We start from the raw sequence: 70,002 nt of genomic DNA, 5'->3' as shown, positions 1-70,002 counted from the left end.
AGGGTGAAAAATGATTGCAAAGATGTTGAGGTATATCAACCAGTGAACATGAACCTGTTCCTTAGCAAGTCTTTAACGAATAACATAAATAATATTCATTGTAAAAATAAAGAAAGAAAAATAACAGTGATTGTCCAGGAGGAGGACAGCCCATTTGTGCTTGGCATTTCTTTAATCCTTCTGCACATGGCAGGGCTTAGGCCACCTCACAGAGGCACCTGCTCCTTGGACAAACAGGTTGGATGATGTGTCCTAACATCCCTATAGCATTACATAGCTTTAACCTTCTTCATTGCCCCCATCACCTCTCATGTTTCTCATGCTTTCCCATCCTGATGACAACCCTGTGGGCAAGGATGACCATTGGATCAATCTCCTGCATTTTTCAGAGCCATGGACCTTCCCAAGGGCATGGGACTGACAGTGAGGGCCGCCTGCATTGGTGAGAGATCATGCAGCTGGGCCAGTTTGGAAGTCTCTACTTGGCACTTGGCAGCCATGACTCTGGCTCCTTCTCCATACCTTGGCCCAGAGTGGAGAGCAGGAGGCAGATGTTTTTCCCAAAGTACCAGCTGCTACCAGGACAAATTTGCTGTTGCCCAATGACAAGCACGGCATCTTCCCCCTTGTTCCTGTGGCTGCTCTTCTTGTCTTTCTCCTGCCTCTTGAGCTTTACCCCATTCCCCTCTCCAAAGATGCTCCAGCACTGGCAGTGGTACCCGGTCCCGGGCTTGTGACTGCCTCCAGGCTGTAAAGTACTCCAGCCCTTGCAAAATCCCTTCTCGCTCTGGAAAATATTCTTGTGGAGACTGGCATTGCTTTTCTCATGAGCTGAGACAAGCTCTTGCTCAGTACCATAGGGGTAATATGGATAAACATCCCTTGTCCATTCACAGCTTGCCTGGCTACGCTGAAAAAAAATGTGTGTTCCCCTACATCTGCCTCCCTGCAGGCAAAGGTAAGCCACTGTTTCTCATTCTTTACCACCTTGGAGTGAGCTCAGATTTACAGAAAGCTGCTTAATTCAGCTCTCACATCCTCAGATGGGGGCTGGAGGGCTAGGACATGAAACGCTGTTTGTCATAGAAGCTTCTTGGTGGCTGGGAAGTACCATGCTGGGTGTGTTTTCTGGTGCAAGTTCAGTCCCATGTTCTTTTTATTTATGACAATAGAATAGAATAGGAAAGAATGGACCATTTCTGTTGAAAGAGACCTACAACTGCCTGACCAATTCATACAATAGAATCATAGAATCATAGAATCAGCCAGGTTAGAAAGGACCTCTGAGATCATCAAGTCCAGCCCTTGATCCATGATTGCTGTGGTTGCTAGACCATGGCACTAAGTGCCACATCCAGTCTCATCTTAAAAACCTCCAGGGATGAAGAATTCACCACTTCCTTGGGCAGCCCATTCCAATGCCTGATTATCCTCTCTGTAAAGAATTTCTTCCCAATATCTAACCTAAACCTCCCCTGGCACAGCTTAAGACCATGCCCTCTTGCCTTACTGATGCTGCCTGGGAGAAGACACCAACCCCCACCTGGCTACAACCTCCTGTCAGGGAGTTGTAGAGGGTGATGAGGTCTCCCCTGAGCCTCCTCTTCTCCAGGCTCAACAACCCCAGCTCCCTCAGCCTCTCCTCGTAGGACTTGTGCTCCAGTCCCTTCACCAGCCTTGTTGCTCTTCCCTGGACCTGCTCCAGGACCTCAATATCCTTCCTGAACTGAGGGGCCCAGAACTGGACACAGCACTCCAGGGGTGGCCTCACCAGTGCTGAGTCCAGGGGAAGAATCACTTCCCTGGACCTGTTGGCCACACTGTTCCTGATCCAGGCCAGGATGCCACTGGCTTTCTTGGCCACCTGGGCACACTCTGGCTCATGTCCAGCTTCCTGTCAATCCAAACTCCCAGGTCCCTTCCTGTCTGGCTGCTCTCCAGCCACTCTGTCCCCAGCCTGTAGCACTGCAGGGGGTTGTTGTGGCCAAAGTGCAGGACCCGGCACTTGGCCTTGTTGAACCTCATCCCACTGGAATCAGCCCAACTCTCCAGTCTGTCCAGGTCCTTCTGCAGAGCCCTTCTGCCTTCCAACTGATCAACACTCCCCCCCAGCTTAGTGTCATCTGCAAATGTGCTGATGGTGGACTCAATGCCCTCATCTAAATCATCGATAAAGATATTAAACAGGACTGGGCCCAACACCAATTCACTGATTCAGGGCTCACCAAAAGTTCAAGCATGTTTTTAAGGGCACTATCCAAATGTCCCTTAAACCACCTCTCTAGGAAGCCTCTTGCAATGCCTGTCCACCCTCTCTGCAAAGGAATGCTTCCTGATGTCAAGTCTAAACCTCCCCTGGCACAACTTTGAACTATTCTCATGTGTGCTGTCACTAGATACCAGGGAGAAGAGCTCAGCACTTCCCTCTCCGCTTCCCCTCCTCAGGAATCTGTAGAGAGCAACACCCTCAGCGCCCCCTTTCTCCAAACGAGACATGCTCAAAGCCCTCAGCTGCTCCTCACAGGACACCTTCCAGCCCTTTCACCACCTTTGTTACCCTCCTTGGGACACATTCAAGGATGCTCACATCCTTCTGAAATTGTCTTGAGTTGATGGACATAACACATGCCGTGACCTTCTGCGTTGGTGCCAGCCAGCAAAGACCTGCTCTGATAACAGGGCATCCCAGCTTGCTGGTGAAACATGGATTTGCTCATGCTCGGAGGAGAATGTGCAGGAGCCGAGCTCTTTCGGGATTGCACTGCCCCTATTTCTATGGTAATCAGAACATCTTTCCTTGCAGCCATCCTCCAGCACAGGCTTTGTCTGAACCAGCCTAACGCTGGGAGAGATGGGAGAAGGAAAGTTTGGAGTTATTCAGGATTTATCTCTGCCTGCTGCCTGTCTCGAATGTTAACGAAAGAGGTAATCATGCAAGGCAAAAAGTAAATCAAGCCCTGGTGTACTCAATAGGGCTGACTGAAAATTTTCCATTGGGTCTGCTTTTAGAGAGAATATTGGTCTTCTTCTCTCCAAGTTTTTTTCCCCCTCTCCTGCAAAAACATTCAGTGCTCAAAGAAAATAGAAACTGTTGAGGCAACAGAGTATTTTGAAGCCTGGGCAGCCTGGCAGCCCCCTCCAAAGCTTCTGCCTGCATTTCTGCCTGTGCTCCCAGGGAGGCTCAGCTGCTCTTCCTGGTGTCCCCTTCCCTGAACCCAGCCTGTCCTGAGGCTGACACAACTTTTTTGATTTATTACATGGCATTCTCCCCTCTAATCACCTCTGATATATCCTAATGAAAAGATGAAACATTGTCCTCCTCCTCCTCCTTTAGCTGTTCTCCTGTGAATGGTCACTGCTCGCCTGCAAGCAGGACTCTCCATGGGGTGTGGTCTGCCACAAACTGTGTTGTTCCCCCTTTTATTTTATTTTCACCTGAAGAAATCAGTTTTTTCTTTGATCTCAGAGAGCAAGAAATAAGGTCTGGTGTAGGAACATGTGGCTCCAGAAAGGGGAAGTCTCACTGGGAGGGGAGGAGGGTACATGTGCCATGAATCCAGCCCTCAGCACCAGAACTTGTCACTGTAAACTGCACCTCAAGGTGCCACTGGTGCCACTGGTGCAACAGGTAAATCTGAGATTAAAACTTCTCTTTAAGTCATTTTTGCTTTGTTCTCATCATCTGTTTTTAATATCTCTCTTTCTGACTTCTCTCTTCCTTCCTGTGAGCTGTGTTGATGGAGACAGAAAGTTAACTCCTCTGCTTAGCAGCAGCAGAAGCTTTGAAAATGCAAACCTGTCTTGATGTCACATTAGAGGGTTACTGCTCCATAAGTCTGTCAAAGGGAGGGGACAAGAGGTGGGAAGACATGGGAGGTCCTCCCTGTGTGACTCCATTCCTGAGACAGAATCATCTCACATGATACTCTTCACTGCTTTATCTAATTTCTTTCCTGAGTCGCTCAAAGGATGAGATACCTGCTCCTTTCCGGAGGGAAGTGGACTCACCTGGGATAAAAGGCGACTCTGGGGACTCTGGACTGGACTTTAATACCGTCTCACCCTCAGCATGTCAGATAGTGAAGTGATGAAGATCAGGCAGAGGGTAGGAGTTCTGCGGAGCCCACACCTCCCCCCAGGAGTCCTTTGTAACTCAAAGCACCAACCGCTATTCCTTGGGCTCTACTGAAGCAGAGCAGGACATCAGGAGGTCCACCTCACCACCCTCCTGCCCCAAGGCAGTATCAGCTTGTCCTAAACAGCCCAAGACATATTTGCCTGGCCAGTTCTTTAATATTTGTCCTTCAGACTGCCCAAAGGGGACATCTGTTTGCTCCTGGGTCAGTGTGGCTCAGCTCTGGGCTCAGCTCCCTTTCCTATTAGAGAACTGATAGGTCTTCCCCCCCACCCAAATCTTACCCTGTTTCTTCTTGTCAAGATCACTGTAGGGATATGGAAGATAGAGAGAGGGGCCAGGACTATTTCCTCCATCTCCTTACTGGAGTGCCATTGCCCTGGCTGGATGCAAATCTCCAGCCACGGCCATACCAGTATTGGCAGCCCATCATTCCCACGGCAGCAGCAGATCCCTGCCCATGGGCCAAGGGGAAACACCACTTCAGGCTTTGCAGGCTGGTTTCTTAGCCCTGGAGGGACCAGTGACAGAGGAACCTGGGGCTGCTTCTTTTATTTACACTGATACCTGAATCCCAGACTGGAGGACAGACAAGCACCACGGTGATGGATCTCTGCCCAGACACTAATGCCCTGATGCCAAGGAAAGAGTCTCCCATAAAACTCCCTGAGTATTTAGTGAGGGAAATCAAAGTGCAATTCTGTGCTCTGCTGCCCAAGTGAACAGAGCAGCATTACTGTACAGGGAGATTCTCACATCCAAAAAAAAGAGAAACGACAGGCATACAGGAGTCCTCACACTCACATTGGCACCTATATAGGTTCCTATATTTAAGAGAGCAGAGCACCCAGGTACTCAAGGAAAGCAGCTGTGAATCTTTGAGAATAAAAGTCTGTCCCCTGCAATTCCCCTTTTGGGTCTCTTTCACCCCAAAATGGGGCAAGCTGATCCTCAGGCAGAACTCATCACAGGGATGAAAAGATGCTTTTGAGCATCAGTCAGCAGCATCTGGGTTAACAGGAGCATTTTGCATCAAAGTAGCCACCAGCAGAGAAATGCAAAGTTTGAAGGATTCAGAGCAAAGCAAAAGAAAAATGAAGAGGAGAAAAACAAGTCTTTAGTGGAGAGGGTTTGTTTTTTTCCTTATTTTGATTTGTCTTTTTTTTTTTGCTTGTTTTAATTTGAATAAAATTGTTTTTATTTTTTTTCCTTTTGACACCAGCTTGCTCTTTTAAAATGGATGAAGTCCATCACAAGGGCTTGATAAAAGAATGCCATCACAATGCCTGCTGCTGCTCTCATTCAGCTGATGAATAAATTATAAGTGCATTACAATGCTATTTCAGCTGTGATTCCAGGGCCTGAGGAGTGTGATGGCTGTGACCTTATGCCTGTCAGACAGTGGTTTGTATTTCCAAGGAGTTCGGGTAACCAGCTGTTCAGGTCATCTTACACCTCCCATTCTGGGCTCAGTGTGCAGAAATATCTGAGTGTGTTCAACCTGCCTGCTACAGAGACAGTCCTCCAGCTGCACACAGTGGTGGTGGGACGTGCTCTGATTCTCAGAGGCTCATGATCTCATAGAATCATAGAATGTGTTGAGTCAGAAGGGACCCATCAGGATTCTGCCAAAGCCTGAAGTGACCATTGCCACCCTCCAAAGCAGCAAGCTGGGGGACATAATGCTTTATTGATGGAGCTGTAACTGGAATATCCATATTATTCAGCCTCAGCAATAGTTTCTGTGTTGGGAACTGGCATTTTAGATTATTCTTGCTGCACAGGACATGGCATCCCTGTCTCAAGCATTATAGCATGGCTGAGATGGTGTGGCTGTCAGCGCTCGCTGCTGTACCTTGGGTGGTCTCTGTGGGCTGGTCTCCAGCAGCAGTGCCAATAACTCCATTAAAATGCAGGGCCAGCCGGGCTTAGCTGATGATGGACAATTCAGGTCCTGCCTGGGGCCTTGGAAACTGACCACAGAGAAGAGTTTCCATTAGGAAACAGGGAGGGCCAACTGAGTTGAATTGGACCTTGCTTTGCGGAGGCTAAATTTGGCCTTTTCATGACCCTTCTCACAAAATATATGAACAGATACAGAAGAAGAAAAGCAAACTGTGGCATAAACACCAAGCCCTAGGCTCAGGCAACAGCCCTGGGGGGCTGAATGGCAGAGAGAATCCCTTGGATGAGAAGATCCAGAGGGGCATTGGGGCATCTCCAGAGGGGAGATGTTCCCTCAGCATCTCCACCTCCAGCATCCTGAAAATTAGATGTTCCTCTGAAAAACTATTTGTCGCTCTTGTGTGGCAGATAAAATGTCTCACTCCCCTGTGTGCACAGGTAAGCTGTGAGCTCTGGAAACCACACTGTCGTGGATGTGAAGCAGAACTGGGAAGGGGAAGACCCTTGCACTGGTCCTACAGACTGGTCTGTGCACTCATGTGTGGAGAGGAAGAGGCTGAATTTTCCTGCAGGAGCCTGAATCACCATGAGGGTAATGAATGCAAATTTCCCAGACAGGGGGACAAGTCTGGAGAAGCCTTGCTGCCTGGCCCAAACGTGCTGAGAGGTGCTGTCATCTCCACCCTAGGGCTTGCTGTCCCATGGAAATTTGGAAAGAGCTTCTATGGGGTCTGGGAAAAACACAGACAGAAAAACACTGGTCTGAGCTCACAAGACCAAAACCCTCCAGCATTGTCCATGCTCACACGCCCTCCTGGACAAGGGAGACCTGTGGAGATACAGGAGCTTGCAGGGACTACTCAGGTTTGATCACCTGCCCCTTGGCCCCACCAGCTCCCTTGCACCCACGTCCCACGTCCCCTCCAGACACCCCTTGCTGTTTCCCCCTGCTCCCTCAGCACCCTGCTGCAGACCTTGGGGCAACCCCAGGTATGTTCCTGCCCTGTTTTTGTGACTGGGGCTGGAGGGCTCAGCCCTGCAAGAGGGTCTGTGGGGCACCTGTGGACAGGGCAGAGCACTGGTGTGCCCTGCAGGTGCTGTGCCTGAATGCTTTGCTATGCCAACACCTCAGTCCCTGTCTACAGCTGCCTGCAGGGCCAGGTAGATCTCCTCCAGACTTGTTTACTCGCAGTGACATTTCCATTAATTACCCTCATGCTTCTCCATCCTGCAGGAAACCCGTTGGCCACACCAACTTGAAGCTCCTGATGCAGGTAGGTTTGGCACATCCCATTTCCTTGTCCCTTCTAGCACAACTCAGTATCTTCTGCCTGGCCTGTAGGAGGGGTCGTTCCCTTCTCCCACCTTCAGCTGTCAGTTCAAGCAATGGCAGGGTGCAGAAGGAGCCAACAGCCAAGTTTGCATCTAGATTCACATCAGGGCCAGTCCTTTCTGCAGGAGCAGTCCCATTTTAAAGGTGGAGAAGGCCCTAATGCTGCCCCAAACTATAAGCTGTGGATTTTATCTCAAATGGGTTTGTTTTTCCTATGCGTGGGCATCCCAAGGGTCTAGAAGAGAGAGGGAGTTTAAGAGTCAACCCAAACCTTTGCATCTGGATGCTCACTTGCACAGTGCTTTAAATTAAAATGCTTTTCTTCTTGCCTTTGGGTGACGTACTCAGAGGTGTTGCAGGGGAGGTGTTCATCTGGGTGAGCTGGCTGCAGTCTGGTCCTGTGGGTCTGCACTCCCCTCATCTCTAAGATAATCAAAGGCCCTTTCCTCACTCTTGCTCTGAGGAAGTTAAAAAAAAAATAAAATCTAAATATACTTGCCAGATGTCAAAAAGAACCAAAAAGGGCAAGTTTTAGCTATTTCTCTCTTCCTGCTGCCCCTTTGGTGTGAAAGTGGAGTGAGCGGGGCAAAGCAGAAAAGCCCTGTGGGATGGAGGCCTGAAAGGACCTCCTTCCACAGGGAAAATGTACAAAGCAGGGACTGCAAAATGGGAACCGGAGGAAGCAGCAAGCACTTTACAAGGAGTGAATCCTTTCTGCAAGGAAGCAGCCAAAATACCATGGAGGCCACACAACTTCGATAAAAGCTTTTCTCCATCTCAAGCATGTTCTCTCAGCATCCATATTTAATATATTTATCTTTTTTTTTCTGCACTGGTGAGCATTTTCAGGACACTCAGATCCTTCCCTAGACAGCAGAGCATGTGCTCAGCTTCAGAAATGCAGAGTTTTTCCCTAGAGTGAGACATATTTTCATATACCTGAACACTTAGGAGCACAAGAAATTAGAAGGGAGGGTTTACAAACAGTGGGCCTGGCTTGTCCTCTAATAGTCTAAAGCTGTTTCTTTTAGGGCCATTTCTAAGCTTGACTTGATCATAAGGCATTTTCCGTGGGTTTTTTTAATATATCTGAAAATATTCTCCCATTGACTCTACTGCCCTACTCTCCTTTTTGTTTACAGTCACCTTTCACATATATATGGAATATATATACATAGGTCCTTCTTTCACATCTACTTGCTGTTTAAAAATCTGAAAAAGCTGTCAAAAGATCTGATAACAGAGCACAATGAAAATACCCTGCTGTTAGTCTTCATATTCTGATGATTAATAAATAATAAAAGACATTTGAGTAATATTTTATCTGGGGCTCTCAGAAAACAGGAGCCTATGTGGCTCCTGGCTGTTCTCATCCTTGGAGGTATTTCCAAAAGCTTGGCAAAGAGAGAGAAAACAAAAGCCTTCCCACTTATTGAATCATGAAATCATAGAAAGGTTTGGGGTTGGGGGGGGACCTTTAAAGGTCAGCTGGTCCCACCCCCCTTCAGTGAGCAGGGCCATCTTCAAATAGAGCTAGTTGCTCAGAGTCCCATTCAACCTGGTCTTGGATGTTTCCAGGGATGAGGCATCCTCTGACAGGTTGTTGTGGTTTAACCCCAGCCAGCAACCAAGCCCCACGCAGCTGCTCCCTCACTCCCCCGTGGTGGGATCGGGGAGATAATCAGAAGCATAAAAGTGAGAAAACTTGTGGGTTGAGATAAAGACAGTTTAATAGGGAAAGTAAAAGCTGGTGCACACAAGCAGAGCAAAACAAGGAATTAATTCACTGCTTCCCATAGGCTGGCAGGAGTTCAGACATCTCCAGGAGAGCAGGGCCCCATCATGTGTAATGATAACTTGGGAAGACAAACGCTATCATTCCAAACGTCCCCCCACCTCCCTCTTCCCCCCACTTTATGTGCTGAGCATGATATCACACCATCTGAAATATTCCTTTGGTCAATTTGGGTTAGCTGTGTCTCCTCACAACTTGCCAGCATGGCAGTACGAAAAGCAGAAAAGGCCTTTGCTCTGTGCAAGTGCTGCTCAGGAATAAGAAAAACATCTCTGTATTATGATCACTGTGTTCAGTACAAATCCCAAACACAACCCCATATCTGTGAAAAAAATTAACTGTGAAGAAAATTAACTCTGCCCCAGCCAAAACCAGCACACAGGTCCACATCTTCCTTATGCCAGAGGCCTCAGAGCTGGATGCAGTACTCCAGGTGGGTCTCACCAGAGCAGAATCCCCTCCCCTGACTTGCTGCCCACCCTGCTTTGGATGCAGCCCAGGACAGGATTGGTTTCTGGGCTGTGAGTGCACATGGCTGGGTCATGTCCAGCCTCTCACCTACCAGCACCCACAAGTCCTTCTCAGTAGGGCTGCTCTCAGTCTGTTCATGCCTGATTGATATTGGGGGTTGCCTCGACCCAGGTGCAGGACTTTGCACTTGGTTTTGTTAAACCTCGTGAGATTCCAATGGGCCCACATCTCAAGCTTGTCCAGGTCCCTCTGGATGGGATCCCATCCCTGTGTTTCTTGGTCGTCAATTTGATGATGTGGCCATCAGCATTTTACTGACATTGGAGGTGGTTGCAGAATGAGACCCAAGATTTCAAGGCTCTCTGCCAGCACTGGCACTGGCTTCAAAAGAGATACTTTCCACACAGAGGGAGGGACAACAGTGCTTTGCAGTGCCCTTGGTGTGAAGATAGTGTACAGCCACCAAATGGCAACAATACTTACATGGAGATAACAGAGGGCTTGAAAATTTGGGGGCTGTTTTGGCGGCAGACTTTCTCATTTATGGACACAGATGTAAGAATAGCCCAAAAGATTGAAAGGTGCCACCATCTATTGGAATGACATTGAATCCTGCTCCTGCCAGTGTTTTCACTGTACAGCTCTCAGGGCACCTTGGTTATGAAGACTGTGAAGATATTTGAACGTGCCTTCAGGGCCTGACCCTGCAATTGGGGCTGGGCAGCTGGGCTGGGCTGGGCTGCTTTCAATTGCTTTGAATATTTTCCCTTTTGACCTTGTTTTACTGTGTCGCAGGAATGAAAAGGGAGATTTGGAAATTCTCGCTGCCAGGCCATGGTTTGTTTCCCTCTGTCCTTGCCTTATCTCGGGGCCTTCAGGCTCTGTCTCTTGGCTTTAGAGCCAGCGGCTGGTGCTCTATCAAGGCGCTGCACTAAGTGACTCTCCCGATGTTGCCTTATCTCCAGGGACCTGCCTGCACAGGTCCTGCTGGGCTCTATCTCCTTTCCCCACCTGCTGGGTGCCATATGTCCTATCTCCCCCCTCTTCCCCCCCCGAACCTTATACCTTCAGGAGATGCTTTGCAGAGCACAGCAGTGAGGTCTTGGGGCAGATTCACACAGGTAGATAACAAACTTATCATGACCAATACTGCGTTTCAGTGTTGGGTGCTTCTATATCCACAGGGGCCCATCTATTCTAGCACTTCTCCTCATGGAAGTCCACCCTTGGAAGGGTGTAAGGACAAGTGATACTTCTTCAGAATATTTCCGCAATGTCTGACATTTTTTTGTGACTCAGACTCCCTGACTAAGAAGTGTCCTTGTATTTAATAGTCTTCAGTACATTTTTCTCCCATTAATTTCTTTAGTTATTTTTGAAACCAGATAAATTTTAAGCATTTGCAACATCCTGTGCAAAGCAGCTGCCCAACCTAATGACCTGTTTGGGTGCAGAATCATTTCCTTTGGTTTGTTTTGATCCTGCCATCTGACAGCTTTTTTGATGCCTTTATCCTCATGGTGAAGAAGATGATGAGTGGTCCTTCTGTCTCCAATCACACTCTGCCCCTTGTAACTTTGCAGCCTCTACTACAACCTTTTCCATGATGTGTTTTGGGAACAGAAGATTCCCAGCCTGCACAGCTGTTCCTCCTATGGACACAGAGACTTTACAGTGTTAATCACCTGATCACCTGAAGATCATTTCCTTTTTGTCTCCAACCCTTTCACAAGAAGCACCCAGAGTCTTAGGTACACATTCACAGATTGTTTAGAGACAAATCAAAGGGAAATGCCCCAAAGTGAGATATCCACCTTCTCCCAGGTGACTTCAAATTGTTGCTGCTGTCCTCACCTAGACTGCGAGACCTGATTCCTGAGGGATCTGCCTCTTTGCATTTCCTCCCACACCAGGAACAGGAGAGGCAAAGGACATCCCAAGTGACAGAAGAGTCATTCATCTCCAGTATAAAACTTAATTGCAGTAACCAGCACGTTTCAGGACAGAGCCTCCTCTCCCGGGGGCAAGGAAGCCTTTGCTCCTGTCTTGGTAACCTACAGCAGGGCAGGATGGGGTATTCGGGTGAGAGCCTTCAGCTGTGAGGCATGCCTGTCATCTCTGGGTCTGGGCTTTTGGGATTCTTGGATCCACCTGGATGTTAGATAGCACAAAGCCCTCAGCTCTCCATGCAGCCTTCAGCACCTTCAGGAGGCATCTGGCAGGGAACCCCTTGGTTCCCTGACTCATCCTGTAGCATGTTTCTTTGGGGTATTCTAAGCACAGGCAGGTAACTCCTCCTCTTTGAAGTCAAACCAGGCTAAAGGGCAGCAAAGCAGATTTTCTCAGATCCTCCAGAGCCAGTGTCCAGTGTTTGCTTTGGTGGAAGGACCCTTGTGTAGACCTCAAAGGGGTCTTCCCTGATGTGGAAGATATTTCTGACCTCAGCAGATGACAGCTCTGGCTCACACAGCAGCCTTGCAGGGGCTGTAGGGGCCAGGAAAGAGGGGTTCATCCCGGTCAGAGTGCTTCTCTCTCTGTCCTTCCAGCTCCAAAGCACCCCATGGGGTGAGGCCAGATGCTGGGAACTCATCCCAGTGCAAAAGGAGGCCCAGGAGAATAGCTTTAATACCCACAGGGTAAGACTTCTGCAAGGCGTTCCTGGAGCAGCAGAGCATTGAAGCTGGTTTCTGGAGCCTTGAGTGGCTGCTAATGCAGTTCAGAGCCCTTCACTAATCTTCCTCTCAATGCAGGAAGACTTTGGTCTTTCTCATCCTCCCAGCTGAGCTGCCAAATTACACAAAACATCTCTGACACACCCACATCCGGAGGGGAAGCAGCCTCTGTGGGTTGAAAATCACAAACTAGGATGGATGTGACAGAGAGACAGACAACACTTATTTAATCTCTGTTTCCATGGGAAGCAAAAGCAAAGTGGAGAACTGTGAGGGAATCTCCTGAATGCACATGTCAGCTGTGACTCACCTTTACTACATCTCAGCAAATCCCTCCACTGCCTTGCCTCAGTTTCCCCACCAGGTGAATGAGGATGTAACATACTTGTCTTGCAGAGTCATTGGAATGGGGGGCTGGACCAAAGAATAACAAAGGCCAGAGCTGTTAAATCTGAGTCAGGTGAGCTTGAAGATTTCAATTCATCGAGTCATTGTCATTGTCATCACCACCACCTCTGTTGATGTTTGCTCAGCACCATGCATGTTGGGTTTGGATGAAAGGCAGGGAGGGTGCTCACATTGCCAGGCAGTTTGGCACTCAGAGGTTTAAGCCATAAATAAATAAACCCCACATTTACATGTTCCTGGCTGTCTTCACTTCCTCTTGTCTCAGGAGCTGCCCCAGGGACTGAATTGTTTTTGGTTGTGACTGGGAAAGAGCACTATTCTACTGCAGGGAGATTGCCAGGGGCTGCTTCCATGGGACAGACAAGGCAAACCACCCATCACTGATAAAACATGACATGACTGCAAGAAGAAAGGGGTCAGCAGAGCTTTTCCTCTCCTTCAGTGTCTCTGATGTGATTTTTGGAGGCTGCAGGTTGCTTTTTCCTATCAGAAAAAAATTGGAAAAGGCTTCTCCTCCTTGTTGCTATGTGTAAAGCCAACGTGGCAACAGACTGGAAATCAGATAAATTTGCTCTCTTGCCTGTTGCAGAAAGCAAACAAAAGTGACCAGAGAATAAAAACAAGGTACACAAAACAATCTATGCAAAAAGAAAATCGGTGATATAAAAGGAGGCAAAACAGTGCTGGCATATCAATTTCCCATTAGTTCTCTTTGTGTAATTCAGGCCACCACAGTTTTGAGATAAAGCTGCCAGAGCTACTGACTTTGGACAGTCAAAATCAGTCTCTCCGTCTCTGCCCCTGACTTATATGTATGGGTTGCTTTAGTCCTGGTTTGTTGTTTTTTTTCTTTTTATTTGAGTGAGAAGGAATGCCTAACACACCCTCCCAGTATCTGACCCACTGAGGAGGGCTGTGGCTGTTGTACCATCCTGTGAACGTCAGCTTTACCCTTGTAAAGCCTTGGAGCTGCTGCTGCTGCTGTGGGATGCAAAGTGGCTGCTATATCCCAATGCAGATGAGTGAAGCTTCATGAACCATGTGAGACTCAAACCATCATCCATCCAAGAAACAATGATGAATGAGGCTCATTTTAATCAATGCAGCACTGTTTCATCTGGGTGGTCTCTGAGCATCAGGAGGGACCTGGATATCCCTCTAACCACCATCCCACGGGCAAGGACCTCTCCTAGGACCCTATTTTTTCAGTGGCTGCCAAGAATGTGCTGGATGCCTGCCTGAATCCTGGGGTGAAGCCCTTGAGGTTTTGTTCAAAATTTCAGTGGCTACAAACATCTACTTTACCTTATTCCTTTGCCCTGATGAAGTCCCACAATTTTTGGCCATTGTGAAGATTCCTCATTGTCTACATGTTTCTGTGATATGTCCATATTTGGGAGTCAAACATTACAGGAGTTTGTCATTAACCTGTGTACCAGGTTGTTTTTGTCTGGGAGTTACAAATGACTCTGTCATGTGTTAATACTTGAGCATTTGAAACACTTGAAAATACTTCAGAAACCAAAGGGGGGAACTACTTAATCCTTCAATGAAATGGTGATTTGCTGGAGGGTGACAGAGCCCCTTTCCCCAGGAGAAGCAAGAAACCACATCAAATCTGGGTAAAGCTGCCAGGCAGTGAGAAGTGTCATGTCCCTACAAGGCTTTACATTGTCACTGAGATCAGGTTTTGGGGGAATTGGGAGAAAAAAGCAGCTATGGCCATGGGGTGGCCAAAGGGAATTAGGGGATGGATGCAAAAGTCTTGGAGGGGAGAGCCCCGGGGAGGAGCTGGCTTTGCCTGCAGACCTCTGTGAGTGATGCCAAGTCCCAAGGGATGTGCCAAGGTTTTTGCTCATAGTTTAGCCCTCCACAGCTAAACCAGAGCATTGCCACAGCAGTGGTGTTTGCAGGAGGACCCTAGGAGGGGACAAGGTGGTGTGGAGGGAGAGTGGACACTGCACAGGTTGGGATCAATGTGATGGCTAAACCTGCTTGGCAGCACCTTCCTGCCAGCTGTGATATCAGCAGCGTTCCTGAGGCTGAAACAGAGGGAGCAAGGATGTGTGAGCACACAGGTGTGTGTGTGGGTATGCACTGTGCACAGTGCACAGCTGAGGGGTTGAGGGCATCACCACCATGGTGGGCTGAGGTCTGGAGGTGCTCAGGTGCTTGTGAGATGCTCCCAGGAAAGGCAATGCTCAGCACGTCCCTCCACATGCTCTCAATGGTCCTTTTGCCACCTCAGTGTGTTCAAAGACTGTGGGCAGGACGATTCCAGGCTGGAATCTGGCATCCTGTGTACAAAGAGCTTTGGTGGGATTTGTGTCCCTTGGAAAAAGAACTCAGGAATCACATCTGAAAATCAGAGAGGCTTTTCATTTTGCCAAGAATAAAGGGATGGTGGGGAGCAGCAACCCCTTTATTCTTCTGAGAATCCTCCTTTTGGGTCACCAGCAATCCCCGCCAGTGGTTCAACACCACCCCTGGTCTTACTTGCATTCCAGGGTAAAGGACAGCCCAACTCCACTAGCACAGGTGAACTGAGTGAGGAATAGATGAAAACAAAAATAACCCAATGTGGGAGAGAAAAAACTCATCCCCAGCCTGCTGATCCCACCAGTGCTGTTTCCTCATGGGATATATTCCAGCTACTGACTGTCACACTGGCTTGTCCCAAGTGTGGGTCAGCAAGCTGGGTGCTCACACATGATTTCCATTTACGTGCAGTGAAGGGATGGGATGTGGTTTTTGCCCTGGGGTTGGTGGTCATGAACATTCTGGGGCTTGGGGTTAAACGTGTAGAACATGACATAAGATATTTGGGTGACTGGGCCATTTAAGTGACGGTAGCCAGAGACTGTGTTGTGGTTCCTGCAGTGCGATGTTAGATTTTTTTTTCCCCGGGGTGCATTTGAGGCTGGCTTGCCGTCTACCTGTGCCTCTCAGGAAAGCTGGAGATCTGGAATATCATGCTGATAAGACGCTGGTGCACAGCGTTGGGAATGCTCACCCTTGCTGAGAACCCACCCAGGAATGGCTTCTGAGCTCTGAAGCCCCAGATTCCTGGGGACAGAGTCAGGGGAAGGATTCCTCCAATTCCCCAGGGGTTTCTGGGCAGCAAGGATGAAGCATAGCAGGAACCAAGAGCTCAGCAGTGGTTCTTTGGGCAACGTGGGATGGAAGGAGGTGCATGATGGGCAGGCACATGGTATGGAATGCAGTAAAATGTTTTTTTAATTAATATTACTACTCTTAGCATTGCAGGATTGGGTGTAATTAATGACTCACTATGTGCTAAAATACTTCATTAAATAATCTGTTCTGGGAAAGGCACCACTGGTCCTGCTCCCCGCTGCAGTGTGTGTGTATGTTCACATATGCACGTGTGTCTCTGTGTGTACATGTGCCCCCTCCTGGAGGCTGCAGGACGAGGCCTTTCATCTGGAAGCAGGGGGATGTTGGGAAGTGGAGAGGGTGGCAGGAGGCTGGGAAGGCTCTGGGCATGGCCCTGTCACCCAGTCCCCCCGGGACAGACCCTAAACTCGTTCTGCCACCCTGGTTGGGCATTACATGCCATCCCAGGGATGGCAGGGGTGAAGATGGGACACTGAGGGATTTGCACAGTGGGCACCCCTGTGACCCACCCTGGACCTGCCCCTGACTGAGTCCCTCCTCTCCTGCTGCTCTCAAGCAGTGCAGGGATGTGACCTTGGGGCCGAGGATGACCAAACTGGTTTGCCTAGCCTTCCTAAAAATCCTGCACAGGGCTGTAATTACCCTCACCTTTAAACAGAAGGGAGCCTGACACCGCAGGTATGGACACGGCTCCCGCAGGTGTCTGGCAGGGAATCACTTCTTGGGAGCAGGGCAGCACAGGCAGGATGGAACGTGAGGAACCAGGAATGGGGGAGAAGGGTGGAGCTCAGTGCCGCAGTCATGGTCCGATCGGGGAAAGAGCAGGCTCCTCCAGCCAGGAAACTGTTTCTTTTGGGAACATGGAGGATAAATTCCTCCCAAGTTAGGAGCTCGTACTCGGCAGAATCACTCAGGCTGTGCACAAGAATTACTTGCAAAACCTGACAGGAGTTAAACTGCTACACAACTGGAAGTCAATTTTGGAGGTGATCTCTGGTTGCAAAGGTGTGCAGGGGAGTGTGTGCATGGACAGGAATGGATGCAGGGGGTTTGTCTCCCCAGATCAAGGAGCAGGGTTAAGCATGTGAAATGCGACCCAGGCCACTAAGATGGAAGAAAAAGCAATTCTGAGGTTACAACGGGCAAAGATCCTCTGGAGAGGGCTGGGGAAGTTGCTGCTGGTGGCTGGGATGGAGAGAGGCTGTGATGCAGCAGCCAGGTAGGAGTTGCCACAAGCAGTAACGGGAACCAGAAAGCTCATGCTGTACCTACAGCCACCACCTGCATCCCCATGTGGTGATGTGTGTGGGAGATAGTCCTGAAATACGAGTTAGCTTGGCTCTCGAGACACTTCCCTTGGAAAGCAGAAGCCAAACACCCACCTACAGGAGTTCTGGTCCCCTAGCTGACACAAGCCTGAGACCCTGCTTCCAGCAGATTTTCCTGCGTGAAAGTCATTAAATACCAGGGATGTGAAGCTTGAAGTGCTCTTGGTAACGATGCTGGTGACTGCCTAGGCCAGGCAGCAGGTCAGGTGACACACAGGCTGATGTCAGCCTTTTTTGGGGCAGAAACAACACCTGGCTCGACACTGTGATTTCCCAGACATGCTGCACAAAGCAGTGTGTAAAAATGGTGAAAGCTGGGCAGGACATGGCATTACTCTGCTTCCCCTGGAAGAGGGAAGGGTGAGAACCTGCCCTGCTCTGTGGCAAGTCAGATGCAGCAAAGACCTGTAAGTCAGAGAGAGTATCAATTGCAAACATTCTCTGAACACACAGCTTGCTTCCCACCTCCAACACCCAACTGGCTTATTGTTTCCCCCAAACCTGCTTGTTTTTTCCAACAGCCCATGAGCAGTGGGATGATCTGGCTTAGGGGTCCTAGGTGGGAGATGGAGCTCAGCCTGCTTCACTGAAGCGTTCACTCAATTCCTATGTTTACTTTAAGGATGGATATGCTATCTTCTACCCTCTGTCTTAACATTCCTGCACATTTGCTCTTGAAGAGCAGGAAAAAAAAAGCTGAACTGCGTGTGGCCAGGGTTCAGGGAGAATTTGGACCCAGTGTGGAGATGACACACTCCAGGGATACTGTTCCAGAGCAGAGCCCCTCTAAAGGACAGTCCCACTGGAGTCACAACATCCCTGTTTCACGATAGTGTTTGGATAAGTGAATTAGACTGACTACAGTCAGGCAAAGAAACAGTTCTGGACACAGAACTAAAATTATCTGGGTCCTAGATCTGTGTCCTTCTGTTCAGGGACACACATGCAGCGGTGCTTTTAAATATCCTGACAACCCAAATACGATCAGGGTGGCCTGGGGTTCAGGCTTGCTTCTGTATATGCATGTATATGTGATATATACAAAGGAGATATTCCTCCCACTCCGATAATCCGCACGTAGGACGCTGCTGGCTCCCGGTGCCAGTTCCAGCTATCCAGGAGGATCTTGCTGGCTCTCGGAGCCCTTTCCAGCTATCCAGAACGACTTTCCTGGCTCCCAGTGCCCTTTCCAGCTATCCAGGACTTTCCTGGCTCCCGGTGGCCGCTCCTGCCGGCCAGGCCAGCTGGGGCTTTCGGCAGCTCACGGCCAGGATGATTAATCACCAAGTGCCACAAGACGGCTCCGCGCTCGCCCGCCTGAAGATGAACCCCCTCCGCGTCGCCGCGAGAGCCACAATTTTGGAGCGAAACTCGGCGATTTCAGCGCTCCCGCCGCCGCCGCGGCGGAAGCGAAGGGCGGAGACCCGCCCCCCTCCATGGGCGGGGCCGAGGGGGCGGGCACGCGGGCGGTGCGGCCAATAGAAAGCCTTCGCGGCGTCGCGCGGGGCCAATGGGGAGCGGGACTCGGCGGACGCCGGGGCGCGCGCGCCGCCGCACGTGGCGACGGGGACCCCACGTGGGCGGCGGCCATGGCGGTGAGGGGCGGCGGGGTCGGGAGGGGGGAGCGGGGAGCGGGGAGCGGGGAGTGGGGAGTGGGGAGCGGGCGGCGGGGCCGAGCGGAGCCGTGATGTGCTGTGTTCTCCCCACAGGGCTCTCCGGAGGCGGCGGAAGAGGCGGCGGCGCAGGGCCCGCAGCCCCCGGCGCGGGGCGGGAAGCGGGCGGCCCCCGCACCCGGGGACCCTCAGCCGGCCAAGCTGAGTCGCGCCGAGCTCTACAAGCCGCCGACCAGCGAGGAGCTGAGCCAGCTGAAGGAGACGGAGGATCTGTTCCACTCCAGCCTGCTCCGCCTGCAGGTCAGCCCGCGAGGGGGGGGCCGCGCTCTGCCTGTCTGAGGGGACTCCACCGGAACCCTGGACCCGGAGTTTCCCAGGAACCGCCTGGGGAAGAGGCCCCTGAGCCCTCCTGGCCTGCTCAATCCGGGCGGCGGCCGCTGCTCTGCAGCAGCTGCGCACGGGGCGGACACAGAGGGCACAGGCTTTCCCACTGTAGTTCCTGTTAACATCCCACGCCAGGATCTGTGCTTCTTTTACGGTGTTAAAACTGAGCTTCTCCGACACAGAGCTGCGGTTCGGTAAAAGCAGGACCATTGCGTCCCTTGTTGCGATCGTCTGTTTCTTACTGGGGTGAGGAGGTTACATGGTCAGCTGTACCCAGCTGCTGTCTTTAACCGGCTTCAGGATGGGACAGGACGATGTTTTTTATGTCCTGGGAGAGGAAGCCGTCTGTGTCTGGGGGAGATCAATTGTCGACTAGATCTTAGAATCATAGAAGAGTTTGGGTTGAAGGGATCTTAAAGATCATCTTGTTCCAACACCTTGCCATGGGCAGGGACACCTTCCACTAGACCAGGTTGATCAGAGCCCCACTCAGCCTGGCTTTGAACACTTCCAGGGATGCGGCATTCACACCTTCTCTGGGCAACCTGTGCCAGGGCCTCACAGGGAAGAATTTTTTCCTAATTTTTAATCTAAACCTACTCTCTTTCAGTTTAAAGTCATTTCCCCTTGTCCTATCTCTACATGCTCTTGTAAAAAGTCTCTTTCCAGCTTTCTTGTAGCCCTCTCATCCACCAGCACTCTCAAGTCCTTCTTGGCAGGACTGCTCTTGATCTGTTCATTCCCCAGCCTGGATTGATACCAGGGATTGCCTTGACCCAGGTGCAGCACCTTGCACTTGGCCTTGAAGCACATGAGATTCCCATGGGCCCACTTGAGCTTGTCCAGTTTCCTGTGAATGGCATCCCATCCTTCAGATGGTTGTAACATTGGTGATTTCTATGAGGAACAGCTTTGATCTCCTGGCTACTTGCTGGTGTTGGTGGCAGGATCTCTAGGGCCTAGTTTGTGGTGAGAACCTGCATGGTTGTTTCGTACTGATTCTCTTGTCATACAAGAAGCCTTCCTGACAGCTGTGCCTGTGTGAATTACATCGGGTTTTTTTGCCTGGTCCTTGGTGGGATAGTTAATTGCAATCCAGCACTTCACAGAAGATGGCAGGAGCTGATCGAGCTGCCAGCTCCAGGCAGGGTTTGTGGAGAAGTTTTGGTGTGTTCCCCAGCTCACCTGCTGCCCTCTGCACCAGGATCATGGTTGGTGCTGGAGGACAAGGTAAAGGGCAGGAGCAATTCCAGTGTTGCAGCTGCCTTTGAGGGTCCCCTTTCCCACTACAGATTGAAGAGCTTCTGAAGGAGGTGACATTGAAGGAGACAAAGAAGAAGAAGATTGATACCTTCCTCCATGAAATTAACAGCCTGCTGAGCGCCCTCCCAGAGACCACAGAAACTGAAGTATGTTCCAGAGGGATGGAGGAGGTGGCAAGACCCCTGTCCTGTATGGAGCAGGCTCTGCCGTTGCTGTGCAAGCAGAGATCCTCATGGACTGTCTCCCTTTGGGGCTGAAAAAATAATACTTTGCTTTATCTTAGAGGGGAAAGGGAGAAACTGTCTATAAGCCCTGGGTGCAGTGTCCTGCAGCTGTGTGGGGAGAGGGGTCTCGGTCCCTGTGCATCTGCTCTTGGTTGTGCTTAGAGCATTCCATGTGTCCCGTCTGTTCCCAGCTCACCGACCAGGCCTGGCTTTCCAAGGATGTGAAGGTCCCGTTCCTGCAGGTGCCATTCAGTGTGAAGGGGAGGTTTCACTTTGTGCCCCCAGCCGAGCTGAAGGTGGTGGGCAGTTACCTGCTGGGCACCTGCGTTAAGCCGGAGATCAATGTGGATGTGGCAGTGATCATGCCCCGGGTGAGTCTGGCTGTGCCAGCTCCTGAATGGCCTGGAGCCTGGCTGGGCCCTGTCCCCTCCTGTCCTCCATGACCCCTGCCCTGCCCTCTCCATTCCTCAGTGAGGTTACAGCATCTGGATGTGCAGTGTGGTGACTTCCACGAGGAGCTGGGGGGTGCAGTCTGACCACTTGTTCTTTCGGGGCCTGTGGGGCCAGGGAGAGGTATGGGTGGTGTGGTGCCTCAGGCTGAACTGGGCTCTGCAGGCAGGTGAGGTGGGATTGCCCCATCCTTCTCTTCCCAGGAAATATTCCAGGACAAAGATAATCTGAATCAACGCTACCACCGGAAGAGAGCTCTGTACCTGTCCCACATCGCCCAGCATTTCTCCAAGGAGAAGCTCTTTGGCAGTGTGAAGTTTGCCTACATGAACAGCAACCATCTGAAACCCATCCTGCTCGTCAGGCCTCAAGGTAGCACTTGAGCTTTGCTCTCGTGGGGGGTGTGAGTTGGGTACTGGTGTTGGGTGGAGGGTGGTAGTCTCATGCCACATAAGAGGCCCTGTGGAGGGGGATCACTCTGGGGCTGCTGTCATGATTGGTGATAGATTTTGGATGGTTCCCAATTGTTTTCTCCCTTCACCCAGCGCCTGGACCTCAAGGTCTTCTTCCCCTGCCAGTCCCTCTGCATCTTGGCTGGGCTGCCCAGCTTTGCTGGCTGGCCCACCCTGTGGGTACTTCAAGGAGTAAAAAAAGTAGATCCTGCAAAACACATGTCTATGTCTAGCTCTGTCCTTTCTTCCCCATCCCTGCTCCCCACCATCCTCCCGCCTTCCCCAGGGACCTGTGTGCAGCCTGGCTCTTCCCTGATGGGATGATATGGGATGTTTCCACAGCCCCCAGGAGACAGTGAGTTAGGGTGTGGGACAGATGTGGCGTGGGGAGACCAGGGCAGGCAGGAGAATGCTGGAATACCAAGCTGGCCAGTGGGGAGGAAGATAGGATTTGGACAGAAGCAGTGTGACCTCAGGGTTATTGGCCCTGGGATGTGGTCACTCTCTGCTCGGAGATGATTTCCGCTGCTGCGGAAGGAGCTTTTTACTTGCCCCAGGCTGGGGGTGCTCAGTGTGTTCTCAAGTTAGTCTCTGACATCTCTTCCTCCTGCTAACCTACCCTCCGGTGCTTACAGGCAAGGATGAGAAGATGGTCACTGTCCGACTCCATGCCTGTCCTGATGCGGGTCTCTTCAAACCCAGCCGCTTCCATCCCAGCAAGAACAACGTCCGCACCGCCTGGTTCATGGAGCAGAGCACCCCCAAAGAAGGTAGGGCCCGGCGCTGGGGGAGAATGGGGCTGTTTGCCTCAGGCAGAGACTGCACCCGGTGCCTACAGGTGGGTTCACCGCAGCCCTTGTGTGCGAGCAGGAGGTTCGTGATTGTGTCCAACGTGCTGTCATCTCCCCATACAGGAGCCCCCGAGCCCCCGACCCCCCACTACAACAACTCCATCCTCTGTGACACAGTGATGCTCTCCCACCTGCAGTTCTTGTCTAATGCAGCCACTGACTTCCCAGGCATGAAGGATGGCCTGGCCCTCCTCAAAGTTTGGCTCAACCAGCGGCAGCTCAGCAAGGTATGTCCTGTACCAAGGTGGGCTCTGCTTACTTGGCTAACTTGCCATTGCCCTGCTCTTCTTCCTAGGGTGAAAAGGTGGTGGTTTGGTCCTGATGGATGGGGTGGTGGGCTTGTGGCTCTGCTTTGAGCTGTGTTAGGTTTCATAGAGCTCCATCCTAACCTGTGGGTTGCATTGAGTTTGTGGTACCAGACAATCGTGCTTCTTTGAGATCTGTGGAATAATACAATGGGGTTTTAGATTGTGGGGTTTTTTTGTAATTCATCCCATTTCCCAAGAACTTTGAGGTGTTGCCTTCCTGTAAGGGGATCCATATTTTCATTGTACAGTGCTTTGCCTCAATGTCTTCCTGGCAGGGCTGGGGCTTAGGGCCTATTCCGCTGGTGATGACAGAGGCCAGAAGCTGTGATGTAGGTGGCCTCTGGGCTCTCTCATGGTGCCTTGTTGAGCTCTTGTTGACTCAGTCTTCTGTTTTCACAGGGCCTGGGGTGCTTCAGTGGCTTCTTGGTCTCCATGCTGGTTGCCTACCTGCTGATAAAACGCAAGATCGTCAAGATGATGAGTGGGTACCAGGTGTTGAGGAGCACTCTGCAATTCCTGGGTGAGTTTCCAGGGGGCCTCTCTGAGCAAGGAAAGCCTGGTGTCAGCAGAGTCTCTGCACAAAGCCTGAACACAGTGGGGGAAGAGGCAATTGTGGCTTTTCTCTCTCTAATGCTGAGACCCTGCGGGTGGGATGGACAGGACGGAATAAGTCAGCAGGTTGGGGCGGGATGGTACAGTTTGCAGAGGGGTGGGTAGGTCCCATCACAAGGCGGATTCTGGCATTGCATTGTAGCACTGTTAATGTTCTGAGACCATGGAAGTACTGGCACATAACTGTGCCACTGTCACCAGTGGGGGAGATGTGGGTGGTGGTGTGACTTGTTCCTTCCTGTCTGCCCACAGCCACCACTGACTTGAGTGTGACAGGGATCAGTCTAGCAAAGGATGCGGATCCCTCCCTGGTAAGTGACCCTCTGTGGAGGGTCTCCTGCCTGTGCCTGACTGTACTGCCAGTGCTCTTTGGGCAGGGACATGCCTGTCACAGGGATGTCAGGCAGCAGCAGTGTTGGGGTGTCTTGGTGTCTGTGCTGTGCTGTACCACTAAGGACCATTTTGCTCTTCTAGCCTGCCCTGGATGACTTCCACCAGGCATTTGAAGTGGTCTTTGTGGATCCCTCTGGGCTGGTGAACCTCTGTGCTGATATGACTGCCAGCAAATACCACCAGGTACTGAGCGGGTTGTGGTGGCACCCTGAGATGCTGTCTTAGGAGTGAGCTGAAGCAGGCAGAGAGTGGTTAGATGTCCTGGAGGAGGACAGAGGACCTGAGGAGGGGATTCAGTGTTGCTTTTGAAGCTTTTAACATCTCCAGCTCTGAAGCTTGGAAGTGAATTTTAAGACTTAGATGTAGTGCTGCCTTATCTGTCTTGCTTGAATGATGGAGGAAAGTTGTTTTCCTCTTTGTGGGCGCCTTTGGGTGAAGCCAAGCAGCTGTTTAGCGGATGTAACTTTTTTGGAGGAGGAAAAACCACCTTGATGTCAGGGGTATCAGGAAAGGACTGTCTGGTCAGCAGGGAGAGCTCTTGGTCACTTGGCTTCATGCTGAGGACAGAGGCTGTCTGGGATCAGGGTGTGCTGGTGACCATGGAACCAGGGTGGCCATGGTTGATGGAGGAGCAATGGTGATCACTGCTGGAGGGATTTGCTTCACTTTTCCTTTCCCCTTCATACTCTTGCACTGTCTTGTCTCCTTGCTTAGGTCCAGTTTGAAGCCAAGTGCTCCATGGAAATTTTGGATGACCGGATGGTGGATGGCTTTCAGGCACTGCTCATGACTCCAAAGCCCATGGTCAGAGCCTTTGACCACATCTTCCAGTGAGTCTTGCTGTGCTGGTGAGGTGATGCTGAGAGACCCTGTTCAGAGAGGAGTGGGCTGTTTCTGGCTTTGGACTGGGTTAGGTTTGAACCTACCTGGTGGGAGGTGGCCCTGCTAATCTCTGAGATAGACACTGGTGCCTCTTGCACTTGGCTGTTCTGCTTTTACTGTCTAGATAGCCTCCCAGGAAGGGGGGCAGTGCTTTAGCCTTTGGGAATGTTGACTGTCCCAAGGACCAGCATCACCTGTGGTGCATCCTGAGATGCTAAAGGGCATTCTTTTAGCCCCCATCCTGGGCCAGGACCCTCAGCTCCCCACTTTATCTATCTTCTAACATGTCTCTCTGTCTCAGAAAGGATGTGGTGACAGAGGTAGGTGACCAGCTTCTCCACTTCTTTGTAGCCTGAAGCATGTGTCCAAGCTGCAGGGTACCTGCAAGAAGATGCAGCTGCTGAATGAGCTGATGGATCGGGGTGGGAACTACGTGGCTGCGGCCCTGCCCTTCATTGTTTCGCTGATGTCACGTGGTCTGTCCAATAGAGCACTGCTTGTGGCTCACTCCTTGCCCCAGATCCCTGAGGTAATTCAGCTTGGCAGTGACATTGCATCCTTTGCAACACATGGAGTCTTGTGTGTCTCTTGTGGCAGCCCAGGGAGGGGATCCTCGTGCACTGGGGAAGGAGACAGGCCTGTACCTTTTGCGGGGAATACAGGACCTGGGGCTCTGCACCAGGGTGTGGGGTGCAGCTGGATGGCTTGATCTGGGCAAAATTCCTAGCCCAATAATGTGGCAGGGTGAAAACAACTTTTTTTTATATCAGGGAGACCTGTTAGGCTTTCCCTGTCTGTGCTTGTCCAGGTGCCTGGGAGCATGTAGCAGGAGGTTCATCTGACAACCCAATATCCTGGTACCTGCTGGTCCAGCAACCTCATCTCTCCTGCTTCATGTTCCCCATTTTCCCACAGTGGTCAATTGATGCTGAGCCCCCAAAACACAAGGATGTTGGGTCCCTGACATTTGGGCTCCTGTTTGTTCCCGAGTTTGCTGTCAGCACGCTGGAGAAGGGACCACAGGCTGATCACCCCGAGGTGAGGGGAGCCGTGCTTGTGCCAGACTGGGTGGAGTAGAGCTGGTGCTGTACTGTTGCACGTGGCTGCGGGGCTGGTTGATGGTCATGGGAGTGACTTGTGTCCTTGGCCTGGCTTGGTCAATGTCTCCCCGCAGGCCCAGGAGTTCCGGACCTTCTGGGGAGAGAAGTCAGAGCTGCGGCGGTTCCAGGATGGCAGCATCTGTGAGGCTGTGGTGTGGGAGGCCAGCACTGCCTGCCAGAAACGCCTCATTCCTGAGCAGATCGTCAAGCACCTGCTGAAGCTGTAAGTTGCACTGAGCAGCAGCTGAGGCCAGGGGACCTGCAGCTCTGGGGGGGTCACTGCTGCTCTCCTGGCTTGTGTCATGTCCCTGGTACCCCCATTGTCAGCTTCGTGCTGTGGGGGATGTTGTGGGTAATTTTGGCTTTGTGAAACCTGGAAGTTGTTTCAGTTGTCCTGATGCTGGGAGCTGCTTCCCAGGAGCAGGTGGGGTGGACAGGCATTACCTCTGCTTGAAGGTCACGCTAAAGGCAAGGAGGCTGCATGGTCCTACCCTTACATGCAAGTGGGATGACGGAACACTGGTTGTCAGAGCTGGAAGAGAAGCTGGCTGAACCTTGCAGGACATTTCATGAAATCCTCTGAGCCTTTCTAGTGGTTCACAAAGTTGGGTCTTCCTATGGCATTGGAAAGCCTCCCTGTAGTTTATAACATCAGCCAAAAATGAGACCCTCTTGCAGAGAATGAAGGGGTGTGCCTCTTTGTCCTGACTTGAGGATGGGTCTTGTGAGGAAAGGCTGCAGGTTGATGGCTTTGGCTTTGAATCCTGTGAAGCCGCACAAGTTGCTGGGCCGCTTTGGGTGGATAACTTGGGCATGGGAGGAACGCACAGAGATTGGGCTTCTCACCAGGACCTTCCTTTATAAAGGGATTTCTCATCCTCGGACTGACCCATGCCTGTGTAGCATACAGTGTCAGGATGAATAGGTTGACGTCGTAGCTCTAATGCTCTGTTGTCTTGTTCCACATAGCCATGCGGACATTCCCGAATCCTCTATCTGCTACGCAGGAGCCCTGCTGGAATCTGTGATCAGGACTGGGCAAAAGGTATGGTTGCTCCCCCAAGTGGGGCTGGGGCTTTCTCCAGGAAGGGCAGTAAGGGGGAGGCTGTAGGGAGGTCATTTTGGGGGCCCCCAGGGCAGCTGGGTGGTTCCCAAGAGAATGTAACCAGCCTAAGGAAAATTCCTGCCTGTGGCTGCTTTGGTTAGGAGCATGGTGCTCTCCTTGGATCTGCTAAGTCTTTCATGGCAGCTGAGATACAGTTGGTGAAATCCTCTTGCTTTGGCATCCCCCACACCTCATTTTTCCCTGCAAGCTTCCCACTGTCCTACCTTCTGCTTGTTTGCCCTCTGTCCACATGTCTGAGGATATATCGCTGTCCCACAGTGCTCTTCTGGCTGCACCTTTAAGGTCCTATATCCTTCAGGACATGGGCCAGGCAACTCTGTGCCTTCATCCCTTAGGTCCAGGTGGGAAACCCAGGAAAAGGATCCTTTCTGTCAAGGAGCAAAGTGTTAGATCATGCTGCAGCTGAATGTGCAGCTGAAACAAAGAAGCTTCACTTTCAGACAGAAAAGATGCATTTTGGAGGCTGGGAAATGCCCCTCTCCCAACTTCTGTTCACCAGGTTGTAAAATTAAAGCCTGGAGATGAGCCATGAACACTTTGACACCACTTAGTTGGTGTCACTTTTATAAAACAAGCTCTTTATCTTGTCGTTGGATGGAGAAAGAAATTGTTTCCTTTCCCATTTTTAAGATCAAAGGGGAGCAAGTTTTGTGGAAAGAATCTGCTGTGCCAGGGACCAGTTGTGGTCTGGGCAGAGTGGCGTGTCAGATTTGGGATGAGATGCTGGTTTTCACAGCCTATTGTGTGATGAGGTGGGGAGATCCATGTGTTGCAAGTCCCTTCCAGCAGATGAAGGAAATCCCTTGAAGCCCTGCACAGGCAGGAGGGGATTTGTTGTTCGTGGCACACCCTGCAGAGGGTGCTGCTGCTCTGCTGGAGAGCCCAGGCTGCACCTGAGCTGGTGCTTTGGTGTCAGTGATGTCTCCTCCCTGTGCAGGCCCCTCTGGTGTGCTTTGGGGAGATGGAAGCAGCAAGAGCAGCAGCAATTTTCCTTTCAGCGCTTCTCATCTGCCCTCCCCAGGGCATCCTGTGATGCTCTGGATATTTTCTCTCTTTGCTTTTGCCATGCTTCAGAGCTTCACCTTGGGTAAGGATGTAGTGGGTGCAGTTTTCTGTTAACTGCTGCGTCTGTTGGCACCGTGGTAACTGGTGGGGAGACAGTAGCAGAGCTCTCACCTTGCCAGTATGTGATCTCTTTATTCCCAGATCATTCTTGGTGTCTCCTTTCCTAAGGTGATTGCTGGCAGTACAGCTCTTGGTGCTGCCTTAGTGTCTTGCAAAAGAAATAGTTTTGCTTGCCACTGGAAACACAGCCTCTAGGATGCCTGTGGCTGCTGGGGGAACCACAGGCACCCTTGCTCTTGTTTTCCCTCTCTCTCTTACCTCCTGATTTTGCTGAGTGCCCTCAGCAGCCGCTGCTCCCTGGGGTGGCAGTGCTGGCTCCTCAGAGTGTGGCTGCGATGCCGCTCCTTCCCACGAGGGAGATGAGGTGGGTGGGAGTGAGAGCAGTGGGTGCAGAGGCTCCCTGTGTGTCCACAGGCATCAGGGATGGGCGAGGAGGCCATGGTCAGTGTCGTCTGCTCCTACGACGACCTGAGCCGCAAGCTCTGGAACCTGAAGGAGCTGCCGCTGACGGTGACGGCTGTGCAGGGTGTCCACCCAGCCCTCCGGTACACGGATGTGAGTGTCCTGGGCCGTGGCTGGGCGTGGGGGTCTGCAGGGAGTGGGGGGTGTGCCCTGGGGTGGGGGAGGACCCACAGAATTAGTCACTCTCTGGTTTTGTGGCTCCTGAGAGCTCCTGGGGCAATGCGGTGCCTCTTCTTTGCTGTTCCGCCCATTGGGCCAGCTGTGCACAGCTGACTAAAGCCTCTGTGCTGGAGGGCTTTGCTGGGGTGGGAGGTTGGAGTGAGGGGATGCACGCTGCCCTGAGGTTTCTGCTCCCTGTTCTCAGTTGCTGGGTGGCTGTTCTCTTTCAGGTCTTCCCTCCCATTCCCATGAAGCCGATTTATTCCTTCCATAACCTAATCAGAATCAAGCACTTGCTGCTTCCTTCGACAGAGAAGCCCTGCCCAGCCTACATAACCCCTTTGAAGAGTAAGTGGGGAGAGATGTGAGTGGGAGATGACTTGGTGGGGGGGAGTGGAGGCAAGCAGCAATACTGGCTCTGTTATTGCTGCAATGGAGTGCTGCAGGCAGGAGCAAAGTCCTGGCTTCTGCTCTCCTGCTGTAATCCCTAGTTCTGGACATCCCTATTCAACACCTGATTTCTGTGTGGGACTCACTGACCTCCTGCTATCCCTTTGCCCCCAGTCATCTGCCACATGGAAGGCAGTGGCCAGTGGCCACAGGACAAGGAAGCCATTAAGCGTATCAAGGCAGCTTTCCACCTCCAGCTGGCTGAGCTCCTCTGGCAGCAGCACCAGTTCCTTTGCAGACCTGCAGCCACCCACACTGATGTGTACAAGGTAGGGGGCAACCGGGACCTTCCCCAGACCTGATATTACCGAGGAAGCAGGTGGGGGGGCTGTGGCAGTGGTCCCACTGGACAAAACCAGGATTTGGATGGTGGACCTAGGAAAGAGTGTGTTGAGATGGCACTGATGTCAGGATGCTGCTGTTGTATCCCTGAGGGGCAGCATAACACATAGCAGCCTGCTTATGCTACCACCAAGCCTGACTTCACCTTGTGTCCCATCTCAGGATGGCTACGTTTTCCGTCTCCAAGTAGCCTACCACCGGGAGCCCCTGATCCTGAAGGAAGTGGTCACCCCGGAAGGGTTGTTGAAGTACCAGGACACAGAGGAGTCTCGTCAGCTGGAGTGGGAGACGTTGCATTTGCCCTATCTAACCAGCTCTCTGCATGGGTAGGTGAGGCAGAAGGTGCCTGAGGGGTCAGGATGTGGGATGGGGCTGGAGGCCATCGTGGAGGTGCCCTTGGATGCTGGAGGGTGTTGGTGGGTAGAGGAGCTGTGGGAAGCGGCCCTTAGCCCACTTTGTGGGAGGCTCTTTGGGAGGGTGAAGGGATGAATGTGGGTGTGAGTGGCACCAGTTGTCACCCTGAGGTCATTGGTGCAGGGAGACAAGTATTGAAGAGCAGCATGGTTAGACAGGAGCACGAGGCAGCATTTTCCCTTTGTTCCCGTCAATGCCTGGAGAAAGTGCCCTGTGCTTATGATGCTGTGTACATGTTCCTGGCATATTTTTACCCCTCACTTCTTCCTTGCCGAATGCCAAAGGGTCCTGGGGTGTGTGGGTTGAGCAGTGGCCTCTCTCCCTCCTTGCAGGCTCCAGCAGCAGCACCCTGTCTATGGCAGCACCTCCCGGCTGGCCAAGCGCTGGGTCAGTGCCCAGCTCCTGAGTGACAACATCTCTGAGGAGTGTGTGGACCTTCTCGTGGCGTTTCTCTTCCTCCACCCAGCCCCTTTCACACCACCCAGGTGAGGATGAGGAACCCAGGCTGGCATGATGGGGATTTAGTGCCTTTTTCCTTACCTGAGATGGGAGAAGGATGGGATGCTGCCACAGCAGGAGGTGTTGGGAGGGTTCACATCAGGGAGCATGAGGCCCCTGTGCTGCCAAAACGCCGTCCCAAGCCCTGTTGGGAATGGCTGCCAGAGGAGATGGAGATGCTTGGCATTGCAGGACTGTGGCTTCCCCTGCCCTTTGGACTGTGGAAAAAGGGGGGAAGCAGGAAGGGATGGGAGTGAGTGTCCTTGTGTCCTCTTGGTGCTGGTGCCACAACTGCAGGGTGTCTTGTGCCTTCTGGAGGACTGGTGAGGCCTCTCGTTCTGGGGGTGATGGCAGGGGAAGCAGGGTGGGGGCTGAGTTGTGGCTACCAGCATGTTGGGGCTCCCGAGTTCCCCAGGAAGGATGTTATGGTGGCGCTGGTGGCTCCAGCCTCCCTTCCTCCTGGAGAAGACTTCCAAGGGAAGGACGAGGGGTCAGCTACTGAAAGCTCAGTGGAGCAGTGTGTTGGTAAATAAGCTAATTGCTTGCTGGCCCCTGGCAGATAGATGTTAGGGGGTCCAGAGGAAGTGAAATGAAGTTAAAGGAAATGTTTTTGTTCTGTACGGAGTCAAAAGGTTATTCTGCCCTGCACTCCAGGTCCAGTTTCCTTTCCCAAAGTAGCAGGAGTAACAGTCTGATGCCTAGAATGCTTTCCTGTCTCCTAAAATAGCAGGAGCCCCATCTTCCCAGCTGCCTGGCTTCATGCACGTGTTGTGTTGTTGGGGGAAGGCACAGTGGGAACTTGGCTGGTGTTCAGACCTGCACCAGAGATGGGAGCAGCCCTTTCTCCACCTCCTTCTTGTTCCAGACTCAGGAGTCTGGATGGGGAGGGCATCAGGAGATGGGGCAACCTGGAGGCAGTGTTTTACTTTCTGCTTGTTTGTTTTCCTTGGGGAGAGAGGAACAATGCGGAAAGGCTTTCCCTGGGGATTTGGAGAAGGGAAAGTGTCTCAAACTTGTCCTGGACTTCTCTTTCCCACCATAGACATCACTTCTTGGGCTGCATATGGGCTAGGCATTCAGTACCCCCAAGCACAGCCGTTCTTGCTACCAGGAGAGCAAATGCCAGTGTTGAACTGTTTTGTTTTGCCTGCAGCTCTCCCCAGGTGGGGTTCCTGCGCTTCCTCAACTTGCTGGCAACCTTTGACTGGAAAAACAACCCTCTGATTGTCAACATAAACACTGGCCTAACAGGTGAGCAGGCAAGAGGTAGGAGAGCTGCAACATGAGGGTCTTGAGCCCTCCTTAGTCAGTGCCTGGCTCCAGGGATCTTGGATACAGGGAGGCATCACAGCTTCTTCTGCGGGCAAGGAGATTTTCCACTCTTACTCCTGTCCTGTCATGCTCAACTTGGCTACAGGCTGGGTTTGGTTGTGGTGTGGGGTTTCTTTTTCCCTTGCCTGCCTTTGAAGAAGTGGGTCTCAGTGATGATGCTCTTTTGCTTCTGGTCTTATTGAAATCTGTGGCAAGCCTGGGTGCTTTTGGATGTCGTGTTGTCTTTGAAGCCCTGTTTTCCTGCCCTCATGTGTTTTGTCTGTTGATCATCTTTTGGATACATGCCATTTTTCCCCAGGAGCCAGCAGAGACCATGAGATTTTCTTGGCTCTGCATAGTTATGGGGTGGGGGAGATAGCTACACACGGCTTTTAAAGCTGATTTATAAAAAAAGGTAAGGCTGCTTGGGAAAGATTTGGGTTTTGAAAACTGATACTTTCCAAAGCACTCTCCAGCTTTTTTTTCAGTGAACTAAAGAACTATTTTTTCCTCTGCTTGAGGGGAAATAAAAACCAAAAGATAGAACCCTTGGAGTTTGGGTACAAACTCTGTCATTAGCTTACAACATGAGTTGCCAGCCTGTGTCAGTCCCAGTACCTGCCATGTCTGAGTGCACCAGCGTGGGTTTAGAGCTCAGATCCATCTAGAGCTGCCTCCTGGCTCCAGAACTTCCCACAGGCAGGTGCCAAGGGAAATGTGAGAGTGGAGCAAGCCCGAGGTGAAGGAGCTCTGGTTGCACATGGACTGTGGGATCAGAGGGTGGGAGAGGATAAAGCCTGTTGTACTGCCCTTCTCTGGGCTGCAGTAGATGGGCAAGGAAACCGGAGGGCTGTGGATGGGGCAGAGCATCTCACCCCCCTGCCTGCCCTCTCCAGACACTGACTGCACAGAGATCAAGAACAAGTTTGTGGCTGCTCGCTCTCGCCTCCCTGTCATGTTCATCGCCACCCCCAAGGACCAGTGGAGCTCCATGTGGACCCAGGACCGACCCTCGGCGCAGGTGAGTGGGGCCCTTTGTCCAGCCCTGTGGGCAGTTCCCTGCTCCTGGTGCTGGAGCCAGCTCTGGCAGCCCTGTGAGTGGGCAGAGCCCCTGCTACATCCAGGACTGCCGAGTTTCACCCTCTGGCTTTCTTCCCTCCCCAGATCCTGCAGCGCCTTGTCGTGCTCGCCTCGGAGTCTCTCCGTGCCCTGGAGGAGCAGCTCATGGACCCACTCAACAGCCAGGATGTGAAGGTAATCCCCTGGGGCACAAGCACAAGGGTTTCTGGGCTCTGGCAAAGCATCCTGGTCTTTGGTGGTGATCACTGGGATGTGTAGGGAGGATTCAGGCTGTGGCTGTGCGGTTGCCCTGGGATGAAAAGCCTCAAGGATGGGAGGATGGAGCCTGGTGCCCTGCTTTGCCACCCTGCTTCTGGGGGACCCAGCTCTGCATAGCAACTTGGGGTGACTAGGACACAATTATTTTGTATTCTCTGGTTTTCTTGGGACATGAGCAAACCCACGATGTTCCTGTGCCAGATCAGTCGTGTTCATGGCCGGATCGAATGGTTCCTGTGGAAGACTCTTGGTGTAGTTGGCAAATCTGGCTTGTGTGCTTGAGTCCAGCCAGGCTCAGGGTGTTGGAGGTTTTGGCAGGACACCAACAGGCACTTCAGGAAGATGTTATTTTGGTTTGAGTGGAGGAGCAAGGCCATAAGTAGTTTAACCCTTTTCAGTTTCTCAGTGATTTTATTTTTTAAGTGTGTTGAAACATCCATTACTGAAATGGACCTGAGAGATGTAGACATATTTATTTGCCCTTTCAAAGGAGATACATGTGTTTTGAAGGGTAACTTGTTGGTGTACCAATTAGTGACCCAGGCAATTGAAGCTCAAAGAACTAAAAAAGCCAAACAGTGGTTAAATATGACATTAGGAAAAAAACAAACCAAAATCAAAAAACAGCACATACAGTGGATTTTTTTCTGCTTATGCAATATAAAAAGGATTTACTGACACTACTTTCAGTTCTGCTGCATTTTCCACTGAAAGTATTAAGTGTGACTCTACTTCAGGCAGTAGGAGTGTATTACAGGGCTATGAAGGAATGAGATGTGTCCAGTGTGCTGCAGTCACAATGCCGACCCAAAACTGAAAATCAAGAGGTGCACTGTGAGCTTGGAATGGTGAGCTTCTGAAATGAGCTGTCACCTGTCCATAGCAGCCTTCCAACACCTTGACTTGGCCTCCTTGGGCCTCCTCCTGTCTCCCTTCCTCTTGGCTGCTGCTGTGGAAACTGTTCCCATTCCCAGGCTATCCATCTGGTCCATGCCAGTGTCCTCCCATGCCTGTGATGTTCCTTAGGGATAAACATAAGATGTTGTTTCCAGAGCTAGTAATCTATTTGTAAGCAAAGCTTGGGAGAGGGAGGAGAGAAAAGCCTTTCTAGTTTTGGAATTGATTCCTTTACCCGTGTACTTAAGAGGATGCTCCAAGTTGGCTTCCTGTCTTTGCTTTTGGGTCAGATGGGGACGTGCCCACTCTCATGCAGATGCAGACATGGGTTTATGAGCTGTTTCTTTGCTCCCAGGGGACAATGCAGTAAGCCATGGACTTTGTCACCTGGGTGGGAAAGGGGGACTGTGTGGACTAGACCTGAGAGTCAGTGCTGGTCACTGATATTCTTCATGTGTGTTCTCCCCAGCCTGGCTTTAAACCAGCTCTGAGCAGTGGGTTTTCTGCCAGTGCCAAGTTGAGCAGTGTCCCACGCCTCTGTTCATGTCTCTGTATCATTTGTTCCACAACAGTGTACACATAGTTTTAAGTTTTTTCCATTTTAATACAGCTGTATCCACAGCTAGATCCTGCCTGTCCAAATATTTATGTGTCTGGGATTGCTCCCCTCCATTAATGGGGCTTGCTCTCACCCTCTGTCTGCTTGATGAAAGATGCTGCTGCCCTCTGGGGCAAATGGTGTTGGACAGATGGGACCATCCCTTTATTACACAGCTCCTCATGTCCCCTGGGTGTTGTTTGGCTCCTGTTGGCTTCTTGACTCCCCTCCTCATTCTGCGACTCTGCCATGTGCAGCGGAGTTACCTGTTTCAGCTCACCTGTCTGTCCCTCTCTCAGCTGCCCAACACAGTGCCATGTCCTCAGGTGGGCTTCCTGGGGTCTCTGGCAAACTTCTAACATTAATCTCACAGAAGTTATGTCTTTGGTTTACTGCTTTCTAAGGAGAAGGGCATAAAATGCAGGCAAGGACTTGGGAAACCTCTCTCATCTCTCCTGCTCACCTGTGTCCTACATTGAGTGGCACTGTTCGTTTCTCCTTGCAGATGGTCTTCCGCCCTCCTTTGGACTTCTACGATGTCCTAATTCACCTGAATCCAAAACAGATTCCTCGGCATCTGGAGAACGTGGACCGGCCACCAAAATCCTTTTCCCGTGGTGTGGTGAAGAACAGCACTGCCGTGAATATCCTCTTTCCTGTGGTGGATTATGACCCTGTGCAGTGCTACCTCCGGGAGCTGAGAGTAAGCAGGGCCAGTGGGGGAGGCACAGGTGGTACCTGCCTGGGGGAAGCTGCCTTCTGGCGTTCAGCTTGCCTGCCGCTGCAGGACGTGGTTGGTGACACCTTCAGGTATTTTGTGTGGGATGGTCATGGCTTCCTCAGCGGAAGACCTGTTGAATGCACCACCCTTTCCATGGAAATGGGAGTGCTCCTGTTGTGAGAGTGAGCTCAGATACAAAGCACCCGGAACTTTTGCTGAAGAATATTGTATTTCAGCACAAAGATATCTTTGTGCAGCCATCTGTCTCCAGTCAGTTAATTGACTTTTCATAGCTTCTTGCACCAACTGGTGTGCATGATGGGCAGTAGCCCACATATTTTCTGGGGAAATGTGCAGGTAGCCATGACGTGATACCAGTAGGCTTCCTGCTGTTAGGCCAGCGGATGTGCAGCATCTGCAGCTTTGGCCCTTCCCAGCTTCAGATGTAGTAAACGTTAGTGTGCAGAGAGGTGGGGCTCTTATCAAAGCCTGCATTGATTTTTAAGTGCTATCATCCCTTACTCACAGAAGTCTGTGGGCAGTGTCAGAACTGTCAGTGTAGGAATCATAGGCTGGCTTTGGCAGGAAAGGTGCTGTGGAGGTCTCTGGCCCTGTTCCCCACTCAGGGCAGAGCCAGCTTTCACAGGCTGCACTGAACCCAGTCCTGTTGAATGACCACTGTCTCCAGGGATAGAGATTTCCCACCTCCCTGTCCCAGTGCTTGGCCACCATTGTGAATGTTGCCTGAATTGAAACTCCAGTTTTGGGCTGCAAGATTCTGGGCTCTTTCAGTTCAAGCTCCCCTTTCACCTTAACCAGGTAAGCTTAGGAGGTGGGCAAGGAAAGCTTGCAAGGGTGTCTTTGAAGGTTTCCTCATGCTGGGCACAGCCCTGTTACCTCCCAAACTCGGTGCCAGCTGCACTGCATGATAACCTGTGCCCACAGGAATCTGCTGTGGCTTCAGTAGAGCTGCCAGGTCTAGCAAGGTGCAACCTCAGTCCTCCTGTCACCCACAGCAGGTTTGGACAGTCTTGGATGGTGAGGAAGTGAGAGACAGGGATGCATGAAAGACCTCTTGAAATTGAGAAAGACCTCAGAATTGTCCTACAATGTCCCTGCAAGTAGCACTGCTGCTTTGGCTGGAAGGACATTGGGGTGAGGAGATGTCCAGTGCTCTCCTGCTTTTGAGAAGGAAGGTGGACCTGGAGGTCCTGCAGACAGTTTGTAGAGAGCACTGGGGGATTTCTTGGGGTCCGGGATATGGCAGAAGGAGGCGGAGAAGCATCCTGCACAAGAGATTTAAAAGGGAGCGGGAAGCAGATTTGGAACTGTTTGCTATTTCACTTTCTTTCCTGGTGTCTTGATCTGAGGAGTCAATACATCAAGACCAGCCTCCCTCTTTTATTCCATAAACGATGAGGGTTTGACCTTCTACCATGAAACCTCAGCCAAGGGGTGTAGATGTGGGTAGGAAATGCAGTTTCTTAAGCCTGAAATCCTTCTCCACATGGTACTGGAAGTGGGTTCTAGAGCAGAACAGAGCCTTTCAATAGCTGCCAAGGTGCTGGTGATGCCTGTATACGTGGGGCTGGAGCCTCTGTGTCTCTGAAGGGGTCAGGGCTAAGCAATCGTTATGGGAACTTGGCAGAAGGATGACTGCCTGGTTGAAGGAAATCACAGCTGGAGGCTGTTGGGAGAGCAGGCCCTTTGAGGAGACTGTTAACTGCTTGCATCAGGTCTGGCTGTAGATGAGGCAGTCAATTAGGAAACTCATAGGGGTGTGTTGAAGTTTATAGGATGGTTTTATGCTTCTAGACAAGTTGGTGTCAGTAAATGGCTCTGGAACTGAAAGGTATAGAAGAGACTTCCCTGGAAAGCAGCTTTCATTATCCTGTAGGCAGTTATGACTTACTTGGTCCAGTCAATAGTGACTGAATTTTTACTGCCTGTTTTTTCTAATACAGGTAATAATCAATGTGGAATAGAGTTTGACTGGGTTAGAAATTACAGCTGGTCCTAAATCCAATATGCCAACATCCAATGAAGAAACAAGGATATGAGCAAAGATCATATTGCCTTGTTAGAAGCAATGTTTATTCATTTGGTGTCTCTTGTTCTTTGAGCTGAGGGTGCTTAGGAGGGAACAGAGCAGAAACTGGTCACAGCTTTCTCTCAGGAGTGAGCTATGGGGTAGAGAGCCCGAAATCTGCCCCAGCATCCCTGTCTGGGGGGATTTTCCATGTCTTGAAGGCTCTTAGATAGATATGGCTTTGTTCCCTTGTGGCCATCATATTGGAGGTATCTTGCAATACCAGTTCCCTTGTAATTCACAGCATCCAGATCAGCGGTGGGCGGACCTGAAGGGGCTGATGAATATCTATTTTTCCAGGCGAACAGGTGTTTCTTCTCCTGGAATAATCACAGAGGTGGTGCTGCATGTGCTGTCAGATAACTCGGCCACATCCACTTGGGCTGGAAAGCCTCGAAAGCTGGTTTTGCACTGCAGGGCTACCAACAAGCTGGTGATGTCAGTAGAAGCTGCTCTGTCCATCAAAAATCATCTGGCTTTGTGTCTCAGTGTACTGATGTTGTTCCTTAAAGGCAAGACCTTTTCATCGACTTTGGCTCTGCTTGGTAGCCTCTCCATTCCTCGAGTATTTCTCCTTCCCTGGCTTTTGCTGCTCCTCCTTGTCCTGCAGGCTGGGATCCCTGGGGATGATCCAAACGCAGCAAGAAGTTGGTGCCAAAAAGGAGTGTGGTGACAGCAGTGAATCCTTGAGAGATTTTGGATGAGAAGGCAGTTGGACGCAGCACTGACTGGCTTTGACTCAGAATAATTTGCTCTCTCTTAAATAGCACAAACCACAGAACTGAGCAACAGGGCTGTAGCCATGGCTGACTGTGCAGCCCTGGTGGGTTTACAGCAATGAAGGGAGACATCTGTCACACAGATGCTGTGGGATTTTGTGTTCTGTGAGGAAACATTGCCCTTTACTGAGCTTTCCACATGAAATAGGGATTAAATGCCTTAGCATGCTGATTGAGTTGAGAGGGGCAGGGAATAGCTTCTTCCCCAGCGTCCTTAGACCAGTAACCAGGAGATCCACTTCTCTCCTGTCCAGCCTGTTTGTCCCTGTTCTTCTCAAGTCAAAGGAGTTAGCAAGGCAGGAATGCTCTGGAGCTGAAGGACTGCTGCATGCCTTCTCCAAGGAGCCTAATCAGAGGAGAAAATAAAGGAGAGTAGGTGTTGAGTCCTGACTGCTTTAATTTTTCCTGCTCCAAGGAGATGTGCTGCAGGAACTGGCCTGATTGAGTTGCTCTGGTGCCTGGGAGGCTCGGGGTAGAGATGAAAGGCTGGCTGTGGGATTCAGGCAGCAAATTCTTCAGTTCCAGGACAGATCTGATAGAAAAGGCCTGTTCTGTGAGTCTGTCCAGATAAGAAGGCTTTGCAGACAGACGCTCTTGAGGGAAAGCAGGTGCCAGACATCCCACAGAGAGGGCCTCCCTGGAGCTTCAGCCCATCACCAGCCTCCTGCCACTTACAGTCCAGAGCACTTGGTCAAACAACTCTGGGTTGGTTCCTGGTGGGGATTCCCCAGCAAGGCTAAGTTAAGTGTCTCAAATGTGGCTCCCATTGAATCTCCATCATGACTGCTCGTCTGTGTCATGGTTTTTGAGCTGCAGAATCCCCAGATATTTGCTGGGAACGTGGTGTGGAAGGCTTGGCCAGTGCAGCTTTTGCTCCAGAGTGGCTTGGGTGTCCTCTGGACTCAAGAGACACCCCAGAGGACACAGGACTTGTGGATATGCTTGCCATGCCTGTCTGCATCCATTCAGGAGCTCACAAAACCCAAAGGCTCTGGTCACCTCTCAGAGCTGTTTGCTCATGGTGGGGAAAATGGGATGAAGCTGCCTGTGCCATGTCCATCTGTGTGTGTTATGGCTGTTAACAGACCTCACATTTCTTACTGGGTCTTTGGTCTCACCAGGTCACTGATGTGATGGGCTGTGGTTCACTGAGATTTAGGTTTCTTGGGCTGCATATGCCTGAGGAAGAGTTTGTGGCAGCGGAGCTGCCCATCTTGTATATGTGAGATCTTTTCTGAGTGAATGAGCAGGAAAATATTTCCTGCTTTACTGTAAACATCCTTCCCTTTAGAGCAATGTTTTGCATTTCTTTCACCTTCAGACAAGACCTATCAGGAAGACTTACAGCCCTTTCCTTTCTTCCTCCCATGGTGTAGGAATGTGTATCTTGCTACTGCATGTTAGGAAGGAATTAATGATTCTCTGTCTCTTACAATATGTAAGCTGTGGTTATGGGATGTAGCTGGAACTGGTGAAATCTTTTCAGGGCAATCTGCTTCCTTCCTCTTTTGACTGGCAGGGCTGACTCCTCCTGTGGCGACTCCAGACTGGCAGAGATGAACTGAAAAGACTCTGTGGGCTCTCACAGTAGGGGGGAAACCTTCCTGTGTGGATTTGTGACCCTGGAGGGGCAGAGGTGGCAGGAAATCACCTGCTCTTAGAGCTGTAGAGCAACTGTGTGACCCTTAGCATAGTGCCCAGGGTTGACAGTGCTCCCTGCTCTGTTGGGGTGTGGTGGAAGGTTCTGTCTGTGTCACATAAGGTTGAACGTCAGGGCAGGTCGCTGTAGGATGACAAAGACCTGAAAGTTTTAACCACAAATGTAGTTGTTTGCTGGAAATAAGTATTTTTAATAGGGTTTTTTTACTGGTAGATTCCTTGCTAAGAGCACTTGAAATGCTCTGAGCACTGAACAAATGTTGATTGATGTATTTGCTATCTGAGCTGCTGTCGAACCAGGAAAAGCTACTGTAGGACACATTATGAGTGCAGAGACCTCCCTAAAAGGCTCTACAGGAGCTGTGATGCAATGAGCCTGATCTGTTGGTAGAAGCAGTGAAAAAATGAGTGGATGAATGGTAAGATAAAAAAAACCCCAAACTACCCCTATACAACAATGTAGGTAGTTAACTAGTGATGAGCACTTAGCTTATTGCAAAATCCACAATTCAGATGGAGCTGCTTAATCTGGTAATCCCATTTTAGAGCAGGGTATTGTTCTACTCACTACTTTTCTCCATCCTTTTCATTCCTACAACAAAGATGGTTCCTTACAGAGCTTGATCTAATCTTCTTTCAGATGCCATATACCCCTTTCCTGGACAATGAGGCTCCTCCAAATTGAAGCCCTGAGCTTGCAGGTCCCTGATGTCTCTGTGAGATGGGAACCAGTAGTTGTTGCTGATGGCAAGAGGGTTTTCCCTGGGCATTGAAAGCTGAATTGCAACCAAAGATACAGCAGCTTGAGAAGGGAGCAAGGGTTCAAACGCACTCATTGCCTTTTCTCCGTTTTTTTGAAACTTTCCCTTGAAGAAGGTGTTTGCAGGCTCAGACAAGCCCAGTGGCACTGGGCATGGAACATGGGATGTGGAAAGTGGAGTGAACTGTTTGCTCCCCAAGCCTCTGTATGAACAGAAGTGCAGTGACTAATTCACCAGACCCTTTTAATGTTGCAATTTCCCAAGAGCTGAGTGTTCATCTCCACAGCTCGGTGGGCTGGCTCGGGGCACTATGACATGGATGATGCTGGGAGCAGCACAAGTGCTGGGATTTTGAATGAGGTGCCATCCTTTTCACATCTGCCCTCTGCTCCCAGGCATCTGGGAAAAAACGGTGCTGGGTGTCAGGCCAAACAGTGGTTTTACTGGGAAATGATCTGAGCCTGGAAGGCTTTCTTTCCTGCAAATGCTCCTGGCTTCTGTCCAGCAAGATGTGTCTTGTAAAAAAATACCTTTCTTGTAAGGAGCACCGTGTGGCATTTGAGACCTCGCCCTGCAGAGTTGCTGGGCCTTTTCAGGTTCTCACATGCTCTGCTCCCCTTTGGTTCAGGAAGTTGCACACTGGCGGTCAGCGTGCCTGAAGCTTTATTGCCCTTCCTTGGGCCTTCCCTGCCTCCTGCTGCTTGCCCTTTGGCTAAACGAGGAGTCTTCCTTGTTGACTGGGCTCTGAGCTAAACCTGTGCTCTCAGCCTAGAAATGCCAAGGTGGGTTGCCTCTTTCTCAATGTATTTTTAGACAGTGGTTTTTCTAGCCAGTTTGGTGAAATAATGCCTTGACCAGCCTTGCCCCTGTGAAGAACCCATGGAATGAGATGAGCTGGCAGTTCTCAGGATCTTTCCAGCTTGATGACCTAATTGTGTTGCCCTCTGTTCGTGAGGGCAGCAGCAGTCCAAACTCAAATCTGTCTCTGAAGGTTGCAGGCACCACCACTGCTCCTTGCTCATCAGGACTGTATTCTTAAAGTGTCACCTCACTCTTTAGGATCACTGGTAACACCAACCCAGTCCGCCTTTTTTTCCTGCTGCAGTCCTGGTATGTCCATAGAAGACCTCTTCCAAGCTTGCCTTTGGTGTTGATTTTTTTTTTCATGCACATCCTCATGAAAACCTCAGGATACAGTGAAGCCAGCAAGACTTCTCTTTGTAAAAGCAGGGAAACCAAGGGAATGGAGGAGGAACCAGTGTCATTGTCAGGGAGCAGCTGCTTGGCTGTCTGGCTCAGCTGCACTCAAGGTCCATATCTCTAGGTATCAACATGTTGAGTGATGAGCTGTAGGGCCAGACTTTTGGGTTTGAAAAGTTGCTTGCATGCAGCGTTGTTTCCTTTTGGTGTGATGCTCTTCTGCCTCCTTGCAGCTCTGGGAATCCAGCTTGTGTGGACTTCAGGGAAGGCAGACTTGGCTTTAGTCATCTCTTTGTGTGAGATCTCTTTTTGATCTCTGCTGCCCAACACCACCAAAGGAGATGCTTACTGACACCACTGCTGAAACACTGGGGCAAGGAGGACAGATTCCTGCAGTGCCTCCATTGAACTTTTCGTCTCTTTGCACCTCCCAGAACTATGTTACTTAAAATTTCTACTGTTATGTTTCCTTTTCGGATGCTGTGTGCTGCCAGCTCATGGGGGGTTTATCTGGGAGAAGAAGGAGTTTTGGTACTTTGGTTGCAGACTGCAGAACTCAAGGTGAAAGGTCCTTGCCTGGGGTCTGTCTTTGCTGCCATGTAGTGGAATGTATTCTGGCAGGATTGCCTGCTGGCAGGGCCTCCCTCTTTCTGTCTGATGCACTGTGAAATCTTGGACATAGTTGTTGGACACCAGGAGGGCTCGGTACTGCCAAGTCAAGCTGATGGAAGACCATGGTGAGGGACATCCAGTGGGATATCACTAAGGGCGCCACTGTCCTAAAGCTGAATGCTGATTTCTGGGTGCTCTTGCTGGCCTGTGGGAGGTGTGGTGGATCAGGTTTCTGTCCTCTGAGACAGCAAGAGGCAGTGGTGAGATCTGCATGCAAAATTTGGAGGTAGTGAACTGTATCCATCAGGACTGGGGGAAAAGAGGCAGCAGGAGGCACCTAGGACTTGTCCATGGGCTGCCAGTTTCTTTCCTTGTTGGGAATCCACTGAAAGAGTTTCAGTTTTGGTCCTGGCTTGTGTGGAACTACTGTGTCTTCCTATGTAAGGAGACTGAATCAGGGATGGGCTCTGACTCTGGGATGTCTGGCACAACCTGTGCTTGTTTTCTACCCAGGATGCCTTCAGCGATCTTGCCATGTTCTTCTATGACAAGCATGGTGGAGAAGTGATTGCAGTTTTGTGGAAACCTTTGAGCTTTCAGCCTCAGCCTTTTAAGGTGAGTTTTTTTGCTCTACTTTAAGCTTCATATTACCTTTATGCCCTGAAAGTTTTAAAGGCTTTTTTTTTTTTTCTGCATTGTAATTGCTTTGTCCAAGTCTCATCAGCCCCAAAGCCCTTTGAGAAATGGAGCTCACAGTTCTGTCCCTTCTTAGAATGGGTGAAACCAAGACAGGGCTGTGTCCACAGTGCCCTCAGTCATCAGCAGATCTGAGAAGGGGACATGGACAAGCCCCAGCACCACAGTCATGGGTCAGAATGGAGCTCTCTGTCCTGGGTGCTGTTTCCTGCTCCCTTCCTGGAAGATGGGTGATGCATCATTTGCCAAAGACGTTTGGTGTGTGCAGTAGGCTCTCCCATTCTCGTGGCTTTGGGCATCTTACCCAGAAATACCCCACCCACAAGAAGCTGGGCTGGAATGGCAAGCCTAGGTCCCTACTGCTCAAAGTCTATCGATGCACACAACTGTTTTCCAGCTACACTGTGTGGGTTGGCAAACTCTAGAGGGTGGCTAAGCCAGATGTGAGGCGTGCTGGAGTGATTCATGCTGCTTTCTATGAAGGAAAGACGCAAAGAAACCGGTTACTCATGGCTCAGAGTTGGCAGCCCAGGCTCCTCTGCTGTCAATCTGTGGGTGATTTATCTCCCCTCTCTTCACGGCCAGAGGGCATTGGCCATTGAGCCAGGCTGCTGTTGTGAAACTTAGTTATTCACAGTGGTGAAACAGAGGAGATGCTTGCACTGAGCTGAGTGTGGCTTAATTAAACCATGAGGGTTTTGCTTCTCCCTCTGGTGGACCCAAAGATCTCTTTCCACTCAGTCTTGACACCCACCAAAGAGCAAAGCAGAGCCCAGGCAACTCTTACTCAGCGTTATGCTGTGGCCCCTTTTGCACACCCCGTGTGCTCTGCTTACACAGGCTCTGCCATGCATCTGCACACTCTTCCCATCTCCTCCATGCCCCTGGCGATTACTTTGGTTCCTCAGTCCATGCAGTCTTTGGACTGTGACTCCAGGGTAAGCCCTAAAAAGGGATGGAAGGGTCACTCTTGCACTTTGGTAGTTCTAATAATGAGCACTGATGGTGTTGGGAAGTGAAACTTGGGGAATTGGGTGCAGTGGACTAGCAGGGTTTGGATGTGACAAGGCAAGAGAGGAATTCTCTTATTTGGGGCTGGCAGAGGTTGCAAAGCAACTCTGAGCAGGTGCTCCCATTTCTGCAATATTTATGTGTGTCCCACAGGTCTCCAACATGAAAGGAAGGAAGGTGACAACCGTGAACAACGAGCTGGTCTGTGTTCCCAACGTGGAAGCAATTCTGGAGGACTTTGAGGTTTTGGGAGAAGGCCTGGTCAAAAGTGTGGAAGCTCGTACAGAGAAATGGACTATCTAAGACCACTGAGAGGTGTCAGAATGGCCTGTTCTGAAGCAGTTTGTTCACTCTGGGACTGTTCCTTTTCGTAAATCAGTCCTGGACAAGGCTTTTAGCTTTCTAAATCCCAGAACTGTTTTAACTGTATTTATCTTTATATGCCTTGTTCACAAAAAGCAGTGGGACCTGTTATTGTTTTCAAGAATATAAATACCTTTTTATTTTGAAGAAGATATGAAGATGGGATAAAGTTTTTGAAAGTGTCCCTGTTTCATTGTAGGAATCTAAGCTATGTTCACATGAAAATGTCAAGGTCTGAAAATATGGCTGAGGTGTGCAGTGGGAAGGCAGTTTCCTAGTTTGGTAGGAAATTTACTGCAGATGCTGTTATTGTAGTGGTTAGCAAAACCAAAGAAACACAGTTGTTCCATAATGACCAGGTTATTCCTTTCTACTGAGCCACAGTGAGAAATTCTAATTAAAACGCTTTTTCTTTACTGTGATGGTGTTCGAACATCAGCACAGGTTCCCCAGGGAGGTGGTAGAGTCTCTGTACTTGGAGATACTCAAAACCCAACTGGACATGGTCCTGGGCAGCCTCCTCTAGGTGACCCTACGGTGAGCAGAGATGTTGGGTTATATCTCTCATGTGAAATGATCACTGGGACTTCTGATGAGGGAAGAGAGCAAATGGACTTTCCCCATCCCCTCCTCTGGTGAAGGCAGCACAGGTGTTCCAACAGCAAAGTGCAGGTGAATCAGATGTGGAGTAAAGAAAACAGACTTCATGACAGCAGATACTGCAGACACCAAAAACAGATCAGGCTTGGAAAAGCAGGGGGATGTACAGGTAGCCTGATAGCTAGGCCATTGTTGTTTGGTAAGGGGCGTTTCGGATGAGATGTTAAACGTGTCGCCTCAAGACCTACTGGCCTCTTCAGCTGTTGGCAGAGGGTCCAATGCTTTGTGGAGGAGATTTGCAACTTGTTTTTCAGATGTTTTCTCTGAAGCGTTTGAAAGTGGGCTGTGGCAGAGATGGGGCCCTGGGCTGGTGCTATCTACTTAGTGCCCATTGATTGGTGTTTGGAGGCACAGTGTGTCCTACGGGGCACAGACATGTGTGCAGCCTCCCTGGTTTTGGGATATATTTGCTATATTAAAATTACAAGGAACATTTTCCCCTCTTCCCTGTGCTTGTGGCTGAGGCAGGCTGCAGACAAAATCCATTGCCCATCCTTTGCTTGCAAGAGCTTTATGAGTACACCTAAACTGAAAACATCAAAAGCTCTTAGTGGGCAAAACAGATCTCAAACCTGAGAATAAAGTAGCACATTCTGCTTCTGCTGTGACCCCTGCAGCCTAGGAACCTGTTGACAGGTCCATTAGCAAATGATGCAGGCAGTGATTTCGACAGGTTTCAGAAGCAGCTAATTAGGGATTAATTTTTAATCTTCTCTTTGTTCTGCTTTATCATTCTCTAGATGTTGGAATTGCCCAGTCAGCCTTCAGCAATGGCTGTAATTTTCCTCAGTAGTTGGATCATTCTTGCTTCTCGTGTCCATTTGCCTTCACTCTGAACATGCAGTTTGACATTTGGATTCTGTGAATTTGCCAACACAACTGTTGGACAACATTTTGAGTTGCTGCACTGGTTCCTTGTGCCAGAGGTTTGCCTGTTCCCTCCATGTCCCATCCTGCCCTTGCTTTTCCCCCTGCCTTATGTTTTGGTCCAGAACATTCTCTTCACTGATGTGTCTGCTTTTCCCTAGGGCAGAGGCATGTGCTCGAGCTTGCATTAGCTCACAAGGGAGCTGATCTCCAGCCTTCTGCCTCACCAGGCAGGCTGGAAGGTCCTTTCCCCAGTGCTGTCATGGGATGCTTGGATCCCCTCACTGGCTTATTCTCTGCCTGGGAATATTTATAGAGAGACAGTCTCTGCTGTAATCCCCTTTGCCCTGTCCTCCCCACCCCAGCTCCCACAGTGGGGTCTGTGAAGGTTGTGCTTTGTAGGCATAGCCCTGCAGCACCTCTGCTTTAATCTGCTTCTTTTACACTGTTGGATGTTGCATTGCTACTCTTTTTCCTTTTTGCCTTTAAAAAGACATAAAACTTCTCCTCCAACCTTGGGTAAAATATCTCCGTGTGCAGTGTGCAGCAAAGGGCTAGGAAATGCCCAATAAATATCCATGCCCAATAAACTGACGATAAATAAACTCGTAACCAAACCCTCATGCAAGCACCAACCTGCTCGTGTTTCACAAGGGAACGCTACTGCTCAGCAACCAGATGTGAGCCCAATTTTGATGACAAATACTGGTATCTCAGCAAAAACCTTGTAATGAATTTACCTAAGACTGGCAAAATTACAGCACTTAGAGGGGATACATCTGTCAGCAAAAGTCACCCAAGTAACACATTATTGCAGCTGTGCTTTCAATGCTTGTATTGCCAAAGCCATGGCTGATCCACAGTCTCCTGGCTCCTCTTTCAGAAGAAGGATAATTCCTCATTGCCCTAAATCTCCCAATAGGTAAGGGCACCTTGGAGCCATTCTGAAGGCCTTGTTTATATGGTCAAACATTGCAAATGTTCTAGGTCATGTTTTATCATCTGCTAAACTCAGACCCTTGTGGCAATGCACATGGGTGAAGTCACCTTGAAATATAGCTGGAAGGCCTGGGGATCATAGAGCCATAAAATCACTGAATGGCCTGGGTTGGAAGGGACCTTGAAGATCATCCAGTTCCAACCCCTATGCCATGGACAGGGACACCTTCCACTAAACCAGGTTGTTCAGAGCTCCATCCAACCTGGCTTTAAACACTTCCAGACATGGGGCATCCACAACTTCTCTGGGCAGCCTCTTCCAGAGCTTCACCACCCTCACAGTAAAGAATTTCTTCCTAATCCCTAATATAAACTTACTCTCAGTTTGAAGCCATTCCCCCCTTGTCCTGTCACTCCATGCTCTTGTAAAAAGTCCCTCTCCATCTTCCGTGTGGGCTCCCTGCAGGTACTGGAGGCCACAATTAGGTCACCCTGAAGCCTTCTCTTCCACGCTGAACAAATGCATTTCTCTTAGCCATTTCTCATAGGAGAGGTGCTCCATCCCTCTAATCAACTGGGTTGCTCTCCTCTGGACACCCTCTGGATGCTCTTAGATGCTGGATATTGGTGTGCTCTGAACTTCTCGAGCGACAGTTTACCTAAAGCAAAATGCAAAGCACCTTTCTCAGGAGCAGAGAGTCCCTGTGCCTGTAAGGGGTCTGTAAAGGCAGGATCGAAAGGAAAGGGGTGTCTCAGGTATACAGGAGAGGACAAGTGAGGTCTCCGTTGCAACTTTATCTCTTGTTGCCTGATTTACTGCTCTTGTTGGTGCGCTGTGACTAATTTCTATTGTGAAAGCTGGGTAGGGCCTGGGTTGTTCAGAGCTTGCTTGTTTGACAAGTATGCTGGGCTTCCATTTCCAGAGCAGTGAGTGGGCACTCTCTTGCTTGCAGGTGTTTGCTTAGCTGTGGTCCCAGCCACAAACAAGTGCTGCACAAACACAGAGCTGCCCTGGGGAGCCCATGCTGTGTCATGTTGCAAGAGGTGGGATGAGGGGAGAGGGAGGGAAGCACCAGAGCTGAGGCAATAACAGTGGGCTTTGACGTGTTGCCACTGCTTCTGTGTTGATTTTTCAAAGCTGCCTTTGAAGCTCTTTATGGTGGGTCTCCTGTGCATGGGGGGTGAGCACAAGCAGGGAGGTGTTTCCAAATGCAAGACTGGGCTGGAGTGGTACTGGTACGCTGAGTGCATGGATGGAGTCAGTCAAGACAGAGTTCAGTGGTGTATGCTTTCTAGCAGAACTTTCCAAATGCTGGTGTGTCCTCCTGGGCCTTTACCTGAGCCACCCTTTGGGCAGCTTCCTCCTAAAAGGATCAGCTCATGCTTTGCAAGGATGCTCTCTGGAAAAGCAGTTTTTGGGAGTCAGCTGGTGCTGGCTCAGGAGAAGGGGAGATGGATGGAGCCTTTCTTCTGCTGCCAGACTCCTACTTTCCAGGCGCCCTGGAGAGCTTTGAGTGACTTATCACATAATTTATGAAAGGGAGGGGAGACAGTGGCACACAGCTGAGATGATGGAATGACGACATCAAGTTGAGACTTGTTCAGACTTTGGTGTTCAGCCTCTGGGGCTGCTGAGACCTTTTCAGAGGCTGTTTGGGGTCTCCATGGGGCTATTTCACTTGAGGCTGATCCCCTGAAGGCAAGAAGCACGTCTCCTGGAAATAAAGGCCTCTGAAGGAAGCAATTTGCTCAGGCACCCACAATTACTGGTGATTTTTGAAAACTCTTAGGTTAAATTTCCATGGCTGGCTAGGGAAGGAGTGATTGTCTTGAGGGGTTTTTTTTTTGGCACAGAAAGGGAATATCCTCTGTAGTGCTCCCACTGTGGCCCTTCTGCTAGGCTGGGGGATGGTGTGTTTGCTGGTGTTTCTGTCATCAGGAAAATGCTCTGGACCTGAAGTGATTTTTCCCAGGCAAGGCAGCGGCTTTCAGGAAGCACTGGTAGCAAAGCGGCTCTGGCAGGGGGCAGCTTTTGATGCTCACGGTCCACTTGGGAAAGGCAGAGTGGTGCTGCTCGAGGGGCGAGGGTGGCACTTGGCAAGTGCAGGGTGCACCACAGGGAAGGGAAAATCAAAGAGAATTGGGTGGGGGAACTGCAAAATGGGAGAAATCACAGAATCACAAAATCATGTGGTCTGGAAAGAGGCTGGGGTTTGACAGAAAGGACAGTTTGGCAGTGAGGGAAGCAATGCTTGTCACTGGCACCCCAGGGCCATGTCAGGGGAGCAGAACAAAACTGCAAGTTGCTCAAACCATATGAGCTGGCACAAAGATGCATCCTCTGATACTGTGAAGTCTTTGCACTAGACTGAAGGGCTAAAGGCTCAGCAGGCACCAGGAGAGAAATAAACATTGGCCATAAGCATGGTAGGGAGGTGCTGGGTAGCTGGTGATGCCATGGTGGGCTCTGGCAGAGGAATGAACTGGAGATGCATAAAGGATCTCCCCATTACTCCACTTTTCTGCTGAGCATTGTGACCAAGTTAGCAAACTTGCTGCCTCTTCCCCCCAGAGTGAGAGAGGGGGAATCTGCTTCTCAGGGCTTCATTTGCTGTCGTTAACGAAGGTGCCGAGGGCTTGTGTTGGCTGTGAGCCGGCACAGAAACACTTGTGCCTTGTGCTCGTGACTCCTTTGCTGCTGAAGGTGCCAGACAGACTGTTCCTGTTCATGTTGCTCCTGGATATGCGTGGGAAGTCTAAGGGAGGTGCCAGAAAAGGGCATGGCAGGAGCCTGGTACTCTACTGATTTATTGGCCTTGAGCCTCTCCCTTTTGGCTAAATCTCGTTGTTTCCATGCATATTGAAAGATTGAGGATCACAGTGTCTGGGAGGTAAACTACAATGGTGGCTCCACTGGGCTGTGAGTTTGTTACTTGCTGGCTCTTCCTGCCAAAACACATGGCAGCCAAGCTTGGTTTGGTGGAATGCTGAGCTGCTTCGTGTCAATGCAGGCCAAGACTGTGGTTGTGGGCTGGAGGTGCTGCCATGGGGTAACCCTGTGCTTGTGTGTGATTGGAGACCCTGGCCATGTTGCAGGGTGAGGGATGAGGGGCAATGTACTGCAGGTGGGCAGTTAGATCTGTATGGATAGCAGGGATCAGCAGACCCTGTCCTGGAGCAAAGCCTTTCCTTGGAAGGAAGTGCAGAGGGGACGGGTGATGGCGGCCTTTCCTTGGAAGGAAGAGCAGCAGGGATGGGTGATGGTGACTTTCCTCCATCCAGAGGGATCAGGACTCAGAGGGAAGGATTGCCTGGTGCAAGGGGTGTCCTACAGTGCATGGCTGAGCCAGCCCTCACTGTCAGGTCTTGTCAGTGGGGATTATCTTAGCTAAAGACTCAGCCAGGTGGAATAATTGGCAACCGAATCCCATGCTCCCTCCCAATCCTGCCTGGGGCTGCAGAAGGGTAACGCTCCTCCTGCAGCCACTGCACCAGGATCTCTTTCCTTCTTCCCTGCACAGTCCCATCCCAAGAACGTTTGCTTTCCCCTATGCCCTTCAAAGTAGACCTCCATGTCCCTCCCTTGCATGGTTATTAACATATTGCCTTGCCTTATACCTGCCCTATACCTAGTATTTATATAGGCATGCCTGCACCTTTTCTTTACTTTTTTGGGGGGTGCCTGGGTACTTGTTGTAGGATTGGGAAGTGCTGGGGAAGCACATGCCTTTCCCTGGAACATGTAGCTGGGGGACTGGTGGCCTGTGCCATGTCACCACTGGCCCGTAGGAAAGAGAGTGGGGCCTCCCCAGCCTCTGTCCCTGCAGCTCCTGCCCCTGGCCCCTTTTGACACAGGCAAATGCAAATCCCTGAGTGAATAATGCTCACAGCTCCTGCCCCATGACGGTGATGTTTTTCATCAGGAACTGAAATTTGTTTAGTGCCAGCAATTTGCCACAGCCCATGGAGAAGAGGCAATGAGATACTTTCCCTGCCCTGGAGCACTGACGGTTGGAGGCAGGTTGGATGAGACATGGAGGGCGTGAGCGGCAGCTGAGGAGGGAGCGTCGGGGGAGCGTGGGGTCTGGGGATGGAAATGGGTGGTACATTCACAGCCATGGGTCCTGGAATGGCCCCGGAAAGAGGGGAAGCGTGTCCATGTTGTCCAAGGCCAGGAGGATGGTTGGCAAGCCGCTACATTGTTGATATGGGCTTGCAGGGCCCCTTCCCCTGCCCTTTTCCTTGCCATGGACAAGGACCTCATCTCATCCCTCAACAAAAACATTCGAAATTGCATTTTGCACCCCCTGCTTGCCCCACTGTCGTGCTGTTCATCCCAAGATGGAACTATGTCACTGATGCTGCCAACACGAGGAGGAAAAGCGTTGGCCTTTTCCAAACCTGCGCTCCCTGTTGTGCTCACACCATTTCCACAGAGCAGCAGCTGTTCCCCCATCTCCCCAGGGGCAGGGTGGGGTGCAAACCTGGCACCTTCCCTGTAAGGCTGCAATCCTTGCCACCTGTATGTGTAAAGTGCTGTAAAAATGCCTTACAGCCACAGTCTGACAGCCTGGGGACATGGCTGCCTTTATCTTCCCATCTCAACTGGCCACTCTGTGGCTTGTGGAGGCAACAGGGACCAAAGCAATGGGGACCAAAGCCACAGGACAAGTTGCTGGCAGTGCTGGGAGCAGGGACACGACTCCAGCCATGCTTGTTTCCTCTTCCAACAAGCTGATGCTGCCTTGGGGTTTTGCAGGCAGGGAAAAGCAGCACAGCATCTCACAGACAGCTTGTTCCAGAGCATGAAAATATTTCCACGCGCCTGCTGCTGCTGCTGCTGTGCTTGAAGAATAACATTGAAAGCAGCCAAGAGGGTTTCCTTCCAAGGGATATGGGATTGCTGGTGCTCAGGAGCGATCCAAGATAAACTATCAGCCTGTAACACACTTCTACAAGACCTCTCCTGCACTTCTGCTGTGTAGCTGTGAGGCAGCTCCAAGGAAATGGGATGCTGCAAAGCTGCCATCCATGCTGTGGTGAGGACAGAGGGGCCCTGTCTGAGTGGAGGGATTTCCTCTGCAAAGTTATTGTCCTTGGAAGTAGGGGGTGACCTGTCTGCAGTTTTGCACGGGGAAAAAATTCATCAGTGGTGGCAGATGGAGAAGACAGCCTGCTCCACAGAAAGCAGCCCTGAAAATCCACAAGCTGCAGTGTTCTGGGGATACAAAATGAGAGGTGGAGAGGCTAGAGGATGCCTTGGGCTTTCAGCCTCCAGTGACAGTGTTCCTGGCAGGGACGGAGAGGTGGCCAGCTCCCTGAGATCCAGTGAGCACTGCAGCAAGTCAGGCTGGTGGTGGAGGGGGGTGTGGGGCTGCCCACCCATGTCCCAGCTGCGTTTCGTGGCTTGTGAGCTTGGTGCCTCTGCTGCGTCCCTGGTGCAAGCTGAAGAGGGCTGGTCTGCCTCCCCGCCACCTTATGGGGAGTGAGATGAAACCCAGGACTTGCAGGCTGCCAGGAAACCCTGCTATTGTAGGTACAGGGCAGACCAGCTCCCCTCTGCCTCAGGAACCAGCCCACTGCTCCAGCCTTGGAGAGGCTGGGGGTCTGGCCACGCTCCCAGCCATGAGGCAATTTCCCAGTGCTGCGTCATCCGTGTTCTGTGGTGGTGGCTGGTTCCTGCTGCTGAAGGTGACACTGAAACCCAGTGGCAAAGCTTGGCTGGCGGATTTGTGTGTCTTGGGTTTCATCTGAAAGCACAATGCTGCTGGTAGGTTTCTGTGCAAAGCTCAGCAACATCCTGCTGGCTCATGCCAGCATTTCCAGCAAACCTTTATTTATTAGTATTAACTTCAGGGATTTCGGCTGGGCCAAGTGTACTGGCAGGCCTTGCTCAGGCGGGGATTTATGGCTGGAACCAGCATCTCTGGGGCAAACGGGGCTCGGTGTGGGTCAGGGCAGACCTTGGCCATGCCAGTGCAAGCTCTGCAGCCCTTGGGAAGGTGTTGATCCCCTAGAAAAAAGCTCAACACAGCCTCCATTGGGAGTTGCTGCAGACAGCAGTGGTGAGTTCACTACCACAGCAGCTATCTGGGGATCCCGAGAGGAGAAGTCTGTTTTTCTTCTCCCTGAACTGCTGGATTTTGAGCATCTCCAAGGAGGAGTTAAGCGTGCACAGCAGGAGTGTTGCAACATGCTGGTGCCAGGGGAGCTGAGGCCTGTTTCAGGATCACCGACACGGAGTTAGCAAGCAGATATGGATCCAGGCTCTGTGTATGGCCAACAAAAGTATCTCACCTGGGAGGTTGGTGGGCATGGATGTTGCACAAAGAGGAGCACAGAGCTTGCACTGCCCTCTGCTTCGCCCAACCCCTCCTCTCCACCCTTACCCCATCTCTCTGTAACTCCATCTGTGCTCACAGGGCTCAGCTCCCTGAGTCTGAAATCCCAGCTGTGACCCTGCCACCCTGCCATGCTGGGAAAGGTAAGACTGTAGACAGAGAGGGGATGGTTGAGATGGCAGCAGCAAGGAAATATACATAATCCTAAAGGAACAAAAGCAGGGAGTCAAAGGGTTTGTTGGGCAACAGGGTGGGGACATCCCTTGGAGCTGTGAATGCCTCCAGGCAGTTCTTGGCCAGCAAAGGCTCTTTGGGCGCCTTTCTGAGGTGGTGAGCACATTAATGCCTAGGTGAGCAGCTCATGAAGTCCTAGCCATCTTTTGTGTGCATATGTTGGCCAGTAAGTAATTGCTTTACACTTCTAACACCAAGCCTGTTTTCCACTCTTGCAGGTTTCATTTATGCAGATACTCTTGTAAGCAAGCTGAGCACTGTCATGCCATCCCACAGCTCCTTCACTTCTCCCCTGTCCCGAGCATTCTGTGCATTCTGGGACAGTACTGGGGTAGGGGAGGCTGTGTGGGGCTGATAGGAAGTACCCCCATGTGTGTTGGACAGGCGGGACTGGCCACTGGGTGCTGTACCCCCCTGTTAGCTGCCTGCTCTGCCCGTGCTAACCTGTAGCTATTTGCTATTACCCCACTCCATCAAGCAGAGCTTGTGTGGTGCCCCTGCCCAGCACTGGCATAGCCTTTCAACCAAGATCAACCACACCAGACCTGGAACAACTTCTCCCCAGTGGAGAAGGACTCCACTGACCTTGGTGTCTGCAGAGTTGTTCCTCTCACATTTTCTCATTCCTCTCTTCTCTGGCTGCAATTTCATCTGCACAATAACTTCTTTTTCCTTCTTAAATATGTTAGCACAGAGGTGTCACTGTCATTCCTGACTGGCTCAGCCTTAGCCAGCGGCAGGTCCGTCCTGGCGTGGCTGGAATTGGCTCTGCCAAATGTGGGAGAAGCTTCCAGCAGCTTCTCACAGCAGCCACCCCTGTAGCCCCACCCCCACTGCCCAAACCTGGCCACGCAATCCCAGTACACAGGGTGTGGAGCTCTTTGGCCTGGATGATGCCAGGAGTCAGCTTTGGTGGTCACGGTGCATCTGCCTTGCAGATCTCTGGATGTCAGAGTTTGCTCTACAAAGGTCAGCAGTAGTAATGCCAGGAATGGGATACAGTGGTGTGTCCTGGCCTGGACTCAGGAATCTGACCCAAGAGCAGGTTTTCCAGCTCGTGTCTTTTGCCGCCCATGTTGTTGCTTCACCCTGCTGCCGTCTTGCCTCACTACTTCCCCTTGAGTGATCCTAAGACGTCCCTTCCTTCAGCAATGCCCTGTGCAGTGCAGGTGAGCTGTGACACCACCTGATTTGCTGGGTGCCCTCGCCATCACAGCCCTTCCAATGGAGGGATTCAGGTGGCTTCCCATGGTGCAGGTTCCCCAGGGTAAGGAAAAGAGTTGGTGAGACTAATTGTGTTACAGTGCCTTGATGAGAGCCCAGACTCCTTAGTGAGGCTTTTTTTCCACTGTTGTAGTCGTTGCCAGGCACTGAGCCATTTTGTGTTGTGAATCCCAAGAGTTGTTCCCAAGATGATGTTTACATGGGCTGTAGCATGAGATCCACAGGCTGGTCCTGAAGCTGGGCTTGCTCAGCTAGGCAGAGCTTGTCACAGGGATTCAGCTATTCCTTTCCATATGCAAGAATGTGGCAAGATAAAACTGCTTGTTTCTTCCCCCACTTTCATCCTGAAATGCTCCCTAACACGATGGGCTAATGAGGACAAGAGATCGATGTTTCCATTCTCTCCAATTTGCGAATTGCCCTTGGCCCAGGAGAGATCTGGGCTGTGCACAATGCAGCAGCAGATAGCAGTGCTCACACCCAGATATGCAGGAGGCAGTTTTGGCCAAGGGAATCCATCAGTTACGAGTAAGCTCAGCCCTTGGAAGAGGATCTCTATCAGTTCCCGTTTGCACGTTACAAGACGCTTTTCTGGATGACTCGGTAGTGTTTGCACTTGGCCTGATGAGCTGATCTTTCTCAATTTACTGTATTTATTTATTCCCTGCTTTTATCATTGATCTCAATGTGAGATGAAGCCAAACCTCACAAGCAGAGAGAAGAGAGTACACAGCAACAAAGTGCAAGGAGTGCCTGGGTGACCCAAGGACAGGAAGGTGAGCGCTCCCATGTTACATCCATGGTCTGTACTCTGTCCATGCCTCCAAGAATATATCAATTTCTTTTGTCTTGGATCACTTCATTACCCTGGACCAAAGGGGGTGTAGAGAGCAAGATAAGGAGGCGGCTGGGCAGCAAGTGCTGTCCCAAAGCTCTGCCAGAAGATGAGCAATAGTTTTAAAAAGGTAAAAGTTTGAAAAAAATGACAAGGACGAGACCCTCTTCCTGAGCCGCCTGACAACCTGCCTCCCCCTGCCCTCAGCACCCTGCTGGTGTTTCTCCCATGCCGTAGCTAAGAATAATATGACCCTGTGATTATCTCCCCTTGCACAGTGCGAAGTCTGTTTGTGCTGGGGATTATTTGGGATCTCCTGAACACGCTGTTTGTGTGAAACAGAGGTGTGGGAGGCACATCAGTCTCTTTGTAGAAAGCCTGAGTGGAAGCACTCGTTCAGTGCTGTTCCACACAGAGGCAGGATTTGGTGCAGGCACCGTTGGGGCCGGGTTTCCCCGGTCATGCTGCAGAACCAGTTTCCCGACTGGACAAACAGGAGGTGAAACCAGCCTGAGCGTCCCACAGTTTGGCATCTTTTGTCTGCCCAGGGAATTTTACGTTGAGTACTAAAGCCCCCAGGTTTTTTAGGCCAGGCATGGGGCCAGTGATCGTCGGGAACCCACTGCCTTGTGCAGGGGCCCTCTCGCTTTGGCGTTACAGGCATTATCTCCCAGTGGTGTTTGTTTTCCACCTAGTCACTCAGCCAACTAACCTTGGCACAGAAAAGCCTTTGTGTACTGAATAACCCCTAGATAACACCGTTTTTGGAAGAAAAGGAGGATGGGTAGAAGGAGTAGCAAGAAGCAACCCCCTCTCCTCTGCCTCCCAACCCAAACCCATTGCTCTTGCCATGGCCACTGGGTGCAGGGAGGCTCCAAGTGTATGAATTTCTCCTGGTGCCACCTCTAGGCTTCAGCACATCAATCTGTCTGCAGCACCTTCACTCCTGAGGACCTGTTTGACCTGACCCATGGAAATGTTGGCTACAAGAAAGGTCTCCTGAGTTATCCTCCCCATTCCCATCACCCGAGGAGGAAAGCTGTCTCCCTGGTCTCCCTGTCCACACATGCACGTCCTGTCGTGCCTGGGGTAACTTCTGCTTGACTCATTCCTTTCTGCAGAAGACATGGTGGGAACTCCCTCTCTGGGTATGGCTGGTTACAGGGAACAGTGCTCTGGCTCCCTTCGCACAAATTACAGTTTCCCCTTTGATTTTTTTACACAGGATAAGTGGTTTGCTGTTTTGTTTTCCCCCTCCCCCCAAAATCTGCTGCCAGTTGTGTTGGGAAGTGCCAGAGAGGTCTAACGCCCCTCCATCTGAAAGTCATCCATGTGGTCCACGTCTTGTATTCCCATAGTGACAGCTGGTACTTTGTGACGAACGGGAAATGTTGCAGAACACAAAATCCCATCTCCTCTTGCATTCTTTTATGGCCATTCTCATGGGAAGAACTGTTAGAAAGCATCTCTCTCCAAGGTTCAGAAATATCCCACAACAACCTCTCTGCACTACCCTTGCTGTTTTCTACATCCCCATCTCTCTTTTCAGAATCTTGCCTTTCATTTAACAACCCAGCTGCGAAATAAACTCTCATAGAGGGCTTTTCTACCCCCCTTGCAACTTTCAGTCTCCCCGCTGGTACAAGAAACTTCTCTGCAGATCTGGCACAAAGGACCAAGCAGTTCCCAGCATTTCTTTGCCTCTGGGCCATTCCATGGTACTTCAAAGCACAGCTGAAACCTCACTGTTTATTTTCAGTGTATATCCCCAATAGATTTATTGCTTTTCCTATGTAATGTACACTATTATCACTGAAACTAGCAGTAGTAACAAATTAATTTCACTGACACCCCTGCTGATTCAATCTGATTCTCCTAGGCATGGTGGAAACTTTTGCAGAGATTTCCTGCCCTGAAGTGCTTGCAAGCTCAAAATCCTGCCCAAGACCCGTTGAAGCTGATTGAATGGGTTGTACTAAAACCATGGGTAGCCTCAGGCATCTCCAAGAGCAAGGTTTTCCAAGAAGAGGGGCAGGTCCCAGCTGCCATCCCTGTGGTGGATTGATGGGAAATGCTGGGTCTAATTTAGTGGGGTTCTTGGGCTTTAAAATCTATGAAACTCAAATCCTTTCTCTGGAAAAATCTGAATATTAGGGCACAGAAGTGGGGCCTTTGGCTTCTGTTATGTATCTTGGGGATATCTCTGACACTAGATTTAGCATAGAATTTCCACTTTGTTTTGGTTTCCATATTCTGGTGTGAAACTTTGTCTGTCACTGTCAGCATTTAAACATTTGGCTATTTCCTGCTGATTTGAAATCAGAAAGTATCAGAAAAAAAAAAATCCAGGCCTTTTTGAGCACTGCATTCATGCGAATTTTCTCATTTCTCCCCTTCAAGTTGTGTTACAGTGGTGGATGGACACCTCTGCCTCTGAGCAACCCCATTAGAGCCAGATAAGGTTAACAGTGAGGTGTTAGTGATTATAGCTCTGTTTTCTACAGGATGCATCACTCTCCCCCATGTCCAGGTATTTTGTAGGTGGGCTTTGAGCAAAGAGGTAGGGTTTGGCTGAAAACTGCTCCTCCTGGGCTGGCTTGGGGCTGGAGATGCACTCAGTGGGCACGTGTGCCACGTGTGTGCCACACGCCTCCTTAAGAGAGGGAGAGCATCCTCCTCTTCCTTCCCCTTCCTTGCTGCTCCTCAGATTAATTTTTCTTGAGGTGAAAGAGCTGAGTGCTGGTTGATTAGGCTGTGACCTGAGTTTTATATAATGCATTGTGCAATGCACTTTATGTAATCAGAGGTTTCTTATGCAATTTATTTGCAGGGCACTCACTGAATCGAGGACCAAACCTGGTTCCTGTTATACAGGAGAAAGCTAAGTGGAGGGGAACAGGGGGATTTGCTGTTTCTGGGAAGTGTAGTGTTAGAGGGCCAGGAAAGAAAATCCATGCATCTGTGGTTTGATGGCCCTTGGTTAATGTCCATCTCCAAAGAGATCTCTCCAACTTCCTTAAAAAGAAAGAGGGCAGGGCTTAAGTTTGTCCTTCTGCAGGCCAGGTCTAAAGGGGGCTCAGCTGCCCCCACATTCCACCAGTTACAGTGGTACTCTCAGGCATGGCTCCCCCTTCGCTGCCTCTGGTGTGCTGGAATTAGCCCTCACCATTTCCTTGACAAGGGGGCTGGATCGTGCTAGAAGGTAGGTCAGGAATGTGAGGTGAGGATGTGATTCAGGCTGTGAGCTGAGGATATGACCCATGTAGCATGAGATTAAAATGCAATCCCTTCTGGCAGCTGCAGCCTGAGGTCACAAATCGTGTCTGCCATTCAGGTTGCCCATTGAGGTGGTTAATCCATCAATGGGACCTCAGCTGTGCCCCAGAAGTGGAAGCATCCACACCCAGGCTGTGACAGAGCAGCTGATGGGCTGGAAAAAGCCACTGCAGATGCCAAGTGAAAGAAAAATAGCTGTGGGGCCCTCTTGCTCTGGCTCAGCAGCACTGCTGGCTGATTGTGTGAGTTGTCCCAAGGAGTGATCAAATGGGATGATAAAGCATCCCAGAGTCTCTCAGGTACTCCCATCAGTCCTCTCCAGCCTTCCTCCCCTCCTGTTACCGGAGAAGTCGGGTTCTTCTAGCTGAGATTGCTGGGGATGTGCTGCAGGCAGGGCTGTGGCATGGCATGGTTTGCACAGCCTGGTGAGGTGGAACTGCTCCGTCCATCTCACTGAGCCCCAGGGCCCTTGCAATGCTCCCTCATTCTACAGAAGCTGTGCATGTGGGAAGACTCAGTATTTTACATTCTTTTGTATACCTTTAAACTACAAGTATTTCACACTGGCAAGAGAACCTGGTGTCTGGCTGTGTGTGAGCTGGGAGGCTGAATGGACTGTCAGGAGTGTGAATAAAGTCCTGCATGATAAATGACAGCAGGGAAGGCTCTAGGACTTTGGGATGCCAAAGCACTCACTCCTAAGTCATAGAATCATAGCATGGTTTGGGCTGGAAGGGACTTTAAAGATCATTGTGTTCCAACCCTCTGCCATGGGCAGGGACACCCTCCACTAGATCAGTGCCAGTGCCTCTCCACCCACACAGTAAAGAATTTTTTCCTTATATCTAATCTAAACCTGCCACCCGTCAGTTTAAACCCATTCCCCTTTGTCCTATTTCTCCATGCCCTTGTAAAAAATCCCTTTCCAGCTCTCTTGTAGACCCTTCAGTACTGGAAGGTGATATAAGATCTACCTGGAGCTTTCTCTTCTTCAGGCTGAACAGCCCCAACTGCCTCAGCCTGTCAGTTGAGGTCTAATTAGTAAGGGAGACTGTAGTCATTAGGAGATCCTGATACAAAGCAAAGAAGATACACCGAAAATCTGATGGATCCTTGCTCTGTCTTAGTCTGTGACCTGAACTAGCTGAGAAAGTTAATGCCAGTTGAAACATTCTTCAGTATGAAGAGAAATAAAAGAGGACAATTTAATGAGATGGGCATTACCAGATCCTCATGGATCTGCTTGGCTTGTCCTCACCACCTGTGCAGGAGGTGGAGTGCCCCAGTCTCACTGGGGAGCACGGTCTGTAAAGACATCCTACATGAAACAACCCACAAAACTCTGGTCTACAGAGCATTTCAGAGTAAAGGTGTTCAGTCAAAACTCTCCAGATTTAATTCTCTTGATAAAAAAGGAAAAAAATATAGAAAATTCATGATACTTCCCTCTCATCCCTCCTCCTGTTCCTTGCTGCTATTTTGCATTGAATTTCAGCTCTGGCTGAGGTGTGTATGAAAGGCCAGGATGACTCTGATGGGTTTCCTGGTCACTGTTCTTGAGAGATGCCATCACTGGTTTTATCCACCTCACCTGCCAAGGAGCTGAGGCGTAAAGCCCCACGTAGATGTCAAAGCTCCACCTTGCTGGGAGCTCACAGGTTCACTGCTCCCCACCGGTGAAATGTGATGCGAAACTGTGTCTTGCGTCAAGACGAGACTCTTGCAGCGAGGCAGGTTGTGCTGGGTACAGCTCCGGCCCTAGGAGAGCCAAGCTTTTCACTTTTTCTTCTGGGAATCCTTGCCTGAACTTCCTCATTCCCCCACAATAGCCAGAGCTGTGTGGTGCTAAGGTTGCAATCACACACCCTCGTTTGCCCGGATTGTTGCGAGACTCGCTCTGTTTGGGCTGCGTCCTGGAGACCATCTGCAAGGAACCAGGAGGCGCCGGGGAGGAGTTCCCACTCAGAAGCAGAAATTTTTAGTTAAAAAATAAACAGTGTGGCTGATCACGGATGGAACAGAGGTTGTCAGTGGGTTGACTACTGTGGTGGTCAGATCTCTCTGCAGAGAGGCTGAACTAAGCAATGTTCTGAATAAAGCAAATGTTTTCTTCTTGCAGCTGGCATTATGGAGTTCCATTTTCCAGTGTTACAGACCACGTGTAGTCACTCTGCCCAGCCCTGTCAGCTCTTTGCTCACTGTATTTGTTAGCTCTGGCCAGAGAGAAGGAGTGTATTTTTTCAAGGAGGATGGTGCAGCTTTTGGTGTGGATGCAGGAACAGAGCTCTCCCAACAGGGGAGAGGTAGAGAGGCAGACAGTTGGGTAGATGGTGGCTGTACAGGAAGGGTTTTGCAGGTGGTTGTAGCAGTAATCAGCTGACCATAAGTCAACAGAGCCATGGTGTTGCAAAAAAGAAAGGAAAATTTAAACATCCCTGGGTTGTGTAAACAGCAGCATTGTTTGTAGGACACATGAAATAGTTGTAACAATCTGTTAGGGTGGAACATGCCTACGTGGCAGTAAGATGCCAACTCCGGGCACTGCCTCTCAGGAGTGCTAGGTACCAGTGGGAGAGAGTTCAGAGGAACACAGCAGAACTGACTGGAGGGTGAGGAAACACAACTCTGGACTCATGGGACCAGGTTGTTTGGTTTAGAGCACTGATTTTTCAGACTGTGATCTATTGTCTTCTGGTCTATTTGTACATATCTGGAAGAGGTGAGTAAGAAAAACAAGCTTCCATATGCTTTAGAGCTGTCTACAGATATAATACCTCTGAAAAGGTCTGCCCTTGCAGAAGAACTTGCTTAGGGTCCAACACTGGTGAGAGAGAGTGAACCACTGCTGTTGCACTGAGAAGACTGAAGGGGGCCCAGTGCCAATTTTTAAAGGCATAAAATGGAAGAACTTGTTCTCAGTTGGAGGGGAAGCAAGTTAGGAGAGTGTGTTGTAGCAGTGACAATGGAGGATGTGAAATCTTATGGATAGTGAGATCTCTAGGTGCTGGAATGTGTGATCTGGGCAGGCTTGAAATTCCCAGCAGGGGAATCTCAAAGAACAGGCTAGATAAACATCTGTCTGTAATCACAAGGATAGGGCTGACCCCTTCTTGGCTCTCTCAAGGTCACTTTGCATCCCAGTTCTCTATGATTGTGTAACTAACTAGTGTTAATTTATGGTTATTGTTATTTAATATATTCATAAACACAGTTGAGAAGGGAGTGAGCAATGAACTGGTTGTCACCCAACTGCTCACTTCCTTTTCTGGATTAGTAAAAGTATATTGAGCAATACTAATCCACTAATCCAGCCCCAGGTATCTATGAATTGCTAGGCAGACATTCCCAAGTCTTTTTTTCTACGATTCTGCATCACAAGACTGGCATGTTGATTCTGGGAGGTAAATACAGTGGCCTCAGATTTGATCCTAACTTTTGACAGTGCTGACAAACAAACTCCTCCCCAATGTCATCCACCTCTTTGCTAATTCTCACTGTCTTGAATTTTACCTGGTAGCAGGTAAAAAAAAGGTAATTCCAGGAAGCTTGGCTGTGATGCTACTGCTGTTGTTTGACAAGGATCTGATTCCTCTACAAATACTTGCTGTGGCTTGAAGAAAGCAAAAGATGCAGTTACTCACCACAATACCTCTATTTGCTCGCAAGGAGAAATGTTTGAGAACTGCACAAAGTCTTGCTGTATATGTAGCTTCTTTAGAGAGGCAACACTTCTTGCAGAGGGTCTCACTAAAAATTGGGAGAAAGAGTGGAAGAGCTGATGGAGCTGGAAAGTAGTTTGAGGACAGGTTACTTAATGAGGATGATCCAGGTGAGGTGAGACATTCGCACTCCACATGGGCGGATTCAGGTTCTCTGTAATTGCACTGCAAGGCCAGGGGCTTTGTTTTGCTATTTTGGTCCTATTCCAGTTCCATTAGCTGCAGTTCATTTGCAATTTTAAAAACTTATTGTCTCTGAAATCCTGGACTGATGTGTCAAAAGGCTTTGTTAATTCAAGGCACAGTTTAGAAGTGGGGCAGTCATTGTCTCAGGTACGCAATAACTCATTGACCCACTTTAGCTTCACAGCACTGATGAAAATGTATCTCACCTCAGTGTGGGCACCACTCGGGGCACTGACATGTACTACCTTATTTTTTTGTAACATACTGTCTATGAATTGTGGTTTATAAACAGGGGCTTTCCACTCCAGAGGGTTTCCTGGACGTCTTTGTCCAGGACTTACGGGGCAACATAGTCAAAGGCAAAGGTATTTTGTAGGATGTTAAAGTGAGCAGAGAATGAAGTGTGTTTCATGCGAGCTGCAACCCCTTTGCAGAAAGGCCTTGCAGGGATTACAGCTCTAAGCAGGCTCACCCTTTTGCCCAAATTAGTAGAAGAGCTGCTGCAAGGATCAGCAGTAGCTAAGAGGCGTCACAGGCAGCAATACCATTTCCTTGTGGGAAGACCCCTATGGGCATGTCCAGGATAAACTCATAGGCCGAATGGATAAAAATGGGTGCTATTAATAAGTTCTATGAAATCAAAGAAGTCCTCTAAGCCTATTATTCAGAAGAAGTCTTTTACAGACTTGTCTTGAGATCTCAGTAACTAGCCAAAGCACAGTCAAATCCTACTGATTTTCTTCCCCATTGAAATTTTGTTTGTGTTTCATCTTCATGAAAATGTCCCAATCATGAGATTAGCAAGGATATGCTGAATTAACATCAATGTTTAAAAAAATCCATTAACATTATGAAGGTGACAGTCAGATTTGTGGGCAGTGGTTTAAGTGCTTTGCCCCACCCAGAGAGCAGAAGACTCTGATATATCATTTTGCTGAAACTTTGCTGAGTCTGACAATTGTGCTATGTGATAAACTCTTTTATTTCTGTTGTTTGTCTTGCTGAGGGTGTTTACAGAGAGGGTGTGATGAGTGGTGAGGGATGAGGATAGAGGACATATTTACATGTTCAGTTCAGAGGTTTTTTTAAGATCACTTCTTTTCAAAGACCCAAATCAAAAAGAAAATGAAATTATTTTATACTTGTCTGGATTTGAAGCAGGCTGTTGTGTTGCTTCTGTGTCCTTGCAATGAGTCAGTGTCCCTGTGGGGTTCACTCGTTGAAAGTTTCAACTTGTGGCTTTGTGGAGTCTTCTGTTCCTAGAAAAACTATTTTTGTTTCTCTTTGTTTCTTAAGTAGAGACATTATCTGAATGAATTTCAGTGTGGTAAGATGCCATTCCAGGTTATTCAGGGTCTTGCAGGAGTGAAGATATTGTTCCAGACAAACTTGCCAAACTTTGCTATGTGTGCAAAAGTCCTCCAGCCTGCAAGGTGTCTTTTTAACGATATTAATTCTTGAAGAAAGTCTTGACACTTATTTTCTTGTTTAAAATCTGTCTTTTCTTCCTAATGTTCTTCAGGTCTTTCTGAATTTTCTAAGGAACTTTTCTGTGTGCTGCCAAACAAATATTTTCCAATTCTTAATGAATACTCTGTATTTTGGGACATGTAATGCTAACAATGTGGGAGTTTGCCATATGCAGCATAAACCCTCCCAGATTTACATGAAAAGGCAAAGAAGGGGTAATTACACAAAGGTTTGTATAAGGTGAAAAAAATCCACACAACACTTCTTCAAAGAGTTTTGTCGTCACAATCAGTTAAGGAATAACCAAGGCTGGTTAGAGTCTTGAATCAGAAAGATAACCAACACCCATAGAAACTTTTCCAGACACCTATCAGGTTGAGATATTTAGGGGGTAGAAAGTGCCTCTAGAAGAACATACTTTTCATACTAAATCTGCAGTGGCTTTTGCCCATACTTAAACTGCTGCCTTTTTAAAAGTACCATATTTCCCAAATCAGGATCTTTCTCAAGCAGAATGTAGGCCTGTGTTTTTCTGACATAGCTAATGTCTGTCATGGCTCTAATAACACCCTCCTACATCTTTGCTCCTAGCCAACAAGCCATATAGTATTTCTTGCACAATAACATCTCATTGAATAACATAAATATATTACAAAGCTTTCTTTCCTCATGTAGATGTTGGGTCTACACTAAATCTGATGTCTTGTACATGTAGGAGTTGCTTTCCCATAAGAAGATATTAATTGTTTCCTTGCCTTCTGGACCAAAGGGTCCCTGGTTTTACAACCTCCTCTGTAGAGCATGTTTATAAGTTGCATGTAAATTCTATTTTCTGGCTTGTGATCAAGTTCAGATGAATGTCTTGATCTGCTGTTTTGCATCTAAATTACTACACAGTCCAGCACCATCTCAGATGGGAGGTGGCAATTAGCTGGGAGCTTCCTAAACTACACAGCAAACTGCCTGTGGTTGTCTGGGTTTCCTCGTCCATCCTGGTACAAAGTAGCTTGAATTCCTTGTGGTTTCCAAAATTCCCCATCAGCATGCAAGGACTGGGATTTTAACCCTCTCCCAGCAGTGCCCCAGTTTGCCCAGAGCTGGGCACAGTCTGGTCTCAAAAGGCTTAGCAAGGGCAGGTCTTAGCACCAGAGATCCAGGGAATGCCACGTGCTGGTGGACCCAGTGCTGTAGAGGTGGGAGGTCTCAGGGAACATCACTGAGCCACTCACTGTTGGACTGAGCTGGAGACAAGGTGACATTGCTTCCCTGGGAAGTGTGAGCAGTGAAGTCGTCTCTCTGCAGGAGGAATTGAGATGGGGGGGGACTGTGTGAGTGCCATCAAGCAGCTTGCTTGGGACTTTGGGGCTGGCAGCCCCAAGTCCTGCCCCTGTGCAGGATGTGCAAACAGATATTGGACTGAGCAAGGAGAACAGGAAAAAGTTGATGTTGGACTGAGCAAGGAGAACAGGAAAAAAGTTGGAGATGGGCCTGATTAGCTCAATACTTGAGAGAAATTCCAGCAGCCATGTTATCTGGGTGGGTAGGGATATTTTTCTCTTCCAAGTTAACAACAAAACCCATCTACTTTTAGGCAACACAAGGAAGAAAGCTCCAAACTCAGGCACAGGGAGCTGTGGGGCTGATATCCCACATGCTCTGCCTGCAAACTGGGGGAAGAATGGAGAGTAATTGAGAAGAGCTACTAACTGCTTCCATCTCACAAGCAGGGGCAGACCAAACCATATAGCTTTGTGCCAAGTGGCTTGTTGTGACTGAGGGAGTTTTGCCAAAAGGTGGACCCATTCCCAAAATCAGGGGCATGGGGGAGCACCTTGGGTGCAAGCTAGGTAAAAGAAAGGGAGAAGTGGTGGGTGGCTCACATGGCTCAAGCTGGGGGCAGATGACATTAGGCTTGGCCCTAAATATTGGTATGAATCTATTCCTTGGCTGCATGCCCACCTTTTTGGGCAGGTCTCCTTCCTGAGCCCCTTCAAACAATTGTAGCAGCAGCCCAACACGACTGGTGAGCACCACCAGCCTGGGAAATCATCCTTTAGACCTAGGAAGATGTGAATCCTTCATGATGGTCCTGGAATGCTATGGAATTGCATAAAAAAAAATTTCTTGTGAAAGTAAACTCCCAACTTCCCTTTCTCCCAGCTGATGAATAATGCTTTTGTGTCATGAGTTGGCAGGATCCCTTAGGCATGGATTGACTGAGGACAAGGTGAGGCTGTGCTGGGGAGGGCATAAAAACATGGCAGCAGGCTGGCTCTGGGTTCCTGGTGGCTCTTCCCAGGTGGTCTGGAAGCAGAACTAGTGGTGGCAAAGGGGCCGGGGACCCTGTGGGAGCTCGAGCAGAGGGGTGATGCTTCCATCCCTCCTCACTGAATCACCTGCATTGTGTCACTCAAGGCATTAGTCAGGGAACTGGACTGACAGGGTTTACCTTTACTTATCTTGCTCCTGTGGGCTTTCCATCAGCCCCTGCCAGACGCCTGCTCTTGAAACACGTGCATCTTTCTGGTTCCCAACCAATGTCTCACACCCTTGGGTTTATTTTGGCCAAGCACAGGGAGAAAGGCCCGTGCTATAGACGGGTAGTGACTGGGGGAAAACATGAAGTCCAAGTCTGTGTGGAGAAAACCCACACAAAGCCCTCACATGGACAGTACTGTTTAACCCTAAACAAAGCAAAAACTTGCAAAGCCCCCAGAGAATGCAGTTATTATGGTATGAAACCTTGAGGTGGTCTTGTGAAAGGGGGTCATTCATACCAGCACACGCTGGAGCTGGGAGAACACTGACACCAGCACCAGGTGATGCCTGCAAGACCATCGTTCTCTCCAGCTCACATGGATCTCCCAACCCTGCTCACATGTCCCTGCTGTGTGCAATGCTTGTGATCTTCACGCTGGGCTTCTACCAGCTGGAAGCTGTGCTCCAGGAAGGTTGCAACTCACACCAAACTTCTCCACCAGAAACCTCCAACCCTTCTGTCCTGACTCCCTCTGGCTTGTCTATACTGTTTCAGAGGCAAATAGACACTGGACTCCAGATACAGCTCCATTAGTGCTGGAAAAAGCAAAATAACTACTTCCCATGACCCAGTTCTTGCTCTCCTGTCCTTACCATGCAATAGCCACCCTTTTCCCTCTGGGTACTTTCAGCCTTTTAGTTCGCTTTATTAAAGTAATTTATATTCTACCTGAGCCTGTTCTCCAGAGGCCTCCCAGACTCACTGTAAAGCTCCTTTTTTTTTCTGCCTGGGAATCAGTAGAAGTACAGACCAAAAGGACGCCCAGGCCTGGTCCCTCTGTGCATCCTTTTGAGACGTTCCCGTATTTGAGAGCAGGCTTTGCAGAAGAAAGTTTCTGAAAACAGATCTTTTTTTAACCAGAACTGCAGCTGTACTCTGTTGATTTTGTACTAGGATTTCATGCAGAAGAGTGCCAAGAGTGGTATCTCATCTCCCAGTTCCTCCCAGATCATGAGGTAATCTGCCAGGAAACAGGTTTGATTTGATGTGTTGTGTTCTCAACAAACCCATCTTAGCTGCACCTCATTATGTTCCCAGCACTTATAAGCAGATCGGTTAATAGGGCAGGCAGGGGTCTTTCCAGGTACAGAAGGTGGCTTGACCAAGCTGGGCTTCCTGGGACTGCTTTTTAGACATAGATGTTGAGTTTACCCTTCACCAGTCCCGTGGGAATGCCAGGAGATCTCAAAGATAATTACTAATGGGTCTGAAGTACCTCCAACTGCTTCCTTAAGTACCCCTGGTTTATCAAACTCAGCCCACTGGGCTTCAACCCACGTTCTTTCTATTTTGGACTCTTCTCCCAGCCATTATTAACACTTTCTGTTGTTGGTGGCTTGTACCAGCTTACCTTTTCCTACATCTGAAGCACGGTATGGGATGCACCAGCTTTCTGTCAGTGACACACATACCACACAATCACAGAATGGCTGGGGTTGGAAGGGACCTTGAGAGATCACCTACTCCAACCCTCCTGATAGAGCAGGGTCACCTACAGCAGGATGCACAGGATTGCATACACATGGGTTTTGAATATCTCCAGAGAAGGAGATCCCACAGTCTGGGAAGCCAGAACTTCCTGTGTTTCAGTTTGTGCCTGTTGCCCCTTATCCTGTGACTGGGCACCACTGAAAGGAGTGTGGACCCATCCTCTTGACACCCTTCCTTAAGGTATTTGTAAACACTGAGAGGCAGTCATCTCTTCTCCAGGCTAAACAGGCCCAGCTCCCTCAGCCTTTCCTCACAAGAGAGAAGCTCCACTTGCCTCATCATCTTGACAGCCCTCCGCTGGACCGCTCCAGTAGTTCCATGTCTTTCTTGAACTGGGACCAGAACTGGACACAGCACTCCAGATGTGGCCCCACCATGGATCACCTGCCTCAACCTACTGGCCACCCCAGGATGACTTGCTATATCTTCTCTTTTCCTGTAAGGAGCGGGGCTGCATTTCTTCATCTTCCCCTTATTTCCAACATAATTCAAGAACCTCTTCTACTGAGCTCCTTATATATCCCACTAGTTTCTAACCCTTGCATGTTCTTCAGTCTATCTGAGTTTATCCTTGCCTCCCTGGGCCTTACTGTCATGCCAGTCATTAATCACAGGACAGTATTTCCATTTGTTATGAAATACCTTTCTGATTCCCAGGTCACCAGCTGGTGTGTCTGATGCTGCCACTGTCATCTCTCACTGTACTTCCTCTCTCCCCTGCTCATCAGGATAGATTGCCTTTGTGTGCTTAATTAAGGGCATGTTCATGTGATTGCAAGAGAATTAAGTCAACACAACACAAGAAATTATTACCTGTCAGATGAAACATAGTAACTTACTCTCTCCTTCTGCTTGAGCCTGTTCTGGTTGTGAAATTAAATGGGTGAGTTTAAATACCTTCATGGCTGGGTTAAGCAAACCCTTTTTATCGTGTTTGAAATGAATTAGTCTTTTGCATATAGTCAATTATTACATTGGTTAGTTTGCTGTAATGCCTTCCGATGAACTAATTGGTCTCATGATGAGTAAACACATCCATAACCTCCTCTGGCAGCACACAGGCTCCCTGGCACTTGCACTACTGATTTAGATTTTTTTCCCCCTAAAGTCAGTTCTCCATGGTTGCTGATTATTCCTTTTGCTGAAACCCATTATCCATGTTTGAAATCTCCTCTTTGGAGCCCACTGTCCTTATTCCACTACTGCCGCGCAGGATCCAATAGTACAAGTGTGGCGGGAAGGCTGTTGGAGGACCGTTCAGTTTGAACTGGGAAGAACAAAGTGCACATTGTCTCTTCTGCTGTGGCCTCCTCCAACCTGCAGAACACAAGGGAGAGTTTCTACCTGACACCTTGAGGGCAGCTGTTAGTCCTGTCCCTTCTGACACAAAGGCATCTTCCAGTGTGAAGCTGTTGGCCAGAAACAGTAGGAATCTCATAGAGGAGGAAGTTGTGGGATCTGATAGATGTGGAAGGTGAGGAGTAAGTGACCTCCTCTTCAAGAGGCCACTCGCATTTCCTTTCTCCTTTCCTCATCTTGACATGCATTTACCTCACAACTTTCAGCATGGCACAAATCCATCTAGAGCAGGGACCCATGTCATGAGTGGTTCTGATTTTTGCATGATCCCAGCTTGTTCAGGGGTCTAGGACAATTTGCAGATGTCATTTGATAAAATGTGGCTAGGTGTGGTCTGCCCTCACAAGGGCATCTGTGTTGGGGAACACAGAAACACTTAAAGTGTTAGGACTGAATCTGTAGCACTGGTGAGACCTTGTTTCTGGTGAGTTGCCCTTGCAAGGGTAGTTAGGGCCCTTAGCTTCTCTGCAGTGAAAGAGGTCAGTTGTTCCACAAACACAGAGACAAGGGAGGAGATACAATGCTGCAGAAAGT

General features: G+C 49.9%; 1 protein-coding gene across 1 annotated transcript; it reads left to right on the top strand.

The window, feature by feature from the left end:
• Nucleotides 1–18,774: 18,774 nt before the first annotated feature.
• Nucleotides 18,775–46,382, top strand: NOL6 (nucleolar protein 6). The gene is made up of 26 exons (XM_027671080.1): nt 18,775–18,780; nt 18,895–19,098; nt 20,475–20,591; nt 20,861–21,040; nt 21,323–21,491; nt 22,207–22,341; nt 22,486–22,649; nt 23,130–23,250; nt 23,595–23,653; nt 23,817–23,918; nt 24,450–24,565; nt 24,969–25,146; nt 25,533–25,655; nt 25,792–25,940; nt 26,687–26,762; nt 28,383–28,523; nt 28,820–28,937; nt 29,154–29,308; nt 29,544–29,707; nt 30,128–30,280; nt 31,447–31,544; nt 32,501–32,625; nt 32,769–32,858; nt 34,943–35,140; nt 42,772–42,873; nt 44,119–46,382. Exons 1-26 carry the CDS (start codon nt 18,775–18,777, stop codon nt 44,266–44,268), a joined length of 3,393 nt encoding a protein of 1,130 aa, XP_027526881.1. The 3' UTR covers nt 44,269–46,382.
• The last annotated feature ends 23,620 nt before the right edge of the window (nt 46,383–70,002 follow it).

Source organism: Neopelma chrysocephalum, unplaced genomic scaffold (genome assembly GCF_003984885.1).
Source record: "Neopelma chrysocephalum unplaced genomic scaffold, ASM398488v2 Primary Assembly neopelma1_97027, whole genome shotgun sequence".
Lineage (NCBI taxonomy): Eukaryota > Metazoa > Chordata > Aves > Passeriformes > Pipridae > Neopelma > Neopelma chrysocephalum.
This window is presented reverse-complemented; position numbering and strand designations above follow the sequence as displayed.

Excerpts from the sequence above, each read along its gene's own strand:
- NOL6 (XM_027671080.1), top strand. Across the intron at positions 26,763-28,382 it reads TGATCAGGACTGGGCAAAAG|GCATCAGGGATGGGCGAGGA; the intron begins GTATGGTTGCTC and ends GTGTGTCCACAG. Across the intron at positions 29,708-30,127 it reads CTAACCAGCTCTCTGCATGG|GCTCCAGCAGCAGCACCCTG; the intron begins GTAGGTGAGGCA and ends CCCTCCTTGCAG.